The sequence below is a fragment of the Oncorhynchus mykiss genome, chromosome 24 (assembly GCF_013265735.2).
Source record: "Oncorhynchus mykiss isolate Arlee chromosome 24, USDA_OmykA_1.1, whole genome shotgun sequence".
NCBI lineage: Eukaryota > Metazoa > Chordata > Actinopteri > Salmoniformes > Salmonidae > Oncorhynchus > Oncorhynchus mykiss.
Window position 1 is genome coordinate 9,925,287 of NC_048588.1, and position 72,089 is coordinate 9,997,375.

At 43.7% G+C, this 72,089-nt stretch overlaps 3 protein-coding genes across 3 annotated transcripts in view; 1 reads left to right on the forward strand and 2 right to left on the reverse strand.

The window, feature by feature from the left end:
* LOC110503694 (inositol-tetrakisphosphate 1-kinase 2-like) overlaps positions 1-16,482 on the reverse strand; it is a 17,458-nt gene extending 976 nt beyond the window's left edge. Inside the window, exons 1-2 of the mRNA XM_036961901.1 lie at positions 16,366-16,482; positions 16,058-16,288 (exon numbers count right to left, since the gene is read on the reverse strand). Of these exons, the coding sequence (XP_036817796.1) occupies positions 16,058-16,237 (180 nt within the window). The 5' untranslated portion in view covers positions 16,238-16,288; positions 16,366-16,482. The remainder of the gene's footprint in view (positions 1-16,057; positions 16,289-16,365) is intronic.
* A 6,577-nt stretch (positions 16,483-23,059) lies between these two features.
* On the forward strand, positions 23,060-31,895 carry LOC110503695 (proteasome subunit alpha type-6). Its single transcript, XM_021582156.2, has 7 exons — positions 23,060-23,390; positions 23,858-23,952; positions 24,259-24,340; positions 25,999-26,154; positions 30,869-31,047; positions 31,165-31,259; positions 31,429-31,895. Exons 1-7 carry the CDS (start codon positions 23,315-23,317, stop codon positions 31,484-31,486), a joined length of 741 nt encoding a protein of 246 aa, XP_021437831.1. The 5' UTR covers positions 23,060-23,314; the 3' UTR covers positions 31,487-31,895.
* A 21,831-nt stretch (positions 31,896-53,726) lies between these two features.
* LOC110503696 (homeobox protein otx5-like) lies at positions 53,727-58,756 on the reverse strand. Its single transcript, XM_021582157.2, has 3 exons — positions 57,996-58,756; positions 56,689-56,840; positions 53,727-56,519 (listed from the first exon to the last, which is right to left on the reverse strand). The coding sequence occupies exons 1-3, from the start codon at positions 58,090-58,092 to the stop codon at positions 55,887-55,889; spliced, it is 882 nt and encodes a 293-aa protein (XP_021437832.1). The 5' UTR covers positions 58,093-58,756; the 3' UTR covers positions 53,727-55,886.
* Between the last annotated feature and the right edge of the window lie 13,333 nt (positions 58,757-72,089).

Sequence of the window (72,089 nt, forward strand, 5' to 3'; positions counted from 1 at the left end):
TGTTAAGACTAGGGCTGATTTCTTGGTTTTACTGCTAACCTACAAAGCATTACATGGGCTTGCGCCTACCTATCTTTCCGATTTGGTCCTGCAGTACATACCTACACGTAAGCTACAATCACAAGACGCAGGCCTCCCTACTGTCCCTAGAATTTCTACGTAAACAGCTGGAGGCAGGGTTTTCTCCTATAGAGCTCCATTTTTATGCAATGGTCTGTCTATCCATGTGAGAGACGTAGACTCGGTCTCAACCTTTAAGTCTTTACTGAAGGCTCATCTCTTCACTAGGTCCTATGATTGAGTGTAGTCTGACCCAGGGGTGTGAAGGTGAATGGAAAAGCACTGGAGCGAAGAACCGTCCTTGCTGTCTCTGCCTGGCCGGTTCCCCTCTCTCCACTGGGATTCTCTGCCTCTCACCCTATTACAGGGGCTGAGTCACTGGCTTACTGGTGCTCTTCCATGCCATCCATAGGAGGAGTGTGTCACTTGAGTGGGTGTCTCCTGCCCCCTCCTGTCTCAGCCTCCAGTATTTATGCTGCAATAGTTTATGTGTCGGGGGCGAGGGTCAGTCTGTTATATCTGGAGTATTTCTCTTGTCTTATCTGGTGTCCTGTGTGATTGTAATTATTCTCTCTCTTTATCTCTCTCTTCTCTCGGAGGACCTGAGCCCTAGGACCAAGCCTCAGGACTACCTGGCCTGATGACTCCTTGCTGTCCCCAGTTCACCTGGTCATGCTGCTGCTCCAGTTTCGACTGATCTACCGGCAGCAATGGAACCCTGACCTGTTCACTCGACATGCTACCTTGTCCCGGCCCTGCTGTTTTGGACTCTCTCTCTACCGTACCTGCTGTCTTTAACGCTGAATGATCAGCTATGAAAAGCCAACTGACATTTACTCCTGAGGTGCTGTCCTCTTGCACCCTCTACAACCACTGTGATTATCTGACCCTGCTGGTCATCTACGAACGTTTGAACATCTTGGCCATGTTCTGTTATAATCTCCACCCGACACAGCCAGAATAGGACTGGCCAACCCCTCAGAGCCTGGTTCCTCTCTAGGTTTCTTCCTAGGTTCTGGCCTTTCTAGGGAGTTTTCCTAACCACTGTGCTTCTACATCTGCATTGCTTGCTGTTTTGGGTTTAGGCTGGGTTTCTGTACAGCACATTGTGACATCGGCTGATGTCAAAGGGGCTATATAAATCAATTTGATTGATTTATTGATAATAAACAGTGAGTAACAGCACTGTAAAAACAAAGAGAGGGGGGTGTCAATGCAAATAGTCCGGGTGGCCATTTTATTAATTGTTCAGTAGTCTTATGGCTTGGGGGTAGAAGCTGTTAAGGAGCCTCTTGGACCTAGACTTGGCACTCCGGTACCGCTTGCCATGCAGTAGCAGAGAGAACAGTCTATGACTTGGGTGACTAGAGTCTTTGACAATTTTTTGGGCCTTCCTCTGCCACCGCCTAGTATATATGTCCTGGATGGCAGGAAGCTTGGCCCCAGTGATGTACTGGGCTGTACGCACTACCCTTTGTAGCGCCTTACAGTCAGATGCCGAGCAGTTGCTACACCAGGTGGTGATGCAACCAGTCAGGATACTCTCGATGGTGCAGCTGTAGAACTTTTTGAGGATCTGGGGACCCATTCCAAGTCTTCTGAGGGGGAAAAGGCATTGTCATGCCCTCTTCATAACTGTCTTGGTGTGTTCGGACCATGATAGTTTGTTGGTGATGTGGACACCAAGGAACTTGAAACTCTCAACCCGCTCCACTACAGCCCGTCGATGTCAATGGGGGCGTGTTCGGCCCTCCTTTTACTGTAGTCCACGATTAGCTCCTTTGTCTTGCTCACGTTGAGGGAGAGGTTTTTGTTCTGGCACCACACTGCCAGATCTCTGACCTTCTCTCTATAGGTTATCTTATTGTTTTTAGTGATCAGGCCTACCACTGTTGTATCGTCAGCAAACTTAATGATGGTGTTGGAGTCATGCTTGGCCACCCAGTCGTCAGTGAACAGGAAGTACAGGAGGGAACTAAGCACGCACCCCTGAGGGGCCCCCATGTTAAGGATCAGCATGGCAGATGTGTTGATGCCTGCCCTTACCACTTAGGGGCGGCCCGTCAGGAAGTCCAGGATCCAGTTGCAGAGGGTGGTGTTTAGTCCCAGGGTCTTTAGCTTAGTGATGAGCTTTGATGGCTCCCGAGTGGCACAGCGGTCTAAGGCACTGCATCTCAGTGCAGGGGGTGTCACTGAAGTCCCTGGTTTGAATCCAGGCTGCATCACATCCGGTCGTGAGTGGGAGTCCCATAGGGCGGCACACAATTGGCCCAGCATCGTCCGGGTTTGGCCATTTCGTTGAACATCAAAGGGGTTGACAACCCTGTGAAGCGTAAGAGGGTGCTGACACTTAAAGGGTTTGAATGCAAATGTTGCATTTCTACAAGAGACTCACTTGAGGACTGGTGAGCATTTTAGGATGCGTAGGGACTGGGTTGGTTAAGTGTTCCACTCCAGTTCTTGACAAGTCCTCACGAAGAACTACAGGCCCATCTAAATGTGCCCTACTTATTCAATATTTTCTTCAGAAATATGCCATGTGTGAGGCATACATATAGACAGTATTCCTTTTATTCTCATGTTCATCAAAAATACTCCCGCATTGACTACTTATTTTTAGACAAAAAACTTCTGCCTAACCTTCGGCGGTGTACTTATAAGAGTATTGTTATTTCTGACCAATCACCCTTAGTGCTTGAACGAGAGTTTCCCCAGCGACCTCCTATGTGTTATGAATGGTGTCTTAACCCCATTTTACTCTCAGATAAGGAGTTTGTCAATTTCATTTCTTCTGAAATCGCCTTATTCCTAGAAACTAATTCAACGGCAGGTATGTCCTGCTCTACCATATGGGAGTCTCTTAAAGCATACATACGTTGCCAAATTATTTCTTATACAGCCAATCAAAACAAAGCTTGCTTTCAGTGGCTTTGGGATCTGAGCAAAGCCATAGACACATTGGATGAGAAGTATGCTACGGATCCTTCCTCTGATCTACATAAAGACTACTCCAATCTGAATTTGATGAGCTTTCTACCAGGCAAGCTGAACAGTTACTCTTGCGAGCTCGAAACAGAGTGTATGAACAAGGCGACAAGGCCAGTAGACTCCTTGCACATCAGATCCATAAATTTGAGGCCTCACGTTTAATTCCACAAATAAGGACCCTGTATGGTGCCACCACAGTTATACATAAAGAGATCAATGATCAATTCAAACTATTTTACTCTGCGCTATACACCTCTGAATCTCCCCAAGACCTTTTGCTGATTGATTAATTATTTAATGCCTTGAATATGCCTTCAATTTATACAGACTCCCATGACAGTCTAGAAGAAGAATTTACACCAGAGGAGATTGCAACAGCAGTGTCCTCAATGAAAAGTGGTAAATCACCGGGTCCGGACGGTTTTCCAACTGAATTATACAGGACGTTTTCTGGTCTGCTTTGCCCATTCTTGTCTCGACTATTTGCAGAGTGCCTTAATACCTCAAAGCTATCGCCTAGTCTTTATCATGCTTCAATTTCATTACTATTAAAGAAACACAAAGACCGCCTGGAATGTGGATCCTATCGCCCAATCTCGCTTTTAAACTGTGATTACAAAATCATAGCCAAGCTCGCTGCACCAAGTAATACACTCTGACCAGACTGGCTTTGTGAGAAATAGGCATTTGTTTTTCAATATTAGAAGCCTTATGAATATACTGTACTCCCCAGTGTCGGGGGACCCGGAGGTGGTGGTCTCACTTGATGCGGAAAAAGATTTTGACAGTGTTGAGTGGGATTACCTAACAGCTGCCCTTTATAGATTTGGCTTTGGCCCCAAATTCATTGCGTGGATAAAGATTCTTTATTTTTCTCCCATGGCTTCGGTACGGACCAACAACTTGTCCTCTGACTATTTTCCCTTGCACCGCGGATCCACACAGGGTTGTCCACTCTCCCCCTTGTTGTTTGCTTTGGCAATCGAGCCTCTCGCCATTGCACTATGCTCAAGGTATAATCAGGACGGGCTTAGAGCAGAAAGTCTTGCTAAATGCTGATGACCTCATTTTGTTTATCTCCAACCCTGATACCTCATTGCCACGTGCCTTATCTGTTCTTAAAACATTTGGATAAATCTCAGGGTAAAAGCTGAATCTAGGCAAGAGTGAGCTTTTTCCTGTAAAAAGGCTGCTTTTAAGTGCTCTTTTATAAGTTTTCAGTTTATGATTGCCTGGGATCCAATATTCAAATTTGTTTCAGGAAAACTTTGTTGCTCTAGCAGACAGTTTGTGTCATGTATTGTCATGTTGTGTCTTGTTCCTGTTCTTTCTCTTCACCCTGTCTCCCTCTGCTGGTCGTATTAGGCTACCTTTTCTTCCCCTCTTTCCCCCAGCTGTTCCTTGTCTTCCCTAACCACCTCGTTCACCCCTTTTCCCACCTGTTTCCTTTTTCCCTCTGATTTGGTCTCTATATCTCTCTCTGTTCCTGTTTCTGTCTTTGTCGGATTCTCGTTTGTGTTACTCATGCCTGAACCAGACTATCGTCGTGTTTGCTGCAACTTTGTCCTGTCCTGTCGGAATCTGCCTGTCCATCTGAGCCTACGTGTGTTTCGTCATTAAAGAAACTCTGTTTTGTTAATTCGCTTTTGGGTCCTCATTCACGCACCTGACAGAAGAATCCGACCAAGAATGGACCCAGCGACTTCGGATCCTCTCCACTCAGCCGTCGAGATCCAGGGAGCGATGCTAGGCAGACACGAGCAGGAATTGTCTGCTGCTCGACATGCCGTTGAGACCCTGGCCACCCAAGTCTCCAACCTCACAGAACAGGTTCACCATCTCCGCCTCGATCCACCGGCCACTTCCAGGGCTTTCGAATCTCCGGAGCCCAGAATCAATAACCCGCCGTGTTACTCTGGGGAGCCCACTGAATGCCGCTCGTTCCTCACCCAGTGTGATATTGTGTTTTCTCTCCAGCCCAACACTTACTCCAGGAGCACTGCTCGTATCGCCTACGTCATATCTCTCCTTACTGGACGGGCTCGTGAGTGGGGCACGGCAATCTGGGAGGCAAGGGCTGAGTGTACTAACCAGTATCAGGACTTTAAGGAGGAGATGATACGGATTTTTGATCGATCTGTTTTTGGGGAGGAGGCTTCCAGGGTCCTGTCTTCCCTATGTCAAGGTAATCGATCCATAACAGACTACTCTATTGAGTTTCGCACTCTTGCTGCCTCCAGTGGCTGGAACGAGCCGGCTTTGCTCGCTCGTTTTCTGGAGGGTCTCCGCGCAGAGGTAAAGGATGAGATTCTCTCCCGGGAGGTTCCTTCCAGCGTGGATTCCTTGATTGAACTCGCTATTCGCATTGAGCGACGGGTTGATCTTTGTCACCGAGCTCGTGGAAAGGAGCTCGCGTTCTCCGTTGCCCCCCTCTCCGCATCACTACCATCTTCCTCTGCCGGCTCGGGTGCTGAGCCTATGCAGCTGGGAGGTATCCGCATCTCGACTAAAGAGAGGGAACGGAGAATCACCAACCGCCTCTGTCTCTATTGCGGTTCCGCTGGTCATTTTGCCACTTCATGTCCAGTAAAAGCCAGAGCTCATCAGTAAGCGGAGGGCTACTGGTGAGCGCTACTACTCCTGTCTCTCCTTCAAGATCCTGCACTACCTTGTCGGTCCATCTACGCTGGACCGGTTCGTCAGCTTCCTGCAGTGCCTTGATAGACTCTGGGGCGGAGGGCTGTTTTATGGACGAGACCTGGGCTCGGGAACATGACATTCCTCTCAGACAGTTAAGGGAGCCCACGGCCTTGTCCTCTCCCCAGGATTCAGCGTGAGACGCTACCTTTAACCCTCACTGTCTCTGGTAATCATAGCGAAACCATTTCTTTTTTAATTTTTCGTTCACCTTTTACACCTGTTGTTTTGGGCCATCCCTGGCTAGTTTGTCATAATCCTTCTATTAATTGGTCTAGTAATTCTATCCTCTCCTGGAACGTCTTTTGTCATGTGAAATGTTTAATGTCTGCTGTCCCTCCTGTTTCCTCTGTCTCTTCTTCACAGGAGGAGCCTGGTGATTTTACAGGGGTGCCGGAGGAATATCACGATCTGCGCACGGTGTTCAGTCGGTCCAGGGCCACCTCTCTTCCTCCACACCGGTCGTATGATTGTAGTATTGATCTCCTTCCGGGAACCACTCCCCCCCGGGGTAGACTATACTCTCTGTCGGCTCCCGAACGTAAGGCTCTCGAAGATTATTTGTCTGTAGCTCTTGCCGCCGGTACCATAGTCCCCTCCTCCTCTCCCGCCAGAGCGGGGTTTTTTTTTGTTAAGAAGAAGGACGGGTCCCTGCGCCCCTGCATAGATTATCGAGGGCTGAATGACATAACAGTGAAGAATCGTTATCCGCTTCCTCTTATGTCTTCAGCCTTCGAGATCCTGCAGGGAGCCAGGTTTTTCACTAAGTTGGACCTTCGTAACGCTTACCATCTCGTGCGCATCAGGGAGGGGGACGAGTGGAAGACGGCGTTTAACACTCCGTTAGGGCACTTTGAATACCGGGTTCTTCCTTTCGGCCTCGCTAACGCTCCAGCTGTCTTTCAGGCATTAGTCAATGATGTCCTGAGAGACATGCTGAACATCTTTGTTTTCGTTTACCTTGACGATATCCTGATTTTTTCACCGTCACTCCAGATTCATGTTCAGCACGTTCGACGTGTCCTCCAGCGCCTTTTAGAGAATTGTCTTTTTGTGAAGGCTGAGAAGTGCACTTTTCATGCCTCCTCCGTCACATTTCTCGGTTCTGTTATTTCCGCTGAAGGCATTAAGATGGATCCCGCTAAAGTCCAAGCTGTCATTGATTGGCCCGTCCCTAAGTCACGCGTCGAGCTGCAGCGCTTTCTCGGCTTCGCGAACTTCTATCGTCGTTTCATCCGTAATTTCGGTCAGGTGGCAGCTCCTCTCACAGCCCTTACTTCTGTCAAGACGTGCTTTAAGTGGTCCGTTTCCGCCCAGGGAGCTTTTGATCTCCTCAAGAATCGTTTTACATCCGCACCTATCCTTGTTACACCTGACGTCTCTAGACAGTTCGTTGTCGAGGTTGACGCGTCAGAGGTGGGCGTGGGAGCCATTCTTTCTCAGCGCTCCCTCTCTGACGACAAGGTCCACCCTTGCGCGTATTTTTCTCATCGCCTGTCGCCGTCGGAACGTAACTATGATGTGGGAAACCGCGAACTGCTCGCCATCCGCTTAGCCCTAGGCGAATGGCGACAGTGGTTGGAGGGGGCGACCGTTCCTTTTGTCGTTTGGACTGACCATAGGAACCTTGAGTACATCCGTTCTGCCAAACGACTTAATGCGCGTCAGGCGCGCTGGGCGCTGTTTTTCGCTCGTTTCGAGTTCGTGATTTCTTATCGTCCGGGCTCTAAGAACACCAAGCCTGATGCTTTATCTCGTCTCTTCAGTTCTTCAGTAGCCTCCACTGACCCTGAGGGGATTCTCCCTGAGGGGCGTGTTGTCGGGTTGACTGTCTGGGGAATTGAGAGGCAGGTAAAGCAAGCACTCACTCACACTCCGTCGCCGCGCGCTTGTCCTAGGAACCTTCTTTTCGTTCCCGTTCCTACTCGTCTGGCCGTTCTTCAGTGGGCTCACTCTGCCAAGTTAGCCGGCCACCCTGGCGTTCGGGGTACGCTTGCTTCCATTCGCCAGCGTTTTTGGTGGCCCACCCGGGAGCATGACACGCGTCGTTTCGTGGCTGCTTGTTCGGTCTGCGCGCAGACTAAGTCCGGTAACTCCCCTCCTGCCGGCCGTCTCAGGCCGCTTCCCATTCCCTCTCGACCGTGGTCTCACATCGCCTTAGATTTTGTCACCGGACTGCCTTCGTCAGCGGGGAAGACTGTTATTCTTACGGTTGTCGATAGGTTCTCTAAGGCGGCTCATTTTATTCCCCTTGCTAAGCTTCCTTCTGCTAAAGAGACGGCACAAATCATCATCGAGAATGTTTTCAGAATTCATGGCCTTCCGTCAGACGTCGTTTCGGACAGAGGTCCGCAATTCACGTCTCAATTTTGGAGGGAGTTTTGCCGTTTGATTGGGGTTTCCGTCAGTCTCTCTTCCGGCTTTCACCCCCAGTCTAACGGTCAAGCAGAACGGGCCAATCAGACTATTGGTCGCATCTTACGCAGTCTTTCTTTTCGCAACCCTGCGTCTTGGTCAGAACAGCTCCCCTGGGCAGAATACGCCCACAACTCGCTTCCTTCGTCTGTGACCGGGCTATCTCCTTTTCAGAGTAGCCTCGGGTACCAGCCTCCGCTGTTCTCATCTCAGTTCGCCGAGTCCAGCGTCCCCTCCGCTCAGGCTTTTGTCCAACGTTGCGAGCGCACCTGGAAGAGGGTCAGGTCTGCACTTTGCCGTTATAGGGCGCAGACTGTGAGAGCTGCTAATAAGCGTAGAACTAAGAGTCCTAGATATTGTCGCGGTCAGAGAGTTTGGCTCTCCACTCAGAACCTTCCCCTTAAGACAGCTTCTCGCAAGTTGACCCCGCGGTTCATTGGTCCGTTCCGTATTTCTCAGATCATTAATCCTGTCGCAGTGCGACTTCTTCTTCCGCGATATCTTCGTCGCGTCCACCCGGTCTTCCATGTCTCCTGTGTTAAGCCCGTTCTTCGCGCCCCCGCTCGTCTCCCGCCCCCCCCCCCCCCCCATCCTTGTCGAGGGCGCACCTATCTACAGGGTCCGTAAGATTTTGGACATGCGTCCTCGGGGCCGTGGTCACCAGTACCTAGTGGATTGGGAGGGGTACGGTCCTGAGGAGAGGAGTTGGGTTCCCTCTCGGGACGTGCTGGACCGTTCGCTGATCGATGATTTCCTCCGTTGCCGCCAGGTTTCCTCCTCGAGTGCGCCAGGAGGCGCTCGGTGAGTGGGGGGGTACTGTCATGTATTGTCATGTTGTGTCTTGTTCCTGTTCTTTCTCTTCACCCTGTCTCCCTCTGCTGGTCGTATTAGGCTACCTTTTCTTCCCCTCTTTCCCCCAGCTGTTCCTTGTCTTCCCTAACCACCTCGTTCACCCCTTTTCCCACCTGTTTCCTTTTTCCCTCTGATTTGGTCTCTATATCTCTCTCTGTTCCTGTTTCTGTCTTTGTCGGATTCTCGTTTGTGTTACTCATGCCTGAACCAGACTATCGTCGTGTTTGCTGCAACCTTGTCCTGTCCTGTCGGAATCTGCCTGTCCATCTGAGCCTACGTGTGTTTCGTCATTAAAGAAACTCTGTTTTGTTAATTCGCTTTTGGGTCCTCATTCACGCACCTGACAGAAGAATCCGACCAAGAATGGACCCAGCGACTTCGGATCCTCTCCACTCAGCCGTCGAGATCCAGGGAGCGATGCTAGGCAGACACGAGCAGGAATTGTCTGCTGCTCGACATGCCGTTGAGACCCTGGCCACCCAAGTCTCCAACCTCACAGAACAGGTTCACCATCTCCGCCTCGATCCACCGGCCACTTCCAGGGCTTTCGAATCTCCGGAGCCCAGAATCAATAACCCGCCGTGTTACTCTGGGGAGCCCACTGAATGCCGCTCGTTCCTCACCCAGTGTGATATTGTGTTTTCTCTCCAGCCCAACACTTACTCCAGGAGCACTGCTCGTATCGCCTACGTCATATCTCTCCTTACTGGACGGGCTCGTGAGTGGGGCACGGCAATCTGGGAGGCAAGGGCTGAGTGTACTAACCAGTATCAGGACTTTAAGGAGGAGATGATACGGGTTTTTGATCGATCTGTTTTTGGGGAGGAGGCTTCCAGGGTCCTGTCTTCCCTATGTCAAGGTAATCGATCCATAACAGACTACTCTATTGAGTTTCGCACTCTTGCTGCCTCCAGTGGCTGGAACGAGCCGGCTTTGCTCGCTCGTTTTCTGGAGGGTCTCCGCGCAGAGGTAAAGGATGAGATTCTCTCCCGGGAGGTTCCTTCCAGCGTGGATTCCTTGATTGAACTCGCTATTCGCATTGAGCGACGGGTTGATCTTTGTCACCGAGCTCGTGGAAAGGAGCTCGCGTTCTCCGTTGCCCCCCTCTCCGCATCACTACCATCTTCCTCTGCCGGCTCGGGTGCTGAGCCTATGCAGCTGGGAGGTATCCGCATCTCGACTAAAGAGAGGGAACGGAGAATCACCAACCGCCTCTGTCTCTATTGCGGTTCCGCTGGTCATTTTGCCACTTCATGTCCAGTAAAAGCCAGAGCTCATCAGTAAGCGGAGGGCTACTGGTGAGCGCTACTACTCCTGTCTCTCCTTCAAGATCCTGCACTACCTTGTCGGTCCATCTACGCTGGACCGGTTCGTCAGCTTCCTGCAGTGCCTTGATAGACTCTGGGGCGGAGGGCTGTTTTATGGACGAGACCTGGGCTCGGGAACATGACATTCCTCTCAGACAGTTAAGGGAGCCCACGGCCTTGTTCGCCTTGGATGGTAGTCCTCTCCCCAGGATTCAGCGTGAGACGCTACCTTTAACCCTCACTGTCTCTGGTAATCATAGCGAAACCATTTCTTTTTTAATTTTTCGTTCACCTTTTACACCTGTTGTTTTGGGCCATCCCTGGCTAGTTTGTCATAATCCTTCTATTAATTGGTCTAGTAATTCTATCCTCTCCTGGAACGTCTCTTGTCATGTGAAATGTTTAATGTCTGCTGTCCCTCCTGTTTCCTCTGTCTCTTCTTCACAGGAGGAGCCTGGTGATTTGACAGGGGTGCCGGAGGAATATCACGATCTGCGCACGGTGTTCAGTCGGTCCAGGGCCACCTCTCTTCCTCCACACCGGTCGTATGATTGTAGTATTGATCTCCTTCCGGGAACCACTCCCCCCCGGGGTAGACTATACTCTCTGTCGGCTCCCGAACGTAAGGCTCTCGAAGATTATTTGTCTGTAGCTCTTGCCGCCGGTACCATAGTCCCCTCCTCCTCTCCCGCCGGAGCGGGGTTTTTTTTTGTTAAGAAGAAGGACGGGTCCCTGCGCCCCTGCATAGATTATCGAGGGCTGAATGACATAACAGTGAAGAATCGTTATCCGCTTCCTCTTATGTCTTCAGCCTTCGAGATCCTGCAGGGAGCCAGGTTTTTCACTAAGTTGGACCTTCGTAACGCTTACCATCTCGTGCGCATCAGGGAGGGGGACGAGTGGAAGACGGCGTTTAACACTCCGTTAGGGCACTTTGAATACCGGGTTCTTCCTTTCGGCCTCGCTAACGCTCCAGCTGTGTTTCAGGCATTAGTCAATGATGTCCTGAGAGATATGCTGAACATCTTTGTTTTCGTTTACCTTGACGATATCCTGATTTTTTCACCGTCACTCCAGATTCATGTTCAGCACGTTCGACGTGTCCTCCAGCGCCTTTTAGAGAATTGTCTTTTTGTGAAGGCTGAGAAGTGCACTTTTCATGCCTCCTCCGTCACATTTCTCGGTTCTGTTATTTCCGCTGAAGGCATTAAGATGGATCCCGCTAAAGTCCAAGCTGTCATTGATTGGCCCGTCCCTAAGTCACGCGTCGAGCTGCAGCGCTTTCTCGGCTTCGCAAACTTCTATCGTCGTTTCATCCGTAATTTCGGTCAGGTGGCAGCTCCTCTCACAGCCCTTACTTCTGTCAAGACGTGCTTTAAGTGGTCCGTTTCCGCCCAGGGAGCTTTTGATCTCCTCAAGAATCGTTTTACATCCGCACCTATCCTTGTTACACCTGACGTCTCTAGACAGTTCGTTGTCGAGGTTGACGCGTCAGAGGTGGGCGTGGGAGCCATTCTTTCTCAGCGCTCCCTCTCTGACGACAAGGTCCACCCTTGCGCGTATTTTTCTCATCGCCTGTCGCCGTCGGAACGTAACTATGATGTGGGAAACCGCGAACTGCTCGCCATCCGCTTAGCCCTAGGCGAATGGCGACAGTGGTTGGAGGGGGCGACCGTTCCTTTTGTCGTTTGGACTGACCATAGGAACCTTGAGTACATCCGTTCTGCCACACGACTTAATGCGCGTCAGGCGCGCTGGGCGCTGTTTTTCGCTCGTTTCGAGTTCGTGATTTCTTATCGTCCGGGCTCTAAGAACACCAAGCCTGATGCTTTATCTCGTCTCTTCAGTTCTTCAGTAGCCTCCACTGACCCTGAGGGGATTCTCCCTGAGGGGCGTGTTGTCGGGTTGACTGTCTGGGGAATTGAGAGGCAGGTAAAGCAAGCACTCACTCACACTCCGTCGCCGCGCGCTTGTCCTAGGAACCTTCTTTTCGTTCCCGTTCCTACTCGTCTGGCCGTTCTTCAGTGGGCTCACTCTGCCAAGTTAGCCGGCCACCCTGGCGTTCGGGGTACGCTTGCTTCCATTCGCCAGCGTTTTTGGTGGCCCACCCGGGAGCATGACACGCGTCGTTTCGTGGCTGCTTGTTCGGTCTGCGCGCAGACTAAGTCCGGTAACTCCCCTCCTGCCGGCCGTCTCAGGCCGCTTCCCATTCCCTCTCGACCGTGGTCTCACATCGCCTTAGATTTTGTCACCGGACTGCCTTCGTCAGCGGGGAAGACTGTTATTCTTACGGTTGTCGATAGGTTCTCTAAGGCGGCTCATTTTATTCCCCTTGCTAAGCTTCCTTCTGCTAAAGAGACGGCACAAATCATCATCGAGAATGTTTTCAGAATTCATGGCCTTCCGTCAGACGTCGTTTCGGACAGAGGTCCGCAATTCACGTCTCAATTTTGGAGGGAGTTTTGCCGTTTGATTGGGGCTTCCGTCAGTCTCTCTTCCGGCTTTCACCCCCAGTCTAACGGTCAAGCAGAACGGGCCAATCAGACTATTGGTCGCATCTTACGCAGTCTTTCTTTTCGCAACCCTGCGTCTTGGTCAGAACAGCTCCCCTGGGCAGAATACGCCCACAACTCGCTTCCTTCGTCTGTGACCGGGCTATCTCCTTTTCAGAGTAGCCTCGGGTACCAGCCTCCGCTGTTCTCATCTCAGTTCGCCGAGTCCAGCGTCCCCTCCGCTCAGGCTTTTGTCCAACGTTGCGAGCGCACCTGGAAGAGGGTCAGGTCTGCACTTTGCCGTTATAGGGCGCAGACTGTGAGAGCTGCTAATAAGCGTAGAACTAAGAGTCCTAGATATTGTCGCGGTCAGAGAGTTTGGCTCTCCACTCAGAACCTTCCCCTTAAGACAGCTTCTCGCAAGTTGACCCCGCGGTTCATTGGTCCGTTCCGTATTTCTCAGATCATTAATCCTGTCGCAGTGCGACTTCTTCTTCCGCGATATCTTCGTCGCGTCCACCCGGTCTTCCATGTCTCCTGTGTTAAGCCCGTTCTTCGCGCCCCCGCTCGTCTCCCGCCCCCCCCCCCCCCATCCTTGTCGAGGGCGCACCTATCTACAGGGTCCGTAAGATTTTGGACATGCGTCCTCGGGGCCGTGGTCACCAGTACCTAGTGGATTGGGAGGGGTACGGTCCTGAGGAGAGGAGTTGGGTTCCCTCTCGGGACGTGCTGGACCGTTCGCTGATCGATGATTTCCTCCGTTGCCGCCAGGTTTCCTCCTCGAGTGCGCCAGGAGGCGCTCGGTGAGTGGGGGGGTACTGTCATGTATTGTCATGTTGTGTCTTGTTCCTGTTCTTTCTCTTCACCCTGTCTCCCTCTGCTGGTCGTATTAGGCTACCTTTTCTTCCCCTCTTTCCCCCAGCTGTTCCTTGTCTTCCCTAACCACCTCGTTCACCCCTTTTCCCACCTGTTTCCTTTTTCCCTCTGATTTGGTCTCTATATCTCTCTCTGTTCCTGTTTCTGTCTTTGTCGGATTCTCGTTTGTGTTACTCATGCCTGAACCAGACTATCGTCGTGTTTGCTGCAACCTTGTCCTGTCCTGTCGGAATCTGCCTGTCCATCTGAGCCTACGTGTGTTTCGTCATTAAAGAAACTCTGTTTTGTTAATTCGCTTTTGGGTCCTCATTCACGCACCTGACAGTTTGAAACAATCTTTTACTTTTTGGAATTTGCTACCTCTTTATTTTATTGGAAGGATTAATGTCATTCAAATGAATGTGTTGCCCAAATTTTTATATTTATTTCAATGTTCACCCATTTTTATTCCAAAATCTTTTTATAATTCACTGGATCAAACATTCATGTATTTTATTTGGGATGGCAAGGTACCACGGATTGGTAGAAAACATTTACAGAAGCCTACCAAATTTTCAGACATACTATTGGGCTGCAAATTTCAGAGCCCTTTTGTACTGGCTGCAGACTGATCCTACTGGCCCTAGACCACTCTGGGTCCAGATGGAGTCTGAATCATGTAAACCTGTTGCACTTTCTTATGTGTTGTGCTCCTCTCTCCCAGTGTCCCTAGGCAAAATGTGTGTCAACCCAATTGTAAAGCAGTCTCTTAAAATTTGGAATCAGTTCCATTTAGCCTTTAGCCTCCGAGGCTTTTCTCTATCAGGCCCAATCAATCAGAACATTTTATTTCCTCCATCTTTGAATGATGGGGCTTTTGCCTTTTGGCACTCACTAGGCCTCTCCTCACTAGCCCAATTATTCTTTGATGATACATTTGCCTCTTTTGCTCAGCTACAGGAAAATTTCAACCTCCCCCAATCCCACTTTTTCCGCTATCTCCAGACTAGGAACTTTGTCAGAGCTAACACACCTGAGTTTCCCCATAGGCCAGCGAATACAGCTATAGAGAGCATCTTTGTGCTGAACAAGCTTCCTATGGGCGCAATTTCAGATGTATATGCAATCATTAATGACATACAGAACCCTTCTTTGGTGCCTTTAAAGACTCGATTGGAAAAGGATTTGGGGGAGGAACTTGGGGAAGACACCTGGGAATCTGTGCTGTACAGGGTACATTCGTCCTCTTTTAGCGCTAGACAGAGCCTCATTCAATTCAAGGTGGTTCACCGTGTCCACTGGTCCGGGGCCAAACTTGGAAGAATATTCTCTAATTTTGATCCTACCTCTGTCAGATGTAAAATGGAACCAGCCACACTGTTGCACATGTTTTGGGGCTGTCATAAACTTTCAGGTTTCTCAGAGTAATATTTAAATGTTTCTCTGATATATATGACCCTGTTATAGATCCGTCTCCCCTTACAGACCTTTTTGGAGGACTGCCCATAGGTACCCCCCTGTCAAGAATTCAGTTGGACACTGTTGCTCATACAACTCTTTTAGCTAGATGGCTAATACTACAGACCTGGAAGATGGCAGCTCTAACATCTTATAAATATTGAGTGAGAGATGCGTTGTGCTCTCTGAAACTAGAAAAAATTTAATTCAATACACGTGGGAACCCCAAACTGTTTTATGATGCTTGGGCTCCATTCCGGTCTTACTTTAAACTGTCCATCCTCTGATGTCATTCATATTAAAACAAAAAATAAGTCTGTATTTGACTCCCTTGTGACTTAAGGGTTGGATGAGCATTTCTTTGTGGGGTTTTTTTTAGGGGGGGGGGGGGGGGTATTAAGGTTGATTATGTGCGTATTGATTGTGAACTGAGGATACCTTGTTCATCTTGCCCGGTCAGAGACTAAAATGCGAGCTTGTTTTGCCCTGTTTAAATATTTTGTTCACACTTACATAAAATGATTATTATACATATTTTTATTTTAAAGCATTGTGAACTTTATTTTTGATCCTGTGGATAGTCGGTCTGTGGCCATGACTGTTTGTGAGTGGTTGCATTTCTCTACCCCTATCCCTTGACTGTTTACAGGAACAATGATGAGGTGTTTGCTCTGTCCCTGTACTACAGATTGCCCTTTAACCTTTGTAGCCCTCTGCCCGGTGTGTTTAACTTATCTAAAGTACGGTATCTTTGAAGCAAATCTTTTTTTGTTGTTGTATTTTTTCTAGTTGAGTATATTATTTATATTGTTTTTTGTTGTCTTGTGTGTAAAACTGAATAAACAGAGTTTACATTTTTTTTTAAATAGTGATGAGCTTTGAGGGCACTATGGTGTTGAACACTGAGCTGTAGTCAATGAATAGCACTCTCACATAGGTGTTCCTTTTGTCCAGGTGGGACAGTGCTCTCAGTGAGAGCATAAGACAGATGAGAGCTTGGCTTGGCAGATGTCTAGAGGAGGGACAGTGAGGCCACTGTGCTGTACTTCTCGGGGAGTTCTGGAGCTGGCTCATAATCTGTTTGGAGGCAAAGCGATCCAGTAGCTGGCTCATTGCTGGAAGGGGGTCCAGAAGAACAGTATGGGGATGCACGGACACATAACCCTGAAACACACAAACATATACTATAGTATAATAAAATACTGCTTTTGTACCCCATTAAATGGACCATTTTACCATACCTGGAAGTTGTCGAGGAGTTGTTGCGATTGGCTGTCGTACTCGGCCTCGACAATGACATCAGAGAGCTTGTGTACAATGTCCTCAAAGGGTCCTTGAGACCAATGGCTGACTGAGATCTATCTGTATCAGGAGAGAAGTGTGAATAAAATATCCTCTGCCTCAGGCACAACTTGATGTGTAAACATTCAAATGTAATGCTATGACATGCACTTGTGAGGCAAACGCTACAGCTATTGTTCCCCTCTGTTTGAGAGGAGCTCCAAGCAGCTGACTGCAGGTGGCAGTGACTGAAACAACGAACAAAACATCCTAATCTGACAAGACAGCAACAGAGACAGACAGGAAAAGAAGGAGTAAGTGAGTGAGTGAGTGAGAGAGAGAGAGAGAGAGAGAGAGAGAGAGAGAGAGAGAGAGAGAGAGAGAGAGAGAGAGAGAGAGAGAGAGAGAGAGAGGGGGAGAAATAGGGAGAGAGAGAGAGAGAGAGAGAGAGGAAGAGAGAGAGAGAGAGAGAAAGAGAGAGAAAGAGAGAGAGAGAGAGAGAGAGAGAGAGAGAGAGAGAGAGAGAAAGAGAGAGAGAGAGAGAGAGAAAGAGAGAGAGAGAGAGAGAGAGAGAAAGAGAGAGAGAGAGAGAGAGAGAGAGAGAGAGAGAGAGAGAGAGAAAGAGAGAGAAAGAGAGAGAGAGAGAAAGAGAGAGAGAGAGAGAGAGAGAGAAAGAGAAAGAGAAGGAGAGAGAGAGAGAAAGAGAGAGAGGGAAAGAGAGAGAGAGAAAGAGAGAGAGAGAGAGCAAGAGGGGGGGAGTAATGTGTGTGTCTATGTGACACATACAGTGCCTTGCGAAAGTATTCGGCCCCCTTGAACTTTGCGACCTTTTGCCACATTTCAGGCTTCAAACATAAAGATATAAAACTGTATTTTTTTGTGACGAATCAACAACAAGTGGGACACAATCATGAAGTGGAACGACATTTATTGGATATTTCAAACTTTTTTAACAAATCAAAAACTGAAAAATTGGGCGTGCAAAATTATTCAGCCCCTTTACTTTCAGTGCAGCAAACTCTCTCCAGAAGTTCAGTGAGGATCTCTGAATGATCCAATGTTGACCTAAATGACTAATGATGATAAATACAATCCACCTGTGTGTAATCAAGTCTCCGTATAAATGCACCTGCACTGTGATAGTCTCAGAGGTCCGTTAAAAGCGCAGAGAGCATCACGAAGAACAAGGAACACACCAGGCAGGTCCGAGATACTATTGTGAAGAAGTTTAAAGCCGGATTTGGATACAAAAAGATTTCCCAAGCTTTAAACATCCCAAGGAGCACTGTGCAAGCGATAATATTGAAATGGAAGGAGTATCAGACCACTGGAAATCTACCAAGACCTGGCCGTCCCTCTAAACTTTCAGCTCATACAAGGAGAAGACTGATCAGAGATGCAGCCAAGAGGCCCATGATCACTCTGGATGAACTGCAGAGATCTACAGCTGAGGTGGGAGACTCTGTCCACAGGACAACAATCAGTCGTATATTGCACAAATCTGACCTTTATGGAAGAGTGGCAAGAAGAAAGACATTTCTTAAAGATATCCATAAAAAGTGTAGTTTAAAGTTTGCCACAAGCCACCTGGGAGACACACCAAACATGTGGAAGAAGGTGCTCTGGTCAAATGAAACCAAAATTGAACTTTTTGGCCACAATGCAAAACGTTATGTTTGGCGTAAAAGCAACACAGCTGAACACACCATCCCCACTGTCAAACATGGTGGTGGCAGCATCATGGTTTGGGCCTGCTTTTCTTCAGCAGGGACAGGGAAGATGGTTACAATTGATGGGAAGATGGATGGAGCCAAATACAGGACCATTCTGGAAGAAAACCTGATGGAGTCTGCAAAAGACCTGAGACTGGGACGGAGATTTGTCTTCCAACAAGACAATGATCCAAAACATAAAGCAAAATCTACAATGGAATGGTTCAAAAATAAACATATCCAGGTGTTAGAATGGCCACGTCAAAGTCCAGACCTGAATCCAATCGAGAATCTGTGGAAAGAACTGAAAACTGCTGTTCACAAATGCTCTCCATCCAACCACACTGAGCTTGAGCTGTTTTGCAAGGAGGAATGGGAAAAAATGTCAGTCTCTCGATGTGCAAAACTGATAGAGACATACCCCAAGCGACTTACAGCTGTAATCGCAGCAAAAGGTGGCGCTACAAAGTATTAACTTAAGGGGGCTGAATAATTTTGCACGCCCAATTTTTCAGTTTTTGATTTGTTAAAAAAGTTTGAAATATCCAATAAATGCCGTTCCACTTCATGATTGTGTCCCACTTGTTGTTGATTCTTCACAAAAAAATACAGTTTTATATCTTTATGTTTGAAGCCTGAAATGTGGCAAAAGGTCGCAAAGTTCAAGCGGGCCGAATACTTTCGCAAGGCACTGTAAATGAACATACACATTTTTTTTAAACTCATAGTTTCATAAATACCATCCATCATTCAACTGGCATAACTTGTTTCCTAACTACACTATAAAGCAATTACTAATGTATCCCTCACATGCTTACAGATTGTATTTTTACAACCTTATAATGACACTATTCTCATGTCTTCCATTCTAAACCTAAGAACATAATGCAATGTAATGGAAATTGACTTACCTCAACCACCTCAACACCGTGGCTCCTGACCAGAGGGAATTCAATGTTGAATGAAAATGTTAAGACACAATTTATGACAGTTACACCGAGGAGAACCCATATGAGTAAGGCTGCAGGAGAAGCTCCAATGTAGCCTACAGTTGTATTATGTTTGCAAGAACATAAATTCAAAGTTTAAACTTACGCACAAAGCTCAGCAAAGGCAAGCACAATATTTTGTCTCAGTCTCTTGTCGCTCAGACAGAAACTTACCCTGCGCCCAGTCATTTGGGCAGAGGAGCAATGACTAAGATGGTTGGACAAAGGGTAGGAAATACTGATGACTTGGGGGCGTGAGAGAGAGAGAGATACCTCTTCTTTACAAAATGGGAGTAGGCATATATTTTCAAAGGAACTCAGTCCGACTTTCAACTTTGCAATTTCCAAATAGGGTAGTGCATCATCCGTTTTCTTCTTCTCATGTCAGACATTGTATACCTTACAGAGCTATTTATAACTTGTCAGAAATGTCCAGATCAACGAGCCCATGTTAGCTATCGTTTTTTAGCTAGGTATCTTAGCCCATAGATGTTGTTGTATGGTTTCAGTCGCTGAAATATCACATTAATACACATTAGACATGACAAAATGTCTAGAATTGGAAGAAAATTTGATTTAAACATGCGGAATGTTCTATTCAACAACAAGAGCAGTCTGAACAGTCAGTGTCATGAAGTGCTTGTGCCCATAGAAATAGACGTGGCGCCTCTGCACCCACAGTAGGGGCGCGGGATGATCCCCAATGCTGGAAGGTAGGCCTGAGGGGAAAACTTTTTCTGAAAACGAAAATTATATAACATACAGAACTGGTACATAATGATGCATGATCCAGAAAAATCTTTTCTTATGATTTATTTTGCCAGTAGTCCTATATCCTTCCATAGACAACTTCCTTATTGCGAACAAATTGTCACCAACCCTACCAGTGTGTTGTTTGCAACATTAGTGTGAGCAACAATGGTACAATCTGCGGTTCGGCTTCAAAATAAAAGTTTCCAATTGAAACTGATGCAAACTGATTCAAATTGTGAAAATATGCCACAAATGGACCAAATAATGCTAAACAAAGTTGGAATGTTCTTATATAAATTCAATAAATATAATAATTAGTTCATTTGACACCAAAAAAGTTTTCAAATCATAATGTGGATGTATTATACTTCAGAATTGCATTGGGGGCATTCTTACATTGCAATGTACAGCCTTACCTATGGATCTTGGGTCCATGAAATGGAGTATCAGTACACTCAGTGACACTCACAGAATATAACTATGTCGAGTATACACAAATATTACATTCATAGCTCTTATTGAAGGAGTTTAAAGGAAAGTCCACCCCAAAACTATATGTTGGTATTTGTTTCATTGGTCTATTGTTGATATAGTCCCAAACAGTTCTCCATTTCAGCAATCAAGTTTTCAAGATGTATAACTTTCAAAATACATGTTGCATAATTGAATGCAGGGTTTTGCATCATGTGGACTGGCATAGCTGTTCTGTGAGTGTCATTGAGTAGGCTGATACCCCATACCCCAGATTACTGACCATTTTAAATCACATCGTACCTTCTCCGCTATGCAATCTGGTTTCCGAGCTGGTCATGGGTGCACCTCAACAACGCTCAAGGTCCTTAATGATATCATAACCGCCATCATTAAGAGACATTACTGTGCAGCTGTATTCATCGACCTGGCCAAGGCTTTCGACTCTGTCAATCACCACATTCTTATTGGCAGACTCAACAGCCTTGGTTTCTCAAATGATAGCCTCGCCTGGTTCACCAACTACTTCTCTGATAGAGCTCAGTGTGTCAAATCGGAGGGCCTGTTGTCCGGACCTCTGGCCGTCTCTATGGGGGTGCCACAGGGTTCAATTCTCGGGCCGACTCTCTTCTCTGTATATGTAACAGTATAACTTTAGACCGTCCCCTCGCCCATACCCAGGCGCAAACCAGGGACCCTCTGCACACATCAACAACAGTCACCCACGAAGCATCGTTACCCATCACTCCACAAAAGGCGCGGCCCTTGCAGAGCAAGGGGAACCACTACTTCAAGGTCTCAGAGCAAGTGACGTCACCGATTGAAACACTATTTAGCGTGCACCACCGCTAACTAAGCTAGCGTTTCACATCCGTTACACTCACCCCCCTTTTGACCTCCTCCTTTTCCGCAGCAACCAGTGATCCGGGTCAACAGCATCAATGTAACAGTATAACTATAGACCGTCCCCTCGCCCGTACCCGGGCGCGAACCAGGGACCCTCTGCACACATCAACAACAGTCACCCTCGAAGCATCATTACCCATCGCTCCACAAAAGGCGCGGCCCTTGCAGAGCAAGGGGAACCACTACTTCAAGGTCTCAGAGCAAGTGACGTCAACGATTGAAACATGCACCACCGCTAACTAAGCTAGCGTTTCACATCCGTTACATATACATCAATGATGTTGCTATTGCTGCTGGTGATTCTCTAATCCACCTCTACACAGACGACACCATTCTGTATACTTCTGGCCCTTCTTTGGACACTGTGTTAACTAACCTCCATGCCATACAACTCTCTTTCCGTGGCCTCCAACTGCTCTTAAACGCAAATAAAACCAAATGCATGCTATTCAACCGATCATTGCCCGCACCTGCCTGCCCATCCAGCATCACTACTCTGGACGGCTTTGACTTAGAATACATGGATAACTACAAATACCTAGGTGTCTGGCTAGACTGTAAACTCTCCTTCCAGACTCACATTAAGCATCTCCCGTCAAAAATGAAATCTAGAATCGGCTTCCTATTTCGCAACAAAGCTTCCTTCACTCATGCTGCCAAACATACCCTCGTAAAACTGACCATCCTACCGATCCTTGACTTTGGCGATGTCATCTATAAAATAGCCTCCAACACTCTACTCAGCAAACTGGATGTAGTCTATTACAGTGCCATCCGTTTTGTCACCAAAGCCCCATATACTACCCACCACTGCAACCTGTACGCTCTGGCTGGCCCTAGCTTCATACTCGTCGCCAAACCCACTGGCTACAGGTTATCTACAAGTCTCTGCTAGGTAAAGCCCCGCCCTATCTCAGCTCGCTGATCACCATAGCAGCACCCACTCGTAGCACGTGCTCCAGCAGGTATATCTCACTGGTCACCCCCAAAGCCAATTCCTCCTTTGGTCGCCTTTCCTTCCAGTTCTCTGCTGCCACTGACTGGAACGAACTGCAAAAATCACTGAAGCTGGAGATTCCCATCTCCCTCACTAGCTTAAAGAACCAGCTGTCAGAGCAGCTCACAGATCACTGCACCTGTTCATAGCCCATCTGTACACAGCCCATCTATCTACCTCATTCCCATACTGTATTTATTTATTTAGCTCCTTTTGCACCACAGTATCTCTACTTGCACATCCATCTTTTGCACATCTAACATTCCAGTGTTTAATTGCCATATTGTAATTACTTCGCCACCATGGCCTATTTATTGCCTTAATAACTCCCTTATTTGACCTTATTTGCACTCACTGCATATAGGTTTTGTTTTCTTTTTTTCTACTGTATGACTGTATGTTTTGTTAATTCCATGTGTAACTCTGTGTTGTTGTATGTGTCGAACTGCTATGCTTTATCTTGGCCAGGTCGCAGTTGTAAATGAGAACTTGTTCTCAACTAGCTTACCGGATTAAATAAAGGTGAAATAATAGAACAAATAAAAATGTAATGGACACAAGATCCATAGGTAAGCGTGTACATTCCAATGTAAGTATGCCCCCAATGCAATTCTGAAGTCGAATACATCCACAGTGCAATTTCAACCAATTATTTTGCATCAAATTAATTAATTATGATATTTTGTTGAATTTGTATAGCAACATTCCAACCTTGTTTAGCATTATAGTCCAATTTTGGCATGATTCCACTATTTTTATCTGCTTGCTTTAGTTTAAATTCAAAACTTTTATTTTGAAACTAGATTCCACTATTGTTGCTCACGCTATTGTTGTTCACAACACACATGTGTCAGTCTTCTCATGGTTCATTGAAAAAAGAAAGAGAAAGTAAAACTCCACCGGGAAGCTTAACAAACACCTTTATCATCGTCTGCTCTCTATTGTAGACTGTTCTTCTTGTTTTACTGCAACAGACAACAACGGTGAATATAGTCCTATAAGGCTATTAGGATACTGCAGAAAAGGTAACAGGTAACTCGCCGAAAGTTCACTGTAGGTGAGCATCATTTGACGCAAAGCAATGTCCCGTGGTTCGAATGCTGGATTTGACCGACACATTACGATTTTTTCTCCAGAGGGCCGCCTCTATCAAGTCGGTGAGATATTTTGTTTAATTTCTCCAGTTTTGTTTCGAGCAGGGGACGACCTAGGCTAGTCTAGCATCTGTATATGTATCGTTCTATACCATTTAAAATCATCTAAGATATTCGCGCAGTGAATGTTGCAGCGCTGTAGCTGTATGTGACGATGAGCATCCCCATAGGCCAAACGTGTTGGTGTATTGTGATTATAACCATATTGTGATTATAAACATATTGTGATTGTATATTTCACATAGCATGTGGGGGGGGGGGGGGGGGGGGACTACAAATGTTTTAAATATGTGTTACTTCTCTGTGGTATAATATGTCCGCCAATAAAGCGATCTACCAATGTTTGGGACTTTCCCATGAGCACCTTTAGACCTATAGTGTTCCAAGCCCCCTGTTTACCCCATGCAGCTTTTAAAAGTTAGCCTTTATTTAAGAAGTATAATCTCATGTTCTCGTGTGTTGTCCCTCAGAATATGCCTTCAAAGCCATCGCGCAGGGTGGGTTGACATCACTGGGCGTGCGGGGGACAGACTGTGCTGTGGTGGTCACACAGAAGAAAGTGCCGGTAAGATATTCATAATCTGTCTTTAGCTCCATCTCCATGTACCAGGAACTTCTGTCTTAGTTGTCTTTGACTTCATCCAAATTAGAAAAAGAATATTGATATCTGGCGTTAGAGAAAGAGTCAGTCATGAACAGTGAAGCATGACAGAGTGGTGTCTCGAGCATTTCTGCTGACTGGGCACACGCCACTGATTTGTTAAAGCTTGTCCAATCGAAATATTAGATTGTGGCACCAACCCAATATTCATAACAACAATGAGGTATCATCTACTATATGTATATATGTGACCCTGTCATTATAATACAGGACAAGCTGCTGGATTCTGCCACTCTGACCAACATGTACCCACTTACCCCACGCATTGGATGTGTGATGACAGGACACAATGGTGTGTATAATGGCATCTCACATCTCACACACACACACACACACACACACACACACACACACACACACACACACACACACACACACACACACACATACATACATACATACATACATACATACATACATACATACACATACACACCAGTGGTGGTTGGTGCCGTTTAAGGTGAGGGAGGACATTTTTATTTATTTTTAAGAGCATGGCCTTATTTCTACTACAGCATATTGGATGACTGTCATTCATATTCCATGCACCCACTTCAATGTAACATCGATAGGGTTAGGCTACTACATGATACTCAAATGATCCCTATACCCATTAAGAGGTTGCTACAACCTAGCCTATGAATGAAAGATTACAACACAGGTCGAGAGAAAATGTTGGTGACAGACAGTGACACACGGACAGACAGTGGCACATTTAATACCGCTGATCTAGGGTGTAATCGTTAGTCAATTAGTCAACAATTGCAAACAAGTTTCTATTGGTCAAATTCAGGTATTTTTATCCCTGTTTGCTTTAATTTAAGAAGCGTTTTTCAACAGAATTGGTGGAATGAATTCATCTCTGGTCACGCATAGTTGACATTCATAGCAGCCACGTTGTATTCCTGCTCGCATCTATGCGCTGTCCTCCTCTCACCTCTTCCCTTCGTTTGTGGACTTCAATGCACAATACATCAGCTGTAAGTGACCAGGCGAAATAACCTTTCCAAGCCAAACCGTACCATAACTGCTACACACAGCCTACATCGTTGTTACCATATTAGCTAAAGTAACATCAAAGTCAACATAGCTAATAGAACTAACGTGTTAGTAAACCCGCTACAATCATGCTGTAACTTTATAGTGTATAGTTAGTTAGCAGTTTAGCACTTACACCGGCAGCCTGGTGGCAATAAATTAGTAAAACTAAAAGCTTACCTTGACTTGGAAAGGTTCCAGAGTTGTGGTGGATAGTCATAGCTAGCTAGCTAACATAGCATCTGTCTTTTTGAGCAGGGTATTTGAGTAGGCTAAACTAGCTAGCTGCATTTGCTAGCTAATTAAGTGAAACTGAAAGTGAAAAAAATGACAATCTCTCTCTTGCTTCTCCTTAATTTTTGAAGAAATCAATTTGTTAAAACTATTGTCTTTCTCTCTCTTTAAGTCAACTACTCACTATATTTCATGCACTGCAGTGCTAGCTAACTGTAGCTTATGCTTTCAGTACTAGATTAATTATCTGATCCTTTGATTGGGTGGACAACATGTCAGTCCATGCTGCAAGAGCTCTGATAGGTTGGAGGACGTCCTCCGGAAGATGTCATAATTATTGTGTAAGTCTATGGAAGGGGGTGAGACCCATGAGCCTCCTAGGTTTTGTATCGAAGTCAATGTACCCAGAGGAGGACGGAAGCTAGCTGTCCTCCGGCTATACCATGCTACCATACAGAGTGCTGTTGAGGCTACTGTAGACTGTCATTGCAGCAAAACAGTGTGTTTTAATAAATTATTTGGTAACGTGAATATATTTAGTGTAGTTTTATTTAAATGTTTTATTATTTTTAATTTGATGAAATTTCACTGAGAAGGATGGTCCTCCCCTTTCTCCTCTGAGGAGCCTCCACTGTCACACACACGCATCCTTTTACTCTCTCTTCCTCTCCCCCTCAGCGGACAGTCGATCCCAGGTCCACAGGGCACGAGTGGAGGCTGCCGAATGGAAGTACAAGTTTGGCTATGACATCACAGCAGACATGTTGTGTCGGAGAATGGCGGACATCTCCCAGGTCTACACACAGAACGCTGAGATGAGACCTTTGGGATGCTGTGAGTGGTGTACCCCTGTCCTCCTGTCACTATGTCTCTCTGTCCTCTTCCTCTCCATTGATTCACTCCCTCTCTCCCTTACCATTAGTCCCCTAGTTCCTTCTCCGGCCGACTGTATATCTCCTTTCTTTCAATACCTCTATACACCCTTTTTTCCTCTCCCTGATTGCCCAGTAATAACGTTTTTTTTTTATCACCTTGCCGCATTTTTCAAATGTAAGTGGTATATTTACATAACTCTAAACTGATAACACTTGTAATGCCCCCTATCTTATGTTTAGAAACTCTCATTGTGCTTTCATTGGGGTTTCTCACATCTTTCACCCCTGAGTCATTCATGCAAAATCAACGTGTTACGTGAAATACCCAGAGAACATTTCGTTTAGTCACCAATACATCAGATAATGATAGGCTCACCATTTAGTCATTTTAACTACCATTTCATCCAAAAGCAAAAAGTACAAGTTACACAATAGAAAGAGTAGTAGATGGTAAATATCATTTTCCATACAGTATTTGACTATAACTTAACATGCACAATTATTTTATAATTTGGCAGGTTGTGAGCATGTTGAGAAATATCTCAGTCTTACGGCTCCATTATCTTTTTACAGTACATGCGTAGGACAAATAAATCAGAAATGGGGGTATTGTAAAACAGTTGGCTACTGTAAAAACATAGCAGTGTTGTAAGCCATTTCTTCCCCATGCAACGTTCCACAAGATCACCTTTTCTACGTGACTTGTCAACTGCTTCAGTATCGCCTGTCTCTCTGCTTGAAATTCATCATCTTACAGTGTATCTATAAAATTGTTATTTTATATATATTGTTTTAAATGTATTGTTTTATAAACCAGGTGGTTCAAGCCCTGAATGCTGATTGGCTGAAAGCCGTGGTATAGACCGTATACCATGGGTATGACATAAGAAAAAGTACTATTTACTGGTCTAATTACGTTGGTAACTAGTTTATAATAGCAATAAGGCACCTCTGGGATTTGTGGTATATTGCCAATATACCCCGGCTAAGGACTGTATCCAGGCACTCTGCGTTACATCGTGCCTAAGAACAGCCCTTAGCCGTGGTATATTGGCCATATACCTCATCTCCTCAAGCCTTATTGTTTAAATATACAACCCAGGTATTTCAGCAGTGCATTGTACACTACACTATCATTCCAGACGGTAGAACAATAGAGTGATGCTTTCCACTTTGTCCTATTAAGGCACACTGATGGAGAATGATGATGTAGTATTTACAGCCACATCCATATGTGATTCGGTTTTACCTTACAACATAAAATTGATGTCCAATTGATACATTTATACATACAAATGATATAGTTTTATGGTGATCAGCAGTTATCAAACTAAACTGCGTTCGTAAAGTATTCAGACCCCTTGACTTTTTCCACATTTTGTTACGTTACAGCCTTATTCTAAAATTGATTACATTATTTTTTTCCCCTCATCAATCAACACAGAATACCTCATAATGACAAAGAGAAAACAGTTTTTTAGACATTTTTGCAAATGTATTAACAGAAAAAACAGAAATATAACATTTACATAAGTATTCAGACAGTTTATTCAGTACTTTGTTGAAGCAACTTTGGCAGTGTTTACAGCCTTGAGTCTTCTTGGGTATGACACTACAAGTTTGGCACACCTGTATTGGGGAGTTTCTCCCATTCTTCTCTGCAGATCCTCTCAAGCTCTGTCAGGTTGGATGGAGAGCGTCGCTGCACAGCTATTTTCAGGTCTTTTCAGAGATGTTCAATCGGGTTCAAGTCCGGGCTCTGGCTGGGCCACTCAAGGACATTCAGAGACTTGTCCCAAAGCCACACCTGCATTGTCCTGGCTGTTTGCTTTGGGTTGTTGTCCTTTTGGAAGGTGAACCTTCGCCCCTAGTCTGAGGTCCTGAGTGCTCTGGAGCAGGTTTTCATTAAGGATCTCTCTGTACTTTGCTCCATTCATCTTTCCCTCGATCCTGACTAGTCTCCTAGTCCATGCCGCTGAAAAACATCCCCACAGCATGATGTTGCCACAACCATGCTTTACCATAGGGATGGTGCCAGGTTTCCTCCAGATGTGATGCTTAGCATTCAGGCCAAAGAGTTCAATCTTGGTTTTATCAACCAGAGAATCTTGTTTCTCATGGTCTGAGAGTCCTTTAGGTGCCTTTTGGCAAACTCCAAGCTGGCTGTCATGTGCCTTTTACTGAGGAGTGGCTTCCGTCTGCCCACTCTACCATAAAGGCCTGATTGGTGGAGTGCTGCAGAGATGGTTGTCCTTCTGGAAGGTTCTCTCATCTCCACAGAGGAACTCTGGAGCTCTGTCAGAGGGACCATCTCTTCTCTTGGTCACCTCCCTCAGTTTGGCCGGGGTTGGTGATTCCAAACTTGTTCCATTTAAGAATGATGAAGGCCACTGTGTTCTTGGGGACCTTCAATGCTGCATAATTATTTTGGTACCCTTCCCCAGATCTGTGCCTCGACACAATCCTGTCTCGGAGGTCTACGGACAATTTCTTCGACCTCATGGCTTGGTTTTTGCTCTGACATGCACCGTCAACTGTGGGACGTTATATAGACAGGTGTGTGCCTTTCCAAATCATGTCCAATCAATTGGATTTACCACAGGTGGACTCCAATCAAGTTGTAGAAACACCTCAAGGATGATCAAAGGAAACAGGATGCACCTGAGCTCAATTTTGAGTCTCATAGCAAAGGGTCTGAATACTTATGTAAATAAGGTATTTCTGGTTTTTATTTTTAATAAATTTGCTTAATTTTCTAAAAACCTGTTTTCGCTTTGTCACTGTGGAGTATTTTGTGTATATTGATGTGACGAAACAATATAATTTTATCAATTTCATAATAAGGTTGGAACGTAACAAAACGTGGAAAAGGGGAAGGGGTCTGAATATTTTCCCGAATGCACTGTACATTAACTAGGCACTACATAGTGTTGGTTCAGTAGTAATCCGTTTTCAGCAGTCGGATTTAAGTAATAGTTAATTGTATTGTTAACAGATGACAAGAAAATCATATTAAAAGTCAAGTGAATATTGCATTTTGAAACACAGATACTTATACTGAACAAAAATATAAACACAAAAATATCAACATTTTATTGAGTTACAGTTCGTATGAGGAAATCAGTCAATTGAAATAAATTCATTAGGCCCTAATCTATGAATTTCATTATGACTGGGAACACCGATATGCATCTGTTGGTCAAAGATACCTTAAATATAAATGTAGGGGCGTGGATCAGAAATCCAGTCAGTACCCAAACATTCCCAATGGGTGACATGTCTGGTGAGTATGCAGGCCAGGGAAGAACTGGGACATTTTCAGCTTCCAGGAATTGTGTACAGATCCCTGCATCATACGGCTGTGCATTATCTTGCTGAAACATGAGGTGATGGCGGCAGATGAATGGCACGACAATAGGCTTCAGGATCTCATCACGGTATATCTTTGCATTCAAATTCCCATTGATAAAATGCAATTGTGTTCTTGTCCGTAGCTTATGTCTGTCCATACCATAACCCCACCGCCAGCATGGGGCACTCTGTTCACAACATTGACATCAGCAAACCGCACGCCCACATGACGCCATACACGTGGTCTGCGGTTGTGAGACGGTTGGATGTACTGCCAAATTTCCTAAAACTACGTTGGTGTCACGTCCTGACCATAGAGAGCCCTTATTTTCTATGGTAGAGTAGGTCAGGGGTTTTCTAGTTATTATTTTCTATGTGGGGTTCTAGTTTAGTTTTTCTATGTTGGTGTTTGGTGTGATTCCCAATTAGAGGCAGCTGGCTATCATTGTCTCTAATTGGGGATCATATTTAAGTAGCATTTTTTCCACCTGTGTTTTATGGATATTGTTTTGAGTTAGTGCACGTAGCACCGCTGTAGTCACGGTTAGTTGTTTGTTTCGTTCTTTCTTTGTTGTTTTGTGCGTTTTCAAATAAACGGAAACCATATCGTGCTGCAGTTTGGTCCGATAATTATTCCGACTACCGTGACAGTTGGAGGCAGCTTATGGATAAGAAATGAACATTCACTTCTCTGGCAACAGCTCTGGTGGACATTCCTGCAGTCGCCATGTCAATTGCACACTCCCTAAAAACTTCAGCCATCTGTGACATTGTGTTTTGTGACAAAACTGCACATATTAGTGGTCTTTTATTGTCCCCAGCACAAGGTGGACCTATGTAATGATCATGCTGTTTAATCAGCTTCTTGATGTGCCACACCTGTCAGGTGGATGGATTATCTTGGAAAATGAGAAATGCTCACTAACAGTGATGTAAACAAATGTGTTCACAAAAATTTAGCAAAATAAGCTTTTTGTGCTTATGGAACATTTCTGGGATCTTTTATTTCAGCTCATGAAACATGGGACCAACACTTCACATGTTGCATTTATATTTCTGTTCAGTAGATAGAATATGTATCCAAATTGAAAGAGTGATTTGGTGCAGTGAACAAAAGACTGAATGTATTTGTTGCACCCAGTCAACTGAAGATGTGCTGAGAGTTTTTAAACATGAGTCATTTTGATGATCTGTTTAGATTTTTGTGCTTTGTGTTGTGAAAATGGCACCAAAGGGATTTAAAAAATCTATGTGCAGTAGGTGAGTCCTAACTCCCACACAGAGGACTCAGACCCATATCCTTCTCCTCCCAATGTCTCCAGGTATGATCTTGGTGGCCATGGACCCCCAGCTGGGTCCCATGCTGTATAAGTGTGACCCGGCAGGCTACTTCTGTGGCTTCAGGGCCACCAGCGTGGGGGCCAAGCAGACAGAGGCTAACAGCTACCTGGAGAAGAAACTGAAAAAGAGGCCAGAGCTGTCATATGAGATTACTGTGGAGGTAGGCGGATGGATACACCTGGATACTCATGGAAACATCTGGCGAAAAGTGAAAGTCTGTACTGTATTCAATCTCTCTCTCTACTCTCTCTGTTTCTTTCACTCTCTCCTCCTATAGTTGGCCATCTCCTGTCTCTCTTCTATTCTGTCCATGGACTTCAAGCCCAGTGAAATTGAAGTGGGTGTGGTCACTAAGGAAAGCCCCAAGTTCAGGTACTATACTATCACAGTAACTGCATTTTGTCATCACTGTTTTTTTATATGCTCATATGGTAATGTTCAAGGATTTAAACAAGGGAACAACAGACAAAATTCTCTCTTTCTGTCTCCCCAACCCTGGTTTCTAACATCCACTCTCATCTTCTCTTCTTTCCTCTCACAGGACACTCTCTGAGACAGAGATCGACACTCACCTGGTGGCCATTGCTGAGCGGGAGTAGAGGTGCAGCCATCCACATACAGTACTTCAGGTGTCAGGCTGACTAACTAATAGACTAGCCTAGTGGTTCAGTAATAGGACAATAATTCTACTTCAGTACAATACTTGGATATGTTTCTACTTTCCAACTATTTACATCTGCACAGGTTGATTTTCACCTTCAGTCTGCATATCAAATCTTCTAGAACATACCGCCAGGCTGTAACTAGAATTCCCATGTTGTTGGATTGGTTTGATCGTGTGAATCGTTTCATCCATCCTATTGTCTGTATCTCATTGAACCCCATTGTTTATGACCACCTAAATGGGTTTTAGCTGCCCGTGTTGCCTAACGCTCTGTTAGTCATGTCATCTATCACCTGCCACAGAAACACTGTCTAACAGAATAAAACACATCAAGTAAAACAAAAGAACACTAATATCCTTTTTTTTATTCTGATATGCTTAGATGTTTTCTGTAGAATCACAAAAGACACAGTAGTACTTAACTTTTTGTATTTTGTTTGATTCGATACATGTAACTAGAATCCTGGGTCCGTATTCACGACATGTCTTAAGAGTAGGAGTGTTGGGGCCGTATCCACAAAACGTCTCCCCCCGAAAAGGTCCTAGGAATCCTGTTGTATCATTTTTTAAGACAAAAAAAACCTCCCAGCTCAGAGTAGGTTTCAGGATGACGTTTTTTAAGACACTGCTCAGGCAATCTCTGAGCCAGGCGTAAAATCTATTCATAAAAGTTTATCTCGGATGGTGATCACGACAAATTGAGGTACCGCAAAGGATAGATTGTGATGACGATCAAATCATTTGCCTATAACGGTGCTCTGAGACGCTTTGAGGATACAGGTACTGATCTAGGATCGGTTTTGCCTTTTAAATCATAATGAAAAGATCCTCGACCAGTACTCCTACTCTGGGACAGTTTGTGAATATGGGCCCAGACATCGAACAATAATTCAGGCACAAATGAGTAACACACACATTCTATTCCAATTCTCCCACTGACCATGACCTCACTTCTCTGTTCCACACTGTTTCCGTCTGAATCCCACTGTAGAAGAGGCTGTAGAAGACACCTCAGTACTGGGCCAGTAGATGGTGGGATAGAGATAATGATGGGAGTTTCAGCAGGTATTAGGGAGAGAGGAATCCAGTTCACAATACACCAGATAACCAGTGGATGGCGATGTTGCTTAACTTGTGATATCCTCCCCCTTGCGGCCTTGCTACCGCTTCAGCACAAAGCATGCATGCACAGGTGCCTCGTTGGTACTTCATAGAGCCATGTTGATGTTTTTTTTGCCTGTTGATTATGCAATGATACATTTTTGTGGGCTTTATAATTCAGGTTTATTAATTATATTATTGCCACATGCTATTGCTTTGGAATAAAGGTAAAAAAATATACATAAATACAATAAAATGTTGTGCACTACTTTTGACCAGTGCCCTATGGGCCCTATGGGCCCTGGTTAAAAGTAGTGCACTACTTAGGGATGGGAGACATTTCGGACGTAGCCACTGTCTGATAAAAATGTATCTTCCGTACAATATAGCACTAGGATATTCTGTTAAACCCAAACATCTTCACATCACATCTTATTATTGGTCACATACACATGGTTAGCAGATGTTATTGGTCACGTACACATGGTTAGCAGATGTTATTGATCACATACACATGGTTAGCAGATGTTATTGGTCACATACACATGGTTAGCAGATGTTATTGGTCACATACACATGGTTAGCAGATGTTATTGGTCACGTACACATGGTTAGCAGATGTTATTGGTCACGTACACATGGTTAGCAGATGTTATTGGTCACGTACACATGGTAAGCAGATGTTATTGGTCACATACACATGGTTAGCAATGTTATTGGTCACATACACATGGTTAGCAATGTTATTGGCCACATACACATGGTAAGCAGATGTTATTGGTCACATACACATGGTTAGCAGATGTTATTGGTCACATACACATGGTTAGCAGATGTTATTGGTCACATACACATGGGGAGGCAGGGTAGCCTAGCCTTGTTCTGCCCCTGTTCCTAGGCTGTCATTGAAAATAAGAATTTGTTCTTAACCTTGCCTAGTTAAATAAATATAAAATACACATGGTTAGCAGATGTCATTGTGAGTGTAGCTAAATGCTAGATCTGACAGTGCAGCAGTATCTAACAGCTAATATCAAACAATTCCACAACAAACCTAATATCTAACAGTAAAGGAATGATCTAGTAAAGGAATGGGATGAGAATATATAAGTATAAAATATATGGATGAGCAGTGACAGATGCAATTGATAGTGAAGGATACAGTATACAGTATATACATATGAGATAAGTAATGTGTGATATGTAAACATTCTTAAAGTGACAAGTGTTCCATTTACTAAAGTGGCCAATGATATCAAGTCTGTATGTAGGCAGCAGCCTCTCTGTGTTAGTGGTGGCTGTTTAACAGTCTGATGGCCTTGAGATAGAAGCTGTATTTCAATCTCTCTGTCCCAGCTTTGATGCACTGACCTTGCCTTCTGGATGGAAGCGGGGTGAACAGGTAGTGGCTCGGTTGGTTATCGTCCTTGATTATCTTCTTTTGCCTTCCTGTGACATCGGGTGTTGTAGGTGTCCTGGAGGGCAGGTAGTTTGCCCCCGGTGATGCGTTGTGCAGACCACACCACCCTCTGGAGAGCCCTGCGGTTGTGGGCGGTGCCGTTGCTTTACAGCCTGACAGGATGCTCTCGATTGTGCACCTATAAAAGTTAGTGAGGGTTTTTGGTGACAAGCCTCCTGAGGTGGACCACTTCAGTTTGTCGGTGATATGTACACAGAGGAACTTAAAACTTTTCACCTTCTCCACTGCTGTCCCGTTGATGTGGATAGGGGGGGTGCTCCCTTTGCTGTTTCCTGAAGTCCACGATCATCTCAGTTTTGCTGACATTGAGTGAGAAGTTATTTTCCTGACACCACACTCCGAGGGCCCTCACCTCCTCCCTATAGGCTGTCTCGTCGTTGTTGGTAATCAAGCCTAACACTGTAGTGTCGTCTGCAAACTTGATGATTGAGTTGGAGGCGTGTATGGCCACGCAGTTGTGGGTGAACAGGGAGTACAGGAGGGGGCTGAGAACGCACCCTTTTGGGGCCCCAGTGTTGAGGATCAGCGGAGTGGAGATGTTGTTTCCTACCTTCACCACCTGGGGGCTGCCCGTCAGGAAGTCCAGGACCCAGTTGCACAGGGCAGGGTCAAGACCCAGGGACTCAAGCTTAATAATGAGTTTGGAGGGTACTATTGTGTTGAATGCTGAGCTGTAGTCAATGCACAGCATTCTTACATAGGTATTCCTCTTGTCCAGATGGGATAGGGCAGTGTGCAGTGTGATGGCGATTGCATCATCTGTGGACCTGTTGGGACGGTAAGCAAATTGAAGTGGGTCTAGAGTGACAGGTTGGGTAGAGGTGATATGATCCTTGACTAGTCTCTCAAAGCACTGACAGAAGTGAGTGCTCCGGGGCGATAGTCATTTAGTTCAGTTACCTTGGCTTTCTTGGGAACAGGAACAATGGTGGCCCTCTTGAAGCATGGGGGGACAGCAGACTGGGATAGGGATTGATTGAATATGTCCGTAAACACACCAGCCAGCTGGTCTGTGCATGCCCTGAGGACACGACTAGGGATGCCGTCTGGGCCGGCCGTCTTGCGAGGGTTAACATGTTTAAATGTCTTTCTCACTTCGGCCACGGAGAAGGAGAGCCCACAGGCTTTGGTAGTGGGCTGCGTCAGTGGCACTGTATTGTCCTCAAAGCGCACATAGAAGTTATTTAATTTGTCTGGAAGCAAGATGCCGATGTCCGTGACGGGGTTGGTTTTCTTTTTGTAACCTGTGATTGTCTGTAGACCCTGCCACATACGTCTCGTGTCTGAGCCGTTGAATTGCGACTCCACTTTGTCTCTATACTGACTCTTTGCTTGTTTGATTGCCTTACAGAGGGAATAACTACACTGTTTGTACTCTGCCATATTCCCTATCGCCTTGCCATGATTAAATGCGGTGGGACGTGCTTTCAGTTTTGCGCGCATGCTGCCATCAATCCACGGGTTCTGGTTAGGGAAGGTTTTAATAGTCACAGTGGGTACAACATCTCCTATACACTTCCTTATAAACTCGCTCACTGAGTCAGCGTACTAGTCAATGTTGTTCTCTGAGGCTCCCCGAAACATATCTCCCCCCACTCTTGACAGTGTTCTCTTAGGGTAATCAGCAATTCCCATCCTCCATTGTAGACGATTAAAACCTTTAGATAAAGCCAGCCTCAGCCATATTCACTACAATGAAACATACAGACACAAACAAACATCTAATCAAAGACACAATTCTAATCCTGTTGTTTTGAATGGGCCTCACTGCCACAACAGTGTCACAACACTGACACAACACTGTCACAACTAAAGGGGAATAGTGCAATTAGTAAGTCAACCCAGTATTCAGGGTTGGGTTCAAATCCATTTAAATTCAGACAATTCAGGAATTAAACTAAAATTCCAAATCCATTTTATTTCGATAGAGTTTAGGAAAATGTGAATATGATTTTCAGTTTACTTCCTGAATTGACCCCATCCCTGCCAGTATCAGGGAGTAAGGGCCTGTACAGTATGCAACAGTGGTACCATGCTAGCTGGTTGGACTGTATTGGATTGTGCGAAAAGGGAAATTGGATGGCCTTTGTTATGTTTTCTGAACATTTCCTCTTATCTTGACATGGCTGCAGGATGCCACCATTTATATTGGGCTACTGTAATCCAAAAGGGAAAATGCAACTAGTCATGTTCTGTGAAAATAGGTTTTGGACTCATTGGGAACCTAGTCAGTTGCGCAAATAAATGCATTAAAACAAACAGAGTCGTCTGCATTTAACCCAACCCCTCTGAAACTGATATGTGCAGGGGGCCGTCTTAACCAACGGCCTGGGGAGCAGTGCCTTGCTCAAAGGAAGAACAGCTGATTTTCCCACCTTACCTGCTCGGGAATTCAAACCAGTGATCTTTCTGTTACTGGCCCAGCGCTCTTAACCGCTAGGCCATGTGTTGTACTGTATGTATTTGGGCATGTCCAGACAGACAGGTAGTGGCTGCAGCACAGTAGATTACGTCTAGATAGATCATTATGGCTGAACTCACCTGAGCACCCTCACATCAAAACCCAGATTATTGACCCGACAGTACATCTAATGCCTTCACTGGATCAGCTTTTACTTAGCCTTCTACAATAGCAGTACACTAACACACTAAAGCCTATGTCTAAAGTAGAGTAGTATACCATTCATTAAAACACTTGTGTGAAACTTTGTACGTGGCAGATTGCAGTAAACTTGTAATATTCGTTTGATTTCATTCTTACAGAAGAAAAGCAAACTTCATAATAACTTAGTTATGAAATCAAATTGAAGGATTAGGGGACTGTATCAAAGAGGGTTTTGTTACAGGATGTAGGCCTGGTCATAGTTCCTGTAAGAAACCATGTGTTCTTGATGTTCCAGAGAGGCTGATAACAATACAGTGCGTTTGGAAAGTATTCAGACCCCTTCACTTTTGCCACATTTTGTTACGTTACAGCCTTATTCTAAAATTGATTAAATCGTTTTTCCCCCATCATCAATCTACCCCCATAATGAAAAACCAAAAACAGGTTTTTAGACATTTTGGCAAATGTATAAAAAAATAAAAACTGAAATATTACATTTACATTTACAAGTATTCAGACCCTTTACTCAGTACTTTGTTGAAGCACCTTTGCAGCGATTACAGCCTTAAGTCTTCTTGGGTATGACGCTACAAGCTTGGCACAGCTGCATTTGGGGAGTCTCTCCCATTCTTCTCTGCAGATCCTCTCAGGCTCTTTCAGGTTGGATTGGGGGCTTCGCTGCACAGCTATTTTCAGGTCTCTCCAGAGATGTTTGATCGGGTTCAAGTCCGGGCTTTGGCTGGGCCACTCAAGGACATTCCGAGACTTGTCCCAAAGCCACTCCTGCATTGTCTTGGCTGTGTGTTTTGAGTCATTGTCCTGTTGGAAGGTGATCCTTCGCCCAAGTCTGAGGTCCTGAACACTCTGGAGCAGGTTTTCATCTAGGATCCTTCTGTACTTTGCTCTGTTCATCTTTCCCTCGATCCTGACTAGTCTCCCAGTCCCTGCCGCTGAAAAACATCCCCACAGCATGATGTTGCCACTACAATGCTTCACCGTAGGGATTGGACCAGGATTCCTCCAGACATGACACTTGGCATTCAGGCCAAAGAGTTCAATCATGGTTTCATCAGACCTGAGAATCTTGTTTCTCATGGTCTTAGAGTCCTTTAGGTGCCTTTTGGCTAACTTCAAGCCGTCTGTGGCGTCCATCTGGCCACTCTACCATAAAGGCCTGATTGCTGGAGAGATGGTTGTCCTTCTGGATGGTTCTCCCATCTCCACAGAGGAACTCTGGAGCTCTGCCAGTGAACATCGGATTTTTGGTCACCTCCCTGACCAAGGCCCTTCTCCCCCGATTGCTCAGTTTAGCCGGGCGGCCTGCTCGAGGAAGTGTCTTGGTGGTTCCAAACTTCTTCCATTTAAGAATGATGGAGGCCACTGTGTTTTTGGGGACCTTCAATGCTGTAGACATTTTTTGGTACCCTTCCCCAGATCTGTGCCTCAACAGAATCCTGTCTCGGAGCTCTATGGACAATCCTTTTGACCTCATGGCTTGGTTTTTGCTCTGACATGCACTGTCAACTGTGGGACCTTATATAGACAGGTGTGTGCTTTTCCAAATCATGTCCAATCAATTGAATTTACCACAGGTGGACTCCAATCAAGTTGTAGAAACATCTGGATGATCAATGGAACAGGATGCACCTGAACTCAATTTTGAGCCTCTTAGCAAAGGGTCTGAGTACTTATGTAAATAAGGTATCTTTTAGTTGTATTTTTTATAAATTTGCTAATGTTTCTAAAAACCTGTTCGCTTTGTCGTTATGATGTATTGTGTGTAGATTGATCTGGGATTTTCTTCTTAAATCAATTTTAGAATAAGGCTGTAACAAAATGTGAAAAAAGTGAAGGGGTCTGAATACTTTCTGAATGCACTACATACAATTGAAGTCAGAAGTTTACATTAAACTTATGTTGGAGTCATTAAAGTATTTCAACCACTACACAGACTTTTTGTTAACAAACTATAGTTTTGGAAAGTCTGTTAGGACATCTACTTTATGCATGACACAAGTAATTTTTCCAACAATTGTTTACAGACAGATTATTTCACTTATAATTCACAGTATCATAATTCCAGTCATTCCAGTCATTCCAGTCATACCGCTCAGGAAGGAGACGCATTCGGTCTCCTAGAGATGAACGTACTTTGGTGCGAAAAGTGCAAATCAATCCCAGAACAACAGCAAAGTACCTTGTGAAGATGCTGGAGGAAACAGGTACAAAAGTATCTATATCCACAGTAAAACGAGTCCTATATTGACATAACCTGAAAGGCTGCTCAGCAAGGAAGAAGACACTGCTCCTAAACTGCCATAAAAAGCCAGACTTCAGTTTGCAACTGCACATAGGGACAAAGATTGTACTTTTTGGAAAAATGTCCTCTGGTCTGATGAAACAAAAATTATACTGTTTGGCCATAATGACCATCGTTATGTTTGAAGGAAAAAGCGGAAGGAATGCAAGCCGAAGAACACCATCCCAACTGTGAAGCACGGGGGTGGCAGCATCATGTTGTGGGGGTGTTTTGCTGCAGGAGGGACTGGTGCACTTCACAAAACAGATGGCATCATGAGGTAGGAAAATTATGTGGACTTATTGAAGCAACATCTCAAGACATCAGTCAGGAAGTTAAAGCTTGATCGCAAATGGGTCTTCCAAATGGACAATGACCCCAAACATAATTCCAAAGTTGTGTCAAAATGGCTTTGGGACAACAAAGTCAAGGTATTGGAGTGGCCGTCACTAAGACCTGACGTCAATCCTATAGAAAATGTGTGGGCAGAACTGAAAAAGTATGTGCGAGCAAGGAGGCCTACACACCTGACTCAGTTACACCAGTTCTGTCAGGAGGAATGGGCCAAAATTCACCCAACTTATTGTGGGAAGCTGGTGGAAGGCTACCCGAAACATTTGACCCAATTTAAAGGCAATGCTACCAAATACTAATTGAGTGTATGTAAACTTCTGACCCACTGGGAATGTGATGAAAGAAATAAAAGCTGAAAAAATCACTCTCTCTACTATTATTCTGACATTTCAAATTCTTAAAATAAAGTGGTGATTCTAACTGACATAAAACAGAGAATTTGTACTAGGATTAAAATGTCAGGAATTAGTGAAAAACTGAGTTTAAATGTATTTGGCTAAGGTGTATGTAAACGTATGACTTCAACTGTATCTCCTATACATCTGGACTGCATTGGGACAAACAGAATTCATCAGTATCTTCATCTGGTGTGTGCACACTGTGTGTGTTTGTGTGTGTATCTGGTAGTAGTGTGTTGGTCTCTATCGACCTAGTGGGTCTGAAACAGGACACAGTGTGTGTGTGTGTTCACCTTCCCCAAGGTCTGCATAGTGCTGCTCCATCTGTGCCACTCTGGGGATTAACAGCCCAATCCGTCTGTCTGCCTCTCAAAGTGCTGACGGACAGACCCCAGATTAGCACGGGGTTGCAGAGCACTGCCTCCACCAGCAGCAGAAACGGTGGGGGGACTGAGGGACCAGGGAGAGAGAGGAGGGGAGGAGATAGAGAGAGATTATCAGAGCAGTTCCAGAGACTGGGGTGATGGGGGTGTGTGGGGGGGGGGGGGGGGGGGGGGGGGGCAGATTAGAGCAGCACAGAGAGGCATGGAGAGATTAGTACGGCGTAGTGCACAAAGAGATGATGAGGGGGGGGGGGGGTCGGGCCAGGAGATTAACCTTGTTCAGCCACAAGCAACAGCACAACCTGGCCCCACAACAGCCATGTCCTAGTCCCAAATGGCACCCTGTTCCCTATAGAGTGGACTACTTTTGAGCAGGGTCCATAGGTCTCTGATCAAAAGTAGTGCTCTATACAGGGAATAGGATGCAATTTGGGACGCATACTGATTCTCGAGTCTACATTATACTGCATATATTATTCACCCTTCCTGCTTTATGACAGGCCTTAGTCTTACCTAGAGTCAATGATAGTATAGTTCAGAGAGTATTGACATACACACTAAAATGTCACACACTCAATTATATTGAAGTGCTACTGGTAATGTTATACTGAAATGTAACCAGTTGAGGCTGAAGTACACAGATGCATTATCATTCAACGTGTTCTGAGACTTGATGATCCTTCTGCATGCTACAATATAGACTACAGTAAACTAAATCAGAACAGTCTAGTTTACGGGAAACATGCTGACACAACAACCCTATCAAAACTATGCTTCTGTGTTATAGTCTTGTGTTGTATACCTTCGACTAATACTACTACAACTACTACTATTACTATTACAGCTACTATTACAACTACTACTATTGCTACTACTACAACAATTACTACTACTCCAACTACTATTACTACAACTACTACAACTACTGCTACTGCTACTACTACTACTACTACTACTACTAATATCACGACTGCTATTTCTACTTCTACTACAACAACCACTACAACTACTACTATTGCTGCTGCTACTGCTACTACTGCTGTTACTATTATTACTACTGCTACTACAACTACTATTACTACAACAACTACTACTATTAATATTACTACTACTACAACTACTACTACTACTACTACAACTACTAATGCTACTACTACTTCTACAACTACTAGTACTACTACTACGACAACTACTATTATTACTACTACTACTACTACTACTACAACTACTAGTGCTACTACTACTTCTAAAACTACTAGTACTACTACAACAACTACTACTATTACTACTACTACAACAACAACAACTACTACTACTCCAAATACTATTACTACTACTACTACTTCTACAACTACTACTACAAACTACTACTTCTACTACTACAACCACTACTACTATTACTACTAATATCACTACAAGACTGGTCATGGCTCACATCAACACCATTATCCCAGAAACCCTAGACTCCCACAATTTGCATACCTGACTGGTTCCATCACTGCCTGGTATGGCAACTGCTCGGCCTCTGACCGCAAGGCACTACAGAGGGTAGTGCGTACGGCCCAGTACATCACTGGGTCAAAGCTTCCTGCCATCCAGGACCTCTGTACCTGGTGGTGTCAGAGGAAGGCCCTAAAAATTGTTAAAGACTCCAGCCACCCTAGTTATAGACTGTTCTCTCTGCTACCGCACGGCAAGCGGTACCGGAGCACCAAGTCTAGGTCCAAGAGACTTCTAAACAGCTTCTACCCCCAAGCCATAAGACTCCTGAACATCTAGACAAATGGCTACCCAGACTATTTGCATTGCCCTCCCCTCTTACACCTCTGTTACTCTCTGTTGTTATCCCCTATGCATAGTCATTATAATAACTCTACCTACATGTACATATTGCCTCAATTTCTTAGACTAACTGGTGACCCTGCACATTGACTCTGTGCCGGTATCCCCCTGTACATAGTCTCGCTATTGTTATTTTACTGCTGCTCTTTAATTGCTTGTTACTTTGATTTCTTATTCATATATATATATATATAATATATGTGTATGTGTATATATACAGTATATCACAAAAGTGAGTACACCCCTCACATTTTGGTAAATATTTGAGTATATCTTTTCATGTGACAACACTGAAGAAATTACACTTTGCTACAATGTAAAGTAGTGAGTGTACAGCTTGTATAACAGTGTAAATTTGCTGTCCCTTCAAAATAACTCAACACACAGCCATTAATGTCTAAACCGCTGACAACAAAAGTGAGTACACCCCTAAGTGAACATTTCCAAATTGGGCCCAAAGTGTCAATATTTTGTGTGGCCACCATCATTTTCTAGCACTGCCTTAACCCTCTTGGGCATGGAGTTCACCAGAGCTTCACAGGTTGCCACTGGAGTCCTCTTCCACTCCTCCATGACGACATCACGGAGCTGGTGGATGTTAGAGACCTTGCACTCCTCCACCTTCCATTTGAGGATGCCCCACAGATGCTCAATAGGGTTTAGGTCTGGAGACATGCTTGGCCAGTCCATCACCTTTACCCTCAGCTTCTTTAGCAAGGCAGTGGTCGTCTTGGAGGTGTGTTTGGGGTCATTTTCATGTTGGAATACTGCCCTGCGGCCCAGTCTCCGAAGGGAGGGGGCTCATGCTCTGCTTCCGTATGTCACAGTACATGTTGGCATTCATGGTTCCCTCAATGACCTGTATCTCCCCAGTGCCGGCAGCACTCATGCAGCCCCAGACCATGACACTCCCACCACCATGCTTGACTGTAGGCAAGACACACTTGTCTTTGTACTCCTCACCTGGTTGCCGCCACACACACTTGACACCATCTGAACCAAATAAGTTTATCTTGGTCTCATCAGACCACAGGACATGGTTCCAGTAATCCATGTCCTTAGTCTGCTTGTCTTCAGCAAACTGTTTGCGGGCTTTCTTGTGCATCATCTTTAGAAGAGGCTTCCTTCTAGGACGACAGCCATGCAGACCAATTTGATGCAGTGTACGGCATATGGTCTGAGCACTGACAGGCTGACCCCCCACCCCTTCAACCTCTGCAGCAATGCTGGCAGCACTCATACAGCTATTTCCCAAAGATATGGATATGGATATGACACTGAGCACGTGCACTCAACTTCTTTGGTCGACCATGGCGAGGCCTGTTCTGAGTGGAACCTGTCCAGTTAAACCGCTGTATGGTCTTGGCCACCGTGCTGCAGCTCAGTTTCAGGGTCTTGGGAATCTTCTTATAGCCCAGGCCATCTTTATGTAGAGCAACAATTCTTTTTTTCAGATCCTCAGAGAGTTCTTTGCCATGAGGTGCCATGTTGAACTTCCAGTGACCAGTCAGTATGAGTGAGTGTGAGAGCGATGACACCAAATTTAACACACCTGCTCCCCATTCACACCTGAGACCTTGTAACACTAACAAGTCACATGACATCAGGGAGGGAAAATGGCTAATTGGGCCCAATTTTGATATTTTCACTTAGGGGTGTACTCACTTTTGTTGTCAGCGGTTTAGACATTAATGGCTGTGTGTTGAGTTATTTTGAGGGGACAGCAAATTTACACTGTTATACAAGCTGTACACTCACTACTTTACATTGTAGCAAAGTGTCATTTCTTCAGTGTTGTCACATGAAAATATATACTCAAATATTTACAAAAATGTGAGTGGTGTACTCACTTTTGTGATATAATGTGTATATATATATATATATATATATATATATATATATATATATATATATATATATATATATATATATATATGAATATGAATAAGAAGTAAAAGTAACAAGCAATTAAAGAGCAGCAGTAAAAATAACAATATATGTATATATATATATGTATATCTGTTTTTTTTAAACTGCATTGTCTGTTAGGGGCTCATAAGTAAGCAATTCACTGTCTACACCTGTTGTATTTGGCGCATGTGCCTAATTTGATACTACTTATATTTGATACTACTACTAGTTCTACAATTACTACTATTATTACTACTACTACAACTAACTACTACTACGACTAATATCACTACTACTACAACTACTACTACTACTGCTTCTACTACAACTACTACTACTATTACTACTACCACTCCTACAACTACTACAACTCATACTACTACTACTACTAGTACTACTAATACTACTACTACAACTACTACTACTACCAATCAGGTAGGCTCCCCTCACAGCTTCCTATTTAAAAGTAGATGTGCGTGTGTGTGTGCGTGCGCACGAATACACTGTCAACATTGTTATTGCGGGTTTGATTGAATATGGTCATCAGATGTGCTGGAATATGAGTACAGTAACAGAGTGAGGGGCTTAATGTTCAGGCTCCTCACACTGGCCCTCACACTGGCCCTCACACGTGTTCTTCAGATCTCACTGTTCCAGTAGTAGACCAGGCCAGAGGGGAGGGAGTGGGGTGGAAATGTGCCAGAGGTTTCAGCTGGAGCCTGTGCACACACTCTCTCTAGCTCTCTCACTCTCTCACTCTCTTTCTCTCGTTTTCTCTCTCTGTCTGGCACTCTGACCACATCACTGTCATTGACTACTCTGCTCTAGGCCTCCCCCTACTGACTGCTCTTGTTATAGCAGCTACAGTGCATTCGGAAAGTATTCAGATCCCTTCACTTTTTCCACATTTTGTTACGTTGCAACCTTATTCCAAAATGGATTCAATTCATTATTTTCCTCATCAGTCTACACACAATACCCAATAATAACAAAGTGAAAACAGGTTTTTTTTACTTCACCTGAAAGTTTCAAAATGGAGTATATATATTTGTTTTAAATTATTATTATTTATTTTTTTTACCCCTTTTTCTCCCCAATTTCGTGGTATCCAATCTTGTTTCATCGCTACAACTCCCGTACGGGCTCGGGAGAGACGAAGGTTGAATGTCATGCGTCCTCCGATACACAACCCAACCAGCCGCACCAACCCGGAAGCCAGCCGCACCACCTGGCAACCTTGGTTAGCGCGCACTGCGCCCGGCCCGCCACAGGAGTCGCTGGTGCGCGATGAGACAAGGACATCCCTACCGACCAAGCCCTCCCTAACCCGGACGACCAAGCCCTCCCTAACCCGGACGACGCTAGGCCAATTGTGCGTCGCCCCACGGACCTCCCGGTCGCGGCCGGTTACGAAAGAGCCTGGGCGCGAACCCAGGGACTCTGATGGCACAGCTGGCGCCCTTAACCACTGCGCCACCCGGGAGGCCCGTAGAACAGTAATCTAGGTGTGAAATATGCTAATATGCTAACATTAGATAGCTAAATCGGTTGCCTGGCCACAAACATCTTTTAAGAAGATTCATAAGTAGATATTTGAGAAGTTCAAAAGAAAATCATTACAATATTGTTGAGGAATTGCACTTACAAACTATCTTATTAACTTTTTTTCTTAAGAAGCTTCTTAAGTTTTTGTGTAAGAAGTGTTTTGTGAATCCGGCCCCTGTTCTCCATTTATACAGCACTAGGAGAACAAAAATAATACTTTATGTGACAGACTCTTCACTAACCATTACCCTACCCCATTACCTACATCAGTTTGTCCATCCTTTGTGGATTTATTTACTACAGGAAAATGTTGGCAGAATACACAGAGATAGTTACATATATCCTTGTATTAAAAAGTTATATTAGGACATGTTCATTTGCGCTCATGTTCATGAGCTGTTTTCTTTCACTGCCCTGAATCAACAACATTATTTCTTTATTTTCAAGAAATTGCACTAGAAAATATCCAATACCCTTTTTGAGGAATAGCAACTTTGCTTAACTTTCTTCTTAAGTCTACAGTTAAAGGGAAAATGGCAGTTAAGAAGAAATGTCTTCTTAAGAAGGTTTTGTGAATCTGGGCCCTGGTTCTGAATACTGTGTCTGTACTTGTTTGTCAAAACTTGTTATCAATAATCAACAGACACAGACACATCGAGTCTCATGGAATCATTGGAGTCATCATCAATAAACATGTTGACTTGAAATTCCAAAAGGTCCACTCTGATATTTTGAAACTTAATGGAAATACGTACACCCCCCCACAACCCCCCTCGCCGCCTGTGATTGGTCACCACGTCCCGGCAGCACAGATTAAGACATGTTTCCCCACTTTACCTCCCCTGTTCCCCACGCCAGCATCACATGACCCATTACATCACTGGATTGAGGTCAGCTCTGGATTAGGATGCTGGGAGAGCGGTGGAATTACTGAAAGTGAGGGAGAAGTGGAGGGAGGAAGGGGGGTTCAGAGGGCACAGAGAGAGAGAGTGGCATTAAGAAGAAAGAGGGGCAAAGGGTAGAGAAATAAGAGTCCGTGTAGAGTAGAGTGCTTAATGTAAAAAGGGGGATTGTACAAAGCAAGCATCTTAAATTCCATGTCCATACTTTGGTTAAAGTGCAGTTTGTGTGTGGTCATGGACCTCTGTTAGAGTTCTAATAATAATTTGTTATCAGAGGATAGATAATAACAGATAATGGTCTTCTATATAAGTGAGGAGGAAGGATATGTGACCCACAGGAATGGGGTCACAGTGAAATGATTGGTTGGCTGTTTTGGAGATCACTCCACTGTGTCTCTACTTGTCTGTTCTGTTCCTCTGTTGACCACTCTCTCATGTATTCATTGTATAATGATGTGTTTATCAAGCCATGTGGCCAGTCCCCTCCGCCTGCTTGTTGCACTGTTCTCTCCCCTCCCTCTCTATTCCTCCCCCAATCTCTCAGGAGATTACGTCTGGAGACTTGTTATTGATGGTCGGTGATGATAACAGTCAGTGGTAGCAGCTTCTTAACAGCATTCCCTTGTACATACCATATCAACACGCATTGGGAGATATCAAAAAGCCACAGGTTCATAACAGCAGTCTAAATCTATAACAGACAGGTTCATAACAGCAGTCTAAATCTATAACAAAGACAGGTTCATAACAGCAGTCTAAATCTATAACAGACAGGTTCATAACAGCAGTCTAAATCTATAACAACAGACAGGTTCATAACAGCAGTTTAAATCTATAACAACAGACAGGTTCATAACAGCAGTCTAAATCTATAACAAAGACAGGTTCATAACAGCAGTCTAAATCTATAACAGACAGGTTCATAACAGCAGTCTAAATCTATAACAAAGACAGGTTCATAACAGCAGTCTAAATCTATAACAGACAGGTTCATAACAGCAGTCTAAATCTATAACAACAGACAGGTTCATAACAGAAGTCTAAATTTATAACAGACAGGTTCATAACAGCAGTCTAAATCTATAACAGACAGGTTCATAACAGCAGTCTAAATCTATAACAAAGACAGGTTCATAACAGCAGTCTAAATCTATAACAACAGACAGGTTCATAACAGCAGTTTAAATCTATAACAACAGACAGGTTCATAACAGCAGTCTAAATCTATAACAACAGACAGGTTCATAACAGCAGTTTAAATCTATAACAACAGACAGGTTCATAACAGCAGTCTAAATCTATAACAACAGACAGGTTCATAACAGCAGTCTAAATCTATAACAACAGACAGGTTCATAACAGCAGTCTAAATCTATAACAAAGACAGGTTCATAACAGCAGTCTAAATCTATAACAACAGACAGGTTCATAACAGCAGTCTAAATCTATAACAACAGACAGGTTCATAACAGAAGTCTAAATTTATAACAACAGACAAGTTCATAACAGCAGTTTAAATCTATAACAACAGACAGGTTCATAACAGCAGTCTAAATCTATAACAAAGACAGGTTCATAACAGCAGTCTAAATCTATAACAACAGACAGGTTCATAACAGCAGTCTAAATCTATAACAACAGACAGGTTCATAACAGCAGTCTAAATCTATAACAACAGACACGTTCATAACAGCAGTCTAAATCTATAACAACAGATGGGCTCATAACAGCAGTCTAAATCTATAACAACAGACGGGTTCATAACAGCAGTCTTTTATTTATCTATTATTTTACCAGGTAAGTTGACTGAGAACACATATTCATTTGCAGCAACAACCTGTGGAATAGTTACAGGGGAGAGGAGGGGGATGAATGAGCCAATTGTAAACTGGGGATTATTAGGTGACCGTGATGGTTTGAGGGCCAGATTGGGAATTTAGCCAGGACACCGGGGTTAACACCCCTACTCTTACGATAGGTGCCATGGGATCTTTAATGACCTCAGAGTCAGGACACCCGTTTAACGTCCTATCCAAAAGACAGCACTGGGATATTTTTTTAGACCAGAGGAAAGAGTGCCTCCTACTGGCCCTCCAACACCACTTCCAGCAGCATCTGGTCTCCCATCCAGGAACTGACCAGGACCAACCCTGCTTAGCTTCAGAAGCAAGCCAACAGTGGTATGCTGGGTGGTATGCTGCTGGCAAGTCTAAATCTATAACAACAGACAGGTTCATAACAGCAGTCTAAATCGATAACAACAGACAGGTTCATAACAGCAGTCACTATCTGCAGTATGTTGTCAGACATATCATTTAGGTGAGATATAAATCCTAAACGGACTAGGACTTGTTACTATAACCCAGTGAATTCCTCTGAGCCAGACTCTCCAGATTAGTCTGTGAGAGACTGGCACAGCAGGGCCTGGCAGGACTGGGAATGGCTACTGGAAGAAGTCGCACATGGCCAGCCTTGCCATGAAGACCCAGAAAACACTATACTGTATGAAAACATGATAGCGATGGAAAGAATTTTACTGTAATTTTTAGGTGTTCTAGTTTTCTTCATGTTTTTGTCCCAAATGAATTTGTATTCCACTCTTGTTCCAATATGTAGGCCTCGTTCTCTTCCCTCATTTATGTACTACAGGTCCAAATTTCATTAAATATCCTTTTTCCCAGGATGCACTGGGCTTCGAGGGCAGCTGTCATGGGTAATGTTGGAACCAATTTGTCATCTGGAGAGAGAAGGACAGTAATCCTGCCAGCAGAGAGAACGATGTCAAGAGAAAAGAAGAACATGGAGATGGAGAGGAAGAAAGGCTGGAGAGACAGCAACACCATAGACAAGAGAGAGAGAGATAGGAGGAAGAAGAGAGAGCGGGAGAGAGAGAGAGACTGTAATCCTGTCTAATTCACTTAGCGAAACGCTGAAGGGGCAAAACACTAAGAGGATTGGGACATTCTCTAAATTAGATCAGTAAAAATAACTAAGTGCAAGGAGAGGTGAGAAGAAGTGTGGACATGTGGACACTTGGACACAGGCCAGGGGGCCAGGACAGGGCGACAGGACAGGAGAGGGGGACTAAGGATGATAGTGGACATGTTTACTGGCAGACATCGGAACAGGTTGGCCTGGTGCTCCTGTTTGAGTATTCTCTCCAAATCAGAGAAGGAACCACAATCCCCTAGTTAGTTCTACTTCAATTTAACCCTAATTCTACGGCTGACCTACCTTCTTTCCCTCCCTCCTCCAACCCTGACTATGCCAAAATCAGACTTCTCTCATAAACAAATCTAATCCGGACAATAATCTCAGTCCAAGACATTAACAATAATCTTGGATCCGAACACTGACTTTTACTCTTGATTATAACTAGGTGTTAAACTTTAAGCCCCCGTATTGACTTAGTAAAAGTATATAACATGATTGTCAGTCAGGTGTTGATCCAGTGATAGACCTAACCATAATACTGATCTTATTACTACATGAATTTGAATTGAGCATGTGAGTGAGGTCATTCCTGTTACAAATCTTAGATGAATCATGACAGTAATCATCACAGAACATTTTCACTAAAATAACAATAATAACTTTATTAGTGTAGGACTTCTTAATACAAGTAACAACGGGCTTCACGTCGTAAAATAGAAGTACTAACAAAGAAACAAAAACAAGAGGGAGGGGAAATGAAAAAAAAAGAAGATAGCTAATTAAAATCGTACAGTGAAATCGAACATTAAAAGCATTTTTATAAAGTGTATCCTCACAATGTAAAAAGAGGCACTCAATCTGCAATATGATGGAATGAACAGTAATTACAGTGATAATGATAGAATATGATTACATTCATACTGCAGTTTTATTAGTAAAAAGAGATGTTCAGCCTTGTCATATCAAACAGCCAATATCAGAATTAGACACCATTTAAAGATTCAAATGGGCATCTGTGATGTCATTTGGTTGATTGAAGAGAAATACAGTGAATGGCATATAAAGCTTGACAGGGATAGACATAAGCTATTTGTTAATGTTGGTCATATTTAGATGTAAATTTACAACCAATAGCATATTAGGATTAGGCTTTATGTCATAGAGAATACAGGCTTTGGGGGATTGTAAATTATCACAGATGGTATTTAAAACAAAGGCAGCCAAATTTTCTCCATCTTCTCTTATCTACAAAATGTAACTTTCTCTCTGTGTCTGTCTTCTTCCTCTTTTAAGTCTTATTTTTGACTTTATTTTGAAGGAACAAAAACTATTAAAACTTTCATGAGATGAACAAATTCATTGGATTTTCCTCCTTTCAATAAATCAATTTTGCACCTACAAAGCATGTGGTATCCAGTATCCTTTGATTGGCTCCTTTCTGTTCACATAACCTCTCAGTTGTCTCACCCAACAATAAATGATAAACGATTGTAGATAAAGAACCATCCAACCTATCCCTGAGAGCAGTCAAAAACCCTGCCTGGAACCCAGTCTTGAATCAAAAGAACACAAGCATGCCACCGCGTTCTCACAAACAATGTACCTCCCTCCCAACTCTTATGTGACCCCAATTTATCTCTGTGAAACTATGCCTCTGAGCAGAACAGAGCATAATTGGGAATGTTTTATTTACCTTTACCCCCCCACACACACACACACACCCCTCCACCACCATCCCTGCCCCCACACTGTCTAGTTCCATCCAACCTATCACAGAGTGTAGTCTAGAACCCAAAGCCAGAGAACCCAAGCGTCCTACATGCCATCATGTTCTCACAAACAATGGTCCCCCCAACTCAACTCTTACATGACGCCAATTCATCACTGTGAAACTATGCCTCAGACAGAACAGAATTGGGAAATGTGATTTATTTTTCATTTGCTTTTACTCCTTACACCCACCCCCTTCGTGCAGAATGTTGGGGTGGACTGGGGGGTGAGTTGTTGGGTTGTTGAGATTAGGAATCGATTAAGAGGAAATTGGACTGTAGGGCTGGCTACGTCTCGTAGGGCCGCCGGCCTGGCCGCAGGATGATTACAGTATTTACAGAACAGCCCGGTGGCCAGCTTGTTTGCCAGGGATTAGAGGCAAAGAAATGAATCATATTTTTAAGTCCCAAGTGTATCTGTCTCCTGCTCTGTCCCACTCTGTCTCTGTGCTTTACTAGTCCATATGCTGCTCCCAGGGATTACCATGGGGGAGGTTCTGGTCCTCTCGTCTGTTTCCTCCATCGCTCTACTCCTCTTTCTCATCTCTTATCCATCTCCTTACTTCTCTTCTCGCTTTCCTCTCCTGCCTCGTCTCTCATATCTCTTTTATCCCTCTCTCTATTCCTCTCCCTCCTTTTTGTCTCTCTCTCTCTACCGTTCGTCTCTCCGCTCCCTGACTATAGACATGTAAATGAATACAGGTGGCAGGTAACCTAGCGGTTAAGAGCATTGGACCAGTAGCTGAAGTTAACAGTTAACCCCCAACAACAACTGCTCACTGGGCCCTGATGATGTCGATTAAGGCAGCGTACCTCTCTGAATCAGAGGATGCACTCAGTTGTGCAACTGACTAGATATCTCCTATCCTTTTGGGTATCCTTACCACTCAGGCCCCCCTTCTATCACTAAGGGAACACCCCCCCCCCCCCCCCCCCCTCGCCCATGTGCCATGTCTATTTCTATGGGAATAAGCACGGTTCGTGACACAAAATACTCCCTCTTGTTATTCGAGCACTGTTCACATGACACAAACTGTGAGAGAGAACATTTTGCAGGTTTAAAGCTTATTTTCTGCAATTCTACACATTTTGCCATGGGGTGCAGAGAAATGTTTTCCATTTTAAAACAAATTTTCTGCAATTCTACACATATTGCCTTGTCTTATGTGCGTTCATATGATATTTGAGTGACTTTAACATTACAACAGTATCTATGGGCGAAAAAAATGTTAGCTGATATGGGCTAGTTGATCTGGACATTTCTGACAAGTTATAAATAGCTCTGTAAGGTATACAATGACTGACATGTTATAAATAGCTCTGTAAGGTATACAATGACTGACACGAGAAGAAGAAAACGGATGATGCACTATTTGGAAATTGCACCTTGTGCATTCTACTTTTTTTCAAGAGTAAGTTGAAAGCTGAGTTCCTTAAAAAAATAAAAGGGAGTTAAATAGATTATATCATCTTTGTAACTCTCTCTGTGGACATCATGTTGAAATGCAAAGATCCGAACAGAGCTGCTGTGCCATTACAGCCCTAAAACAAACTTTGACCCAAATGTGTCAATGCCGTACTCAGTTGATAGTGTGGAAGTATTTTTTTTTTATATACAAATATCACAATTGACTCATAGAACAGGTACAGAATTAGTCTTCTAGATGGTTATGCAAAGTTTTATTTAGGCTCATCTAGGATTGGTTTCGTCTTTTGGATAATAATGAATAAGATTGTATGGACGGGAAGGACCCTGATCCTAGATCAGCACTCCTGCTCTGAGACGCTTTGTGAATATGGTCCCAGATCTTTTTTTGTTTGTTACGTGCATTGGTCTTTTTACAACCTGTCCTGTGCACTTTTCAGAACACTGGTATAGCTGACTTACTAATAAAACAAATGGAAACATATGTTAGCCATCCAAATCCCTACCTCTCTCTGTTTTTAAGAGGTTAATTAATGGGCCCCCGCAGACTTAGGCCTACTTCTAATCTTCATAACTTGCATCCACTCTGTCCTTTCTCCTCTCAACATCTCCCCTCTCAAACGTTTGCATGGATTAGAGTAGTGTCCCCGGACGTCACTTTTCAATCCCACTCTGTGTATGTACGATAGATACTTGACTTCCTGCTCTCTTTGCAGGGATACGGGGATACAACAGGATAACACATGTGGGAAAGGGATCTAGGAGAGGCATGCGATCTTAATAGCGTAATAGCAGTTGCTTCATTCTTATTGGTTGGATGAGTGCCGCTAACGTGTCCAATGAGGTTGGACTGCTGCTGTTCATTTGCACACTGATAGGATTGTCTTATTACTTTGTTGGGGCCCATTTTTATGCATGTGGTTATTATGCAAGCATTTATATAGCAGTTTTAAAAGAGGAATGTTGCATATTTGATTTGATCTGTAGTGAATGAGTTTTTCAGCACATGAACTAGATGTAATCATTGTATAGGGATAATCTTTGACTATACTGGTCTTTGATTAAATGTTATTTTCGTAGCTGCAAAGCGATTTTTCTCTTGGATAATACAGTTATACTACTCCTGTTAGTGGTACTGTATCCATCAACCCCAGTCTTTTAGCCTGTTGTGAGGCTCAGGGCACTGGAACGTGAGCACAAAACACAATGACCACATAGATTTTCTGCAGTTGTTTAATGTCTTAAAACTCAATAGCTATCCCATGTAGAAGTGGGGGGTGGGCAAACACACAGGAGATATGTCCGATATACTAATACTAAAGAGGGGGAGTCATTCGTGTCAGAAAAAAAAGCATAGATTAGAATGCGAATAATGAATGTGGATGATCAGGAAGTATACAAAGCGTTGTATGCTCTCACCACTAACTTTATTGGATAAACCCCTGAGTTTGAAAAACGTTGTTCAGAAAAGAAGAGACCAGAAAACAGAAAAAAATTACAATTAAAATTGCCAGTCTTCTAGAAATTTGCGTGGTGTGTCTGTAACACATTGTTGGTACCAGACGTGATTGCATTTTCAAGTGAAGTTTAATATTTACAAAAAGAACGACATAAACAGAATAATAGCAATATTCATAATAGCTTTAGAATTAATAATAATAATAATTATAGTAATAATGATAATATTAACTTCAAACAAATTACCACAATTTTACTTCAAAGGACTCACAAATTTAAGAAACATAATATGTTATACTCTAATACAAAAAGAGGAAACGATACATCAACACAAAATGGTACCCCTCGCTTCTTTACAGGTAACAACTGAGAGATGGTCCGTGCTTTCAGTGCAAGGGTAGCGCAGTCATGGCCAGACCCTTCCCTTTCTACTGTTGAGTCTTCTCTCCTGCAAATATCTCATTGTAACAGTATATTCGGCAACAGGGTTAGTTTAGTCATTAAGGGGAAATTTAGTATTTAAGTACTGGTGAAGTAATCGTCAAAGCCCCCCCCCCCCCCCCCCCCCCCCCCCATCCGCCCAACAAACACAGTTGGATAGAAACGCAAAGGCTGCACGTTTGTCATCCTTGCATATCCCAGAATGCCTTGTGCCCAGATGTGATTCATTCCACGATTGGTGCTCAAAGACAAGAGGTTTGTTACTAACCCTATCACCCTAACCCAGCCCCCCTCCTTTACCCCTTTACCCCACTTCACTCTAACACACTGTCCGCCGAGGATCCCCTCCCTTCAAAGCTACTGGGTAAAAGGATACAACAATAGCCTATGATCTCTTCTTGACAGTACCAAAGGTTATCCTTGCTTTACCCATCCCCTCTTGCTTATTGAGAAACCCATGCACGTCCGTGTGTCTGTCTGTTTGGCTCCAGGATCTCTCAATTCACCAAATATGTAAAGCAGCTTCATAACAAAAATAAACCATAAAACAAATGACAGAGGGAAAAAGAAAGCAACGTTGTCCCCATTGGAGTCAGTCTCCACCTCTGGCTGGAACTCCCTCTGTTTGTTCAATATCAAATTCAAGGCAGAGTCATTTTCTTCCTTACAATGTACACAACTTTCAATTGTCCTGAAGTAATGTCAAAAATAACCACTGAATCCAATTTGGTCTAAAGTCAAGGCCAGCCCACCCATCTTGGGGGTGGAATTCCACTTTTCCTTTCTAATTCTAGGTTACTATTAAGCACAACAAGACCACTAAAGGAGTGACAGATCTTGTTCAGAAATTAACTATCAGCTACCTGACTAATGGGATTCATTGCAACCAATATTTAATATCCTTTTTTTTATTTTATCAATTGTTTGTTCTCTCCATCAAAATAATACTTCATCCAGCCTTCAAATTGCAAATCTCTATTCATTTGGTCCTCAAAACCCTGATTATGGCATACAAGAATGGACCTTTGTTAATTATGCTGTTTTTCGAAATGTAATCATCAAATTAATTTCATTCTACAGGTATTGCTTTCAATCGTGTGGTATGTATTCCTTTTTAAAATCAGTTCTCAATTTTAGTATCTCAATTATCTTCTTACATGTCGATTTGTTTGTCATCACTTCTATATGACTAGCTTTATTACCTCAATGTCCCATTGATTGTGCATCCTCACGTTGATAATACTGTATTGATTGAATATCATTGATTTAACAATATTGATTCTTGTCACCTTCCCAAAAATCACAAAGCCCAACATCAGTGGATCTGCTATCCACATTGCTTTCCATAACACAAAAAAATAATGACATTTTCTCAGTCATTGAGTTCGTGGACTGAAATGATTAGTTGACCATCTATGTGTCCAAGTCTTTAACACTGAATGGAATGGGAGCTTCTCCTGGCTGGTCCCTTCCTTACCTCATCCCACCTACAAGACCTGGAACTTCCAGGAGTTCTGGTCTTTGTAGTCCAGGCAGTCAGCTGCGTTGAAGTTGAGTTTCCAGGAGGCAGCTTGGTCCTTGTAGTCCAGGCAGTCGACGGCCCCGAAGCCCAGCGAGGCGGCTGTGTAGCCCTGCGAAGACAGAGAGGCAGGGGACTGGCCGAGGTGCCCGCCCATGGAGGTGATGGGGCTGAGGGCGCCCCCGGTGGCGGAGAGCTGTGAGTGCATGGGAGACAGGTAGGAGCTGCAGTCCAGGCCAGTGAAGTAGGAGGACGAGCCTGCGTAGCTCTGGGTGTAGGCCGGGGCCTGGGTGTAGGTCATGGGGTAGGCAGAGGAGCGCTGCATGCAGGGCGTGGTGGAAGCTGACAGGGGGTCTGGCAGCGGGGAGATGGAGGCAGGGCTCCAAATGGACACGGTCGCGTTGGCACTGCTGGAGCTGGGGGTGATGGCGGGGCCAAGGGGAGGGGGTACTGGACTGTAGGACCCGTTGGTGTTGACACTGGCCTCAGAGTTGGCCTCCCGGGCTGGAGAGGCCTTCTTCTTGGGTGGACGAGGTTTAGACTGGCCTGTGCTCTGCTGTGCCTGCTGGCGGCATTTAGCACGGCGGTTCTTGAACCATACCTATGGAGGAGCACGTGGTGAGTTCTCAGACAACTCAGCTCCCATTCTGGCCAAACAATCACTGAAGATTTGTAAATAGACATTTGACCCACACTTTCATTTTTGCAAGATCATTTGACCAATTCTGGTGGGCATTTATGCATGAAAGTATATATATCCTGTTTATTACCTGTACACGAGACTCTGGTAGGTTGATCTTGAGGGCCACTTCTTCCCTCATGAAGATGTCGGGGTAGCGCGTTTTGGAAAACAGTGCCTCCAAGATGTCTAACTGCGCGCGCGTAAACGTGGTCCTTTCCCGACGCTGCTTTCTGGGGATGTCTAAAATACACACACACACACAAAAGTTATTTTCTTATTATATTTCGTTAACTCATCATATATTTGGTTTTGTGAACCTTTTCCCCCTTGGCCAAAATGCTTTCAAATGGAACATGAGAAAAATAGAACGGAAGAACGAACAGTGAATCACTTGTTTGGTGTAAAAATGTTGTCAAATTGCCAAGTTAAATAATTGTCTAAATTTCCATTAGGATCATTTAGAATTGAATTCGTATATATTCGTGTAATATAATGTTACTAATAAGTACTTATACTGAGGCATATATGATGTTCTCTATTAAAACATATATTGTATATTCATGGGTGCTTTGTTTCAAATGTTATAGAAAATAAACATATGTCTCTAGTCTATATTTAGGCTATATATATATATATATATATATATATATATATATTTCCCTTTATTACAAATGTTTTTTATTTAATGTTCGAGTGTTCTACATTTTTCTCCAATCTCTTCACATTATACACGAATTCAGCTTAACACTGTTGCTTTATAAAACATAAACAAACACTAAATAAAATATGTTCGATAAAGGGAAGAAATGTATCTTGATAAAACATGAATGTTTTCACATGAAGGTAGAGCTCTATAAACCTTGATTTCACAACTGACAGGAACCTAATATATCTAGAACTACAGGTCTTTGTCAATTGGTGTTCACAACGCATGACCCTGGGTCAATCAAAAATCACAAAAAAAAATGTTTTCATACAAATAGTTGTTACCACTTACACATGAAGTATATAGGTCATCTCATTTTAAAGCTGGCATTTTACTCCAAGGCCCTTGAAACAAGTTACTATGGACGTTGACCACATCTTTAAAAATACAAACATTTTTGTTGTATGTGAGCATATGGCATTTCCATTTGAAACAATGTTGTTCAGTGATGACCCTCAACATGTGATCAGCTAAGAATAAGACATGGTGTCCGTAGTATGACTATATATTATCCACAATTCGCCGTCATAAGTCTAACAATAAGAACGTAAACAACATAATGGGGATGTTGTGCACTGTTCCTTTTACGCACTCGTTGCTCGTGAATATGTAATCAGTACCGCTTGGAATTCAGGCAATTGTTGAGACAAACAGTTCTAAAACATGAAAAAGTTACAAATATGACTTACTTGGGTATCCGACGGCAGAGTGTAGTAGATCCATGCCAGGACCAGACAGAGTTAACCCGTTCACGGCGTAATGAGGCTGCTTAATGTAGGACATCATGCCTGTGCCGGCTTTAAAACGCTCCCTCGCCCTCTCTCTCTCTTACACTCAGGCCGGGGGCCGGGTCTTCTGCTATTCTCCAAGGGTTGTCCCGCTTTCTCTCTTCCTCTCTCTCTCTGTCCCTCCCTCTCTCTTTCTCTCTATCACTTGTTTTTCTTTATAAATGCCAATCGGCTTTTTGTTTTCCTCCTTTGTCTCTGACCCTCTTGCAGTATTTTGCCAACTTTTGAGGCTACAATAGTACCACTCTACTCGCTGGTAAAGAGTGCAGGTGCAGGGCGCCTTCTTGTTCTGCTGCCTTCACACCTGTTGATCAAGCTCTTTCAAAGCACATCTATTCAATAGGTATTGTGGTGCCGGTGTATTCTTTCAATTTCACTTACAAAGTAGGCTGAAACCAACAATTAAACACACTAGCCAGTGGTATGATCACCGTTCTAATTGTGATGAACCTTTCAATCCAAGACGTGCGCTTTCGAAGTGCGCATCGGCGTCAAGAACGGAAGGTATGGGTCCTTATTCTTCCGGTGTCAGATCTAGCGTCCCTGGACTGAGCTAGAGCCTGTCTGTTGAAGCAAAGAGGATCGAGTCGTGCTTCCCGTGAGTGGCGATAAGCTGGGGTGAGAACGCGGAACTGAGCGAACCAAGAAAGTAGTTGGCTAATTAGAGTGAAGTTCTTGCGACGAGTAGACTCTGACCCCTCCCTCCCTCTCTCCCTCTCTCTCTCTCTGTCTCTCTCTCTCTCTCTCCCTCCCCCTCTCTCTCTCCCCCTCTCTCTCTCTCTCTCTCTCTCTCTCTCTCTCTCTCTCTCTCCCTCCCTCTCTCTCCCTCTCCCTCCCTCCCTCCCTCTCTCTCTCTCTCTCTCTCTCTCTCTCTCTCTCTCTCTCTCTCCCTCTCTCTCTCTTGGTATAACAATTTTGAATTAAAACGCACAGTAACTGCATAGCCTACCAATCCACTTAACCAAAACATAAAATGTTACACTCATTCGTGAAATTAAATAGATGTGCCACTCATCATTTCTGAGTAGCCTATACGTTTGGTGTGTTATAAGAGTCCGTTTTGAATTGTTAAAGACAAAAGGACAAGCTAGCAACTCTGTTGAAGTCATTTTCCTGGAGCCGAAGAGGACCTTTAGGAGTTGAATAACAGTGCTGCACTGTCGGGGAAAGCTTGATAGCCATCAGAAGAGTACATTTCGTACATTTTACACCGCTTTAAAAACACAGATGTAATTGGGCGATGTAGTCTGAGTGAGGAAATTCAAGGGATGGAAGGGGTGGGGTGGGTATACAAGCAGGATTAAAACTACATAAAGGCCGCGTTGTTCTCTATTAAACCCCCTACTGATCCCCAACATACTCCCTTTTTTACTATTCATATTTCTGTAGTAATAATAATAACAATATTAATACTTATAATTATGATATTAATAATAATAATGGTATGATGTTATTTGTTGTAATATTATCATTAATAGGGATAACAGCGCATCTTATTATTGTCTATCAAAATGGTAACATGCTATCAACATTATGGTCATGACTGCAATTTAAAGCCATACATTTTTAGAGTATCTTGATGCATTTCATTCCAAATAAGTGGGTGAATTATTATAGGCAAACTTGCTAAAGTCTATTTAAGTTGTACTCGTTAGGCATGTCCCTTTAGCGCATTTAATTGTAAATCATGACCATAATGTTTTGATTGATAGTTTCGTCGGTTGTGGTGTAAAACAATGTTGAAGACAGCATTAAGATTGGACTAAAAGTTATAATAAACCGCAAAGCCACTTGTTGAGTTGGAACTGAGAACATTGCGTTGCTTTAGGTTACTTTGTCCAGTGTTTTTATTCGTTGTAGAAATCTACCCCGGTGATGCAAATGGCCTGTAAAGTCTTGGTGATTTATTTAAATGCCATGAGTTGTTGTCCATCCTGCGATTGTTGGCCTGTGTCTCATCCTATCCCTGTGGCCAGACAATTTCACAGTGTCCAAAGCCGATTCTCTGCTCTTGTTAATTGAATCGGATTTCTTATAGTTTAAAATCCACACAGACCCATGTACTGCCCAAACTGTATAAGGGGTTTATCTGAATCTGTAAAGCCACGGCGGAGATATAAAGAGAGAGAGACTATACCCGCATGTTGAACATTATAAATCTCAAATAAACGTCTTTACCTGCGGCATCTGCCGGTGCGCACAGCGTGAGTATGTGTGTTGTTTTAACCGTCCAATTTGGAATATGTGTTTCAAGAGGCCACATCACCTGCTCAACTAGGCTATCAGGTATGGTTTTTGTCTTTACATTTCATATAGATAATATCGAAAGCTGACGATCGAATTAGCCTATTGTTTGTAAATATGACAAGAAGCGCAACAGTCGATGGTTAAAGACTAAAACTCCGTGTTACATACTTTCTGAGGAGCAAAACAAAGAGCGCGTGTCAGAGTAGGCCTACACGCGCACTCACGTGCACCTGCTCGTCAGGGCTTCTAGGTCTCGCTCTCTTACCATTCCGTCACTACAATTTTAGGATATGCTTTTATGCGTTGGGAGAAACAATTAACCCTTACAAAAGCTTTTCAAATATAGTATTTAATATTAATGATGTACGTTTTTCCACGCATTTCCTGATTGTTGTATTATTTTTACCATGATCAAACCGGTAGCCTTTTCAAAGACAACCAAATTGTATTCATGTAAGTTATTGACTTTTGGTTAGGCATATTTCCTTGCCCAACATTGAAAATTCCATACTTTTTCTGATTTCTTTAGTTTTTATTTACGATTTTGTTGCATAAAATGCAAATGTTATGCATTTGGGTTATCGAATTAATTCGATAAAAGTTAAAGACACACGCTCGGTTAAGGTGTTTGTGTTTGACCTACACTAGTTTATTTCTTCATTCATTATTTTTCATTCTAGTCTACTTTACTTTATCCTAAAATTGTATTTAAAACGGAGGACATTGTAAACACAAAAAAATATAGAGCCTACAAATTGTGCATGAAGAAGCACTGCATTTTGAGACATTTGGCAGTAGCCTATCATTATTATATTTCTAGTCTTCCAGAAACGTGTCAACTGGTGATTTATTTTCTGAAAGTATTGCTGTTGTTCTTTTGTGCTGTCAATAACAACTCTAATAACAGTTGTGAATTTATATTTTAGGAGGTGATTCTCTTGGAAATTTACTGTGCAGTGTAATGAATTGTGGTATGGTTGCACTAGGACCCAGGGCAGATACAAATTCAGGACACAACCACCACATAAGAGGCTTACCCTATCTAATCACACACACACACACACACACACACACACACACACACACACACACACACACACACACACACACACACACACACACACACACACACACACACACACACACACACACACACACACACACACACACACACACACACACACACACACACACACACACCACTTAGAAACATCATATTATTTTAAACTGGCATGCAATCAGTCTCAGAGGCATAACAACTGCTGTATTTTGATAACATTTTCATCTTCTCCAAACTATTTTATTCCCCATTTGACCCCGACTTCTCTCCCACTTTGTCAGAAGACTGCAGCCATATGTTGCATGGTTGCTCTTGTCTAATTTAATTACCAAAAATGTAAGCTCTTTCAATGTATTTTTTTCCTGTCTGGCTACAAAGAAAACGGGTCAAATGCAAACATGTTACTTTCCAAACCAATGTCTAAATGTGCAATAATATATATTTGCACCAGACACATAGTAATCAGCCTATACATGTATTGATATATTTACTGGGGTCAAAACATTAGTTTGTGGAGCCAGTTTCCCCTCCAGGGGCCTTCTGTTGTAAAACAAGCAGAGGCCTGTGAATATTCAGGGACTCACTGAAAAAACTGCCATGAATGTGAGGATGTGACTTATTAGTGAGGGATATTAATCTCTATTTAACATCCAGGCCATGTTAAGACAATGTAACCTTGATTGGTTGCGTATACAATTTGAGTGTACTTATGTGAGTGTGTGATACCTTGGATGTACAGGGCCTATGCTCATGGGTGACAGTGCTATGGCTCTCAGGGAATGCGTGTGCGCGTGCGTGTGCGTGTGTGTGTGTGTGTGTGTGTGTGTGTGTGTGTGTGTGTGTGTGTGTGTGTGTGTGTGTGTGTGTGAGAGAGAGAGATTGTGTTAGCACAGGAAAGAGAAGCTTACCCAATGATCACTACAAAGTTTAAAAGGTCACCGATATAGAGCATTGGTGATTGGTTGCATTAAGCATGGGCCAAAAATACAAACCAAACACAACAACCCCCTCCTCCAAAACCCCCAAAACCCCAACAGTGTTAGTGTGCAGCTGCTAGAGCCCTGACTTCATGGTATTTGTTCGATACACACATTGTGACACCAACACCAACACACACACACACACGCACAGAGTTCAGCCGATTTATCATAATATGCTTTATCTGAAAAGTAAGTATCTTACCTCGGGATAAAGGGAGGATAGTGGGGCTTGTAGTCAGATTGGCAGAGGAAGGGAGAGGATGGAGGGAGTCCGCTAGTCCATAGGAAGGACATGAAGGACCTGTTTGGAACGAATTGATGACTGATAAGATCTAGGGGCCTGCTCTCCAATACAATGGGGAAGTGTTGTACCCAGGAACATAGATCTCTGTGGCACTGGGAGATATGATTGACAGATGGACCTGGAGGGACCAGCGTCGTACATAGATGAAGGGATTGATGGATGGATGAACAGGTAACACCCGAGGAGGAGGGTAGGGTGTTTGGACCCCACTGGGGGCCTTTTCTATAGTTGGAAGGAAAAATAATTGTGTGATTCCTGATGAAGGAGTGTAGAGAACGAGAGGAAGTAGAGAGAGAGGAAGGGAGGGGTATAGTGGGAGGGGCTGTCCACAGAGACATTATCAGCTGCATACCTACATACTTTTTACAGGTGTGTGTTTAGTTGTCTCAACCCTTTTGTTGTGCTATGTTTTACATTTGAATTCCAATAGTTTTCTTTATGTGTCTTGTGTGATTGTGTTTTTGTATGTGATTGTCCTTATGTGTAAATCTTGCAAATACTGGCATTTCCATTTAATCGTGAACGGTCAATGGTGAAGTGTTAGCATCCATGTCAGTGGTTGTCGTGGTATCGGGGTCAGGCTGTGTTAATAATGAAATTAGACTGATGTAGGGATTACGCTGTGTTACTAAACCAGGCAGTGACTGTAGTGAGTCTGTGTGCACAGATACACTGACCGTACAAAACGTTAGGAAAACCTTCCTATTATTGAGTTACACCCTTTTTGCCCTCAGAATAGCCTCAGTTTGTCAGGAAATGGACTCTACAAGGTGTCAAAAGCGTTCCACAGGGATGCTGGGCCACGTTGACTCCAATGCTCCTACAGTAGTGTCAAGTTGGCTGGATGTCCTTTGAGTGGTGGACTATTCTTGGTACACATGGGAAACTGTTGAGCGTGAAAAACCCAGCAGCATTGCAGTTCTTGACACACTCAAACCGGTGCTGGTACCTACTACCATACCCCGTTCAAAGGCACTTACATCTTTTGTCTTGCCCATTCACCCTATGAATGGCACACAATCCATGTCTCAATTGTCTCAAGGCTTAAAAATCCTTCTTTAACCTGTCTCCTTCCCTTCATCTACACTGATTGAAGTGGATTTAACAAGTGACATCAACAAGGGATCATAGATTTGACCTGGATTCACCGTCTCAGTCAAAGACTCCAGTCACTCAAGTCAACTCTCTCCTACCGCACGGCAAGCAGTACCGGAGTGCCAAGTCTGGGACCAAAAAGCTCCTTAACAGCTTCTACCCCCCAAGCCATAAGACTGCTGAACAGTTAATCAAATGGCCACCGGACTATTACATTAACACGCTGCCCCTTTGTATGGTGCCGCAGGTAGCCTAGTGGTCAGAGCGTTGGGCCAGTAACCAAAAGGTTGCTTGATTGAATCCCCGAGCTGACAAGGTAAAAATCTGTCATTCTGCCCCTGAACAAGGCAGTTAACCCACTGTTCCCCGGTAGGCCGTCATTGTAAATAAGAATGTGTTATTAACTGACTTGTCTAGTTAAATAAAGGTTACATTTAAAATTGTTTTTACACTGCTGCTACTCGCTGTTTATTATCCATACAGAGTCACTTTATCCGTACCTACATCAAATAAAATAACATTTTATTTGTAACGTGCACCGAGTCCAACAGGTGTAGACCATGTACATAATAACTTGACTAACCTGTACCCCCACACATCGACTCGGTACCGGTACCCCCTGTATATAGCCTCGTTATTGTTATTGTGTTACTTTTTAGTTTTATTTGACTATTTTTACTTTTGTTTATTTAGTAAATATTTTGAACTGCATTGTTGGTTAAGGGCTAAGTAAGCATTTGTAAGTACGCATTTCAAGTTGTATTCGGAGCATGTGACAAATACATTTTGTTTTGAGATGTCATGTGAAGAGCAGGTGTTTCTAATGTTTTGTACACTCGGTGTATATCATCACTTTATATTTCCATTAGTGGTTCCTGCTTTATGTTACATACATTGTTTAATGTTTGATGTACAATAGAGTACAATATAAATTAGAGTTAATGATATGGGAGCATGACACAGCTCATTTTGAACATGTATTAAAGGAGCAATCTGTGATTCAAACAACAACAAATTAAAAATAACAATCTCAGATTGCCATTGTAATCACAGGCCATTCAGTCTGGGTACATTTGTTAGGATAGGGTTCCTACTACAGTGTACAGTTGAAGTCGGAAGTTTACATACACTTAGGTTGGAGTCATTAAAACTTGTTTTTCAACCACTCCACACATTTCTTGTTAACAAACTATAGTTTTGGCAAGTCGGTTAGGACAACTACTTTGTGCATGACACAAGTCATTTTTCCAACAATTGTTTACAGGCAGATTATTTCACTTATAATTCACAATATCACAATTCCAGTGGGTCAGAAGTTTACATACACTAAGTTGACTGTGCTTTTAAACAGCTTGGAAATTTCCAGAAAATGATGTCATGGCTTCAGAAGCTTCTGATAGGCTAATTGACATGATTTGAGTCAATTGGAGGTGTACCTGTGGATGTATTTCAAGGCCTACCTTCAAACTCAGTGCCTCTTTGCTTGGCATCATGGGAAAATCAAAAGAAATCAGCCAAATTGTAGACCTCCACAAGTCTGGTTCATCCTCGGGAGCAATTTCCAAATCCCCTGAAGGTACCATATTCATCTCTACAAACAATAGTATGCAAGTATAAACACCATGGGACCACGCAGCCGCTCAGGAAGGAGGCGCGTTCTGTCTCCTAGAGATGAACATACTTTGGTGCGAAAAGTGCAAATAAATCCCAGAACAACAGCAAAGGACCTTGTGAAGATGCTGGAAGAAACAGGTACAAACAGGCACATAACCTGAAAGGCCGCTCAGCAAGGAAGAAGTCACTGGTCCAAAACCGCCATAACAAAGCCAGACTACGGTTTGCAACTGCACATGGGGACAAAGATCTTACTTTTTGGAAAAATTTCCTCTGGTCTGGGGGGTGCTTTGCTGCAGGGGGTGGGGTGGGGGGGGGACTGGTGCACTTCACAAAATAGATGGCATCATGAGGTAGGAAAATTATGAAGCAACATCTCAAGACATCAGTCAGGAAGTTAAAGCTTGGTCGCAAATGGGTCTTCCAAATGGACAATGACCGCCAAGCATAATTCCAAAGTTGTGGCAAAATGGCTTTGGGACAACAAAGTCAAGGTATTGGAGTGGCCGTCACTAAGCCCTGACGTCAATCCTATGGAAAATGTGTGGGCAGAACTGAAAAAGTATGTGCGAGCAAGGAGGCCTACACACCTGACTCAGTTACACCAGCTCTGTCAGGAGGAATGGGCCAAAGTTCACCCAACCTATTTTGGGAAGCTTGTGGAATTCTACCTGTATCATTTGACCCAAGTTAAACAATTTAAAGACAATGCTACCAAATACTAATTGAGTGTATGTAAACTTTTGACCCACTGGGAATGTGATGAAAGAAGTTAAAGCTGAAATAAAACATTCTCTCTACTATTATTCTGACATTTCACGTTCTTAAAATAAAGTGGTGATTTTAACTGACCTAAAACAGGCAATTTTTACTAGGATTAAATGTCAGGAATTGTGAAAAACTGAGTTTAAATGTATTTGGCAAAGGTGTATGTAAACATACGACTTCAGCTGTATGTGCATGGGGCAGGTTAAATATTTACAATGTAGTAAGCCTTGTGTAGGGTTTCTTATAAGACGGATGGGTAGGGTTTGTAAAGTATAAATGTCCTGTGCCCAGACACCTTTGAATTACTATCTCTATGAACTATTGCTTCTGTGTGAAAATCTTGGGCCTTCTCATTATAACGTGCAGGTCTGGTGCTGCTCACTAAGATATTTACTCATAAATGAATCTGGCCGTTGGTTATGCATCTAATCAGTCCTGCCAAACTCTGATAATGGGTGCTATGCTGTATATCAATATGAGACATACTAAAAATAATGGTAATTAAATAATGCTTTCAAAGTTTTCATGTTTGCATGCATTCATGGTTAGATGATGTCATCTGTCTCTTTTGCAACGGTTTTGTTGTTGATTGTATTATGAATATTCCTGAATTATTAAAGTTAGTTTTGTAGAGATATTGGATATTGAAGGAGACACAGACCGAAGGCAACATGTCGTATTGTGTTGCAGTGTTAATACACAGTCCTCAGCCAGGATTTGTGGCTCAGTCGATGTCTATTAAATCTCGGTATGTGTGCAATCAATACTCACAGTCTGGGTTGTGTCTTAATCAATGCCACTACTCTGTAAAACACACACACACACACACACTCACGACGCGTGTGCTGCTGACTGCGTCTGAGGGCAGATGGGCAGATTCCTAATCCTGTGCAGACGGCAGCAGGTGGGGTCTGGGACTGGGTGAGTCAGCAGGGCAGGCAGCAGTTTAACTGTGCTAATGACCGCCGTTTAGAGTAGACACCCTGTCTTGCCCTGGACCACACTGTCCTGTCTGGGGATTACACAGGTTAACACCTGCCATGCTGCTTCAAAGTACACTGGGCCTTCACTCAGGCACATAGTCCATGTTTCAAATTACCTTTTCAATTATCTTTTGGTAAAATCCACTACATTTCAACCTATGCTACTATGTCACATAGCATAAGTGTACTTATTAGTATCAATTCCTGCATTCTTTTATTAGTATACATTTTATCACGACTCGGGATATAACCCAGATGCAGACACAGGAAGCGGATGGTTCAGTTCTCAGATCATTTATTATAACACAGGGGGCAGGCAAAGGGCAGGTCGAGGACAGGCAGAGGTTTGTAACCAGGTCAGAGTCCGACAGGTACAGGATGGCAGACAAGCTCAGGGTCAGGGCAGGAAGAAGTTCATAAACCAGGTCTGAATCAGGCAGGTACAGAACGGCAGGCAGGTTCAGGGTCAGGGCAGGCAGAAAGGTCAGAACCGGAATGGCTAGAAACAAAACACTAGAGAGCAGGGAAAAACAGGAAACACACTGGGACGACTTGACAAAACAAGACGAACTGGCAACAAACCAAAATAAAATGCATATGAGTACACAGGGGATAATGTGGTAAAATTGGAGACACCTGGTGGGGGGTGGAGACAAGCACAAGACAGGTGAAACAGATCAGGGTGTAACGCTTTTATCATATATGTATAATCTGTCAAATGAATTTGTGACCCCCCCTAAATTGCTAATAATTTGCACCAGTCTCCCCCCCCCCCCCCCTTCAAGAAATAAGAGCTGCAAGATTGACCAAGTATGTCTCCCATTTCAGTCCTTCTTGGAGCAGGTGACAACATGTACTTGTATTTGTACTGTACATCCATTTAGAGAGGGCATTCTGTGGTGGACAGAGCTAGAGTTAACATCTCTGCAGTAAGACAGACGTAATGTAAGAGAAGCAGGACACAAAGTATGTGAGGATGGCTCGGGGGTGATCCGGATGGGTGCCATGCCTCCGGCCCGTAAATTGGAGAAATTGTTTTCCTGCAATCTAGAGCCATAATCATTATGCTTAATTCTATGTAAATATATGTATATTTTTTCTGCATATCTAAGCATACCTCTGGAGTTGTCTGTATCCTGGTGGTTCTTTTCTTAAAGAAACTAAATATGCTTCTCTGCATCTCTGCTAAAATCTGGGTAAAAGATTGAAAGGAATGTGAGTCTTATTCAGTACAATTAGTTATTGCTTGCTTTTCTAAAGTCTACTAACCTTGCCCCCCCCCCCCCCCCCCCCCCCCCCCAGGATAAATCTGAGGGGGCACATGCCCCTTTGTGCCCCTAATGGGCATGACTCCTCTGAAGAGAAGTGATGTTTCAATTGTGTCAGTGAGTTTGGAGGAAGAGCTCTGGTTGGTAATCAACTGGATTGAACTGGATGTATGAAGGTATGCAGAGTGAAGTGTATTCACAATTAGCAGATTCAGCAGGTTTCACAGTTACAGATCAGGTTACAGACATGACATGTAAAAGGAAGGAGAACAGCTGCACACTGAGCATCTAAACAGTGTGAGGATATTTTCCTTTCTTTTCACATTTCTAGAACACATCAGTAACTCATCTACTACACTAATTCTGACAATACTACTGGAATATAAATCGATAGTTATGTTATTATTAGACAGACTCAATCTAAATTCATAGATTGAACCATTCATTCAAACTGCTTGCTAGAAATAGAGCCTGTCTGATTGGCAGGGTTGTGCCGCAGGTACCAGATACAGACCAGGTTAGGGTAGGTTAGGTAGGTTAGGGTAGGTTAGGTAGGTTAGGGTAGGGTAGGACCACTCTGCTCTCCATAAGGCATTGCATATGAGACCACGCATGAATGCACATATCAGCTTTATTGTTTGTGCTGGGGCACGTTGGAGTGTGTGTGTGTGTGTGTGTGTGTGTGTGTGTGTGTGTGTGTGAGACCATGTGTCCTGACAGAATGTGTGTGTGGTGGTGTGCTGGTGGGCCTGGATGGGTGGGGGGGTTGAGTGGGGTAAGGAGGGGGTGTACAGTGGCTTGGGCACTCTCCCCCAGCCCATATGGCAGCAAACAGCAGTAGTAATCAAGGAAGTGGAGCAACAGGCCTGAGTCCTTATAATCCCTAACCACACTCTGACACGTGCCATGCTGACGCACACACCACCCGCCACACAAATACACTTGGATATATGCACACGCACACACGCACACAAACGCATGCAAACATGCACATCATGTACACACATACATGTGTACACATACATGTAAACACATCATGTACACACATACATGTGTACACATACAGAAGCACACGAAGAGATGAGCACTACATCACTGAAATCCAAAACATCTAAAAACACATTCACAAAATACCATTTTCTTACATTTTTGTCATTTAGCAGACACTTATCCAGAGCGACTTACAAAAGCAATTAGGATGAAGTACCTTGCTCAAGGGAACATCCAAAAAATATATACAGTGGGGTAAAAAAGTATTTAGTCAGCCACCAATTGTGCAAGTTCTCCCACTTAAAAAGATGAGAGAGGCCTGTAATTTTCATCATAGGTACACTTCAACTATGACAGACAAAATGAGAAAAAAAATCCAGAAAATCACATTGTAGGATTTTTAATGAATTTATTTGCAAATTATGGTGGAAAATAAGTATTTGGACAATAACAAAAGTTTATCTCAATACTTTGTTATATACCCTTTGTTGGCAATGACAGAGGTCAAACGTTTTCTGTAAGTCTTCACAAGGTTTTCACACAGTGTTGCTGGTATTTTGGCCATTCCTCCATGCAGATCTCCTCTAGAGCAATGATGTTTTGGGGCTGTTGCTGGGCAACACAGACTTTCAACTCCCTCCAAATATTTTCTATGGGGTTGAAATCTGGAGACTGGCTAGGCCACTCCACTCCAGGACCTTGAAATGCTTCTTACGAAGCCACTCCTTCGTTGCCCGGGCCGTGTGTTTGGGATCATTGTCATGCTGAAAGACCCAGCCACGTTTTATCTTCAATCCCCTTGCTGATGGAAGGAGGTTTTCACTCAAAATCTCACGATACATGGCCCCATTCATTCTTTCCTTTACACGGATCAGTCGTCCTGGTCCCTTTGCAGAAAAACAGCCCCAAAGCATGATGTTTCCACCCCCATGCTTCACAGTAGGCATGGTGTTCTTTGGATGCAACTCAGCATTCTTTGTCCTCCAAACACGACGAGTTGAGTTTTTACCAAAAAGTTATATTTTGGTTTCATCTGACCATATGACATTCTCCCAATCTTATTCTGGATCATCCAAATGCTCTCTAGCAAACTTCAGACGGGCCTGGACATGTACTGGCTTAAGCAGGGGGAGACGTCTGGCACTGCAGGATTTGAGTCCCTGGCGGTGTAGTGTGTTACTGATGGTAGGCTTTGTTACTTTGGTCCCAGCTCTCTGCAGGTCATTCACTAGGTCCCGTCCCCCCCCCCCCCCCCCCGTGTGGTTCTGGGATTTTTGCTCACCGTTCTTGTGATCATTTTGACCCCACGGGGTGAGATCTTGCGTGGAGTCCCAGATCGAGGGAGATTATCAGTGGTCTTGTATGTCTTCCATTTCCTAATAATTGCTCCCACAGTTGATTTCTTCAAACCAAGCTGCTTACCTATTGCAGATTCAGTCTTCCCAGCCTGGTGCAGGTCTACAATTTTGTTTCTGGTGTCCTTTGACAGCTCTTTGGTCTTGGCCATAGTGGAGTTTGGAGTGTGACTGTTTGAGGTTGTGGACAGGTGTCTTTTATACTGATAACAAGTTCAAACAGGTGCCATTAATACAGGTAACGAGTGGAGGACAGAGGAGCCTCTTAAAGAAGAAGTTACAGGTCTGTGAGAGGCAGAAATCTTGCTTATTTTCCACCATAACTTGCAAATAAATTCATTAAAAATCCTACAATGTGATTTTATGGATTTTTTTATTTATTTTGTCTGTCATAGTTGAAGTGTACCTATGATGAAAATTATAGGCCTCTCTCATATTTTAAGTGGGAGAACTTGCACAATTGGTGGCTGACTAAATACTTTTTTGCCCCACTGTATTCACCTAGTCAATTCAGGGAGTTGAACTTGCAACTTTTCGGTTACTGGCACAACACGGTTAGCTGCTAGGCTACCTGCCGCCCTTCACTCACACAACACTCATACTGTTTAACAACACCATTCTACCATGCTTGCCCTACATTCACAGGTACCACTCACGAAAGAGCAACATACACACTCTGTCACAACAAGCACAATGAAACATCGGCACATACATTATTGTTTGTCTATTTATTTGGATCCTCATTAGCTAAAGTGTCAGTTCCTCTTCCTGGGGTCCACAACAAACCCACAACATGACAAGTAACAGAACACTGGTACACTGATTGACAAGGACAGTCACACAATTTGAAAATACAACGATATACAAACAATACAACAGAGAAATGATACCCGAACCAAGGGTGTCGTTCATGCTGTCACACCCACTCATAGACGTGCAGGATCTTCTACATTCACGTATCCTCATTCAATGCACAACTAAATCACAGGGACACATTTACACACTTCGACACACTTCAACACACTTTAACACACTTTTTCAATTTACCACAAAACACCTTGTTAACCCACCAAAACTCACAATGCATGCCCACGTACACACACACAAACACACACACACAAACCCCATTGTGGTGACGCACAAGGTCACACTCTCACAATGGTCTCTTATTGTTAATTGGCTGTTTAATCCTGTGGAATGTCTCTAATTAGTACACGCTGGCGGGTGAGGATCTTAATATGCTGCATTACAATAGACTGGCTGTAATGGGGATCTCAGACCACACTCTCTCACCTCCCATGCCCCAACACAAACACACAACACACACTCAT

What these genes read in the sequence shown, in the direction of transcription:
- LOC110503696 (XM_021582157.2), bottom strand. Translation starts at nt 58,092, where the DNA reads ATGATGTCCTACATTAAGCAGCCTCATTACGCCGTGAACGGGTTAACT. An exon ending in CTCTGCCGTCGGATACCCAA is followed by an intron (nt 56,841 to 57,995) that starts GTAAGTCATATT and finishes TGTGTATTTTAG; the next exon opens with ACATCCCCAGAAAGCAGCGT. An exon ending in TACCAGAGTCTCGTGTACAG is followed by an intron (nt 56,520 to 56,688) that starts GTAATAAACAGG and finishes GCTCCTCCATAG; the next exon opens with GTATGGTTCAAGAACCGCCG.
- LOC110503695 (XM_021582156.2), top strand. Translation starts at nt 23,315, where the DNA reads ATGTCCCGTGGTTCGAATGCTGGATTTGACCGACACATTACGATTTTT. An exon ending in TCACACAGAAGAAAGTGCCG is followed by an intron (nt 23,953 to 24,258) that starts GTAAGATATTCA and finishes ATTATAATACAG; the next exon opens with GACAAGCTGCTGGATTCTGC. An exon ending in AAGGAAAGCCCCAAGTTCAG is followed by an intron (nt 31,260 to 31,428) that starts GTACTATACTAT and finishes TTCCTCTCACAG; the next exon opens with GACACTCTCTGAGACAGAGA.